The sequence below is a fragment of the Zingiber officinale genome, chromosome 6A (assembly GCF_018446385.1).
Source record: "Zingiber officinale cultivar Zhangliang chromosome 6A, Zo_v1.1, whole genome shotgun sequence".
In the NCBI taxonomy this organism is placed as follows: domain Eukaryota; kingdom Viridiplantae; phylum Streptophyta; class Magnoliopsida; order Zingiberales; family Zingiberaceae; genus Zingiber; species Zingiber officinale.
In genome coordinates, this window is record NC_055997.1 from 148,927,640 (window position 1) to 148,998,944 (window position 71,305).

General features: G+C 36.1%; 6 protein-coding genes and 1 long non-coding RNA gene across 10 annotated transcripts in view; 4 read left to right on the forward strand and 3 right to left on the reverse strand.

The window, feature by feature from the left end:
- The window catches only part of LOC121995484, a 4,734-nt gene extending 3,264 nt beyond the window's left edge, over nt 1-1,470 (forward strand). The window contains exon 3 of the mRNA XM_042549214.1: nt 1,467-1,470. Within this exon, the coding sequence (XP_042405148.1) occupies nt 1,467-1,470 (4 nt within the window). The remainder of the gene's footprint in view (nt 1-1,466) is intronic.
- Nucleotides 1,471-13,502: 12,032 nt separating this feature from the next.
- LOC121998684 (3-dehydrosphinganine reductase TSC10A-like) lies at nt 13,503-15,918 on the forward strand. The gene is made up of 3 exons (XM_042553701.1): nt 13,503-14,084; nt 14,593-14,740; nt 15,463-15,918. Exons 1-3 carry the CDS (start codon nt 13,545-13,547, stop codon nt 15,762-15,764), a joined length of 990 nt encoding a protein of 329 aa, XP_042409635.1. The 5' UTR covers nt 13,503-13,544; the 3' UTR covers nt 15,765-15,918.
- A 3,451-nt stretch (nt 15,919-19,369) lies between these two features.
- LOC121998686 (3-dehydrosphinganine reductase TSC10A-like) lies at nt 19,370-21,422 on the forward strand. Its single transcript, XM_042553703.1, has 3 exons — nt 19,370-19,938; nt 20,496-20,643; nt 21,013-21,422. The coding sequence occupies exons 1-3, from the start codon at nt 19,399-19,401 to the stop codon at nt 21,306-21,308; spliced, it is 984 nt and encodes a 327-aa protein (XP_042409637.1). The 5' UTR covers nt 19,370-19,398; the 3' UTR covers nt 21,309-21,422.
- LOC121998685 (pentatricopeptide repeat-containing protein At1g08070, chloroplastic-like) lies at nt 21,004-24,063 on the reverse strand. Of its 3 annotated transcripts, none has more exons than XR_006116555.1 (3): nt 22,136-24,063; nt 21,653-21,951; nt 21,004-21,317 (listed from the first exon to the last, which is right to left on the reverse strand). XR_006116555.1 is itself a non-coding variant. In XM_042553702.1 (1 exon), the coding sequence occupies exon 1, from the start codon at nt 24,046-24,048 to the stop codon at nt 22,132-22,134; it is 1,917 nt and encodes a 638-aa protein (XP_042409636.1). In that variant the 5' UTR covers nt 24,049-24,063; the 3' UTR covers nt 22,019-22,131. The 3 variants fall into 3 exon arrangements, 1 of the variants encoding a protein (XP_042409636.1); XR_006116554.1 differs by having other exon boundaries at nt 22,091-24,063; XM_042553702.1 differs by lacking the exons at nt 21,004-21,317; nt 21,653-21,951 and having other exon boundaries at nt 22,019-24,063.
- Nucleotides 24,064-24,633: 570 nt separating this feature from the next.
- LOC121998687 (protein TOPLESS-RELATED PROTEIN 2-like) lies at nt 24,634-32,996 on the reverse strand. Of its 2 annotated transcripts, none has more exons than XM_042553706.1 (25): nt 32,063-32,996; nt 31,797-31,976; nt 31,597-31,710; nt 31,350-31,508; nt 30,729-30,909; nt 30,510-30,636; nt 30,316-30,425; nt 30,078-30,216; nt 29,914-29,987; nt 29,675-29,744; nt 29,481-29,554; nt 29,320-29,415; nt 29,144-29,239; nt 28,893-29,020; nt 28,413-28,647; nt 28,167-28,340; nt 27,874-27,981; nt 27,658-27,807; nt 26,603-26,713; nt 26,349-26,528; nt 26,135-26,263; nt 25,726-25,821; nt 25,411-25,596; nt 25,169-25,329; nt 24,634-25,070 (listed from the first exon to the last, which is right to left on the reverse strand). In XM_042553706.1, exons 1-25 carry the CDS (start codon nt 32,140-32,142, stop codon nt 24,854-24,856), a joined length of 3,375 nt encoding a protein of 1,124 aa, XP_042409640.1. In that variant the 5' UTR covers nt 32,143-32,996; the 3' UTR covers nt 24,634-24,853. The 2 variants fall into 2 exon arrangements, with proteins under 2 accessions (XP_042409640.1, XP_042409639.1); XM_042553705.1 differs by having other exon boundaries at nt 29,878-29,987.
- A 7,681-nt stretch (nt 32,997-40,677) lies between these two features.
- LOC121994563 lies at nt 40,678-41,981 on the forward strand. The gene is made up of 5 exons (XR_006115777.1): nt 40,678-40,815; nt 40,948-41,011; nt 41,362-41,436; nt 41,644-41,827; nt 41,920-41,981. It is a non-coding gene; the product is annotated as an uncharacterized LOC121994563 (long non-coding RNA).
- A 2,573-nt stretch (nt 41,982-44,554) lies between these two features.
- On the reverse strand, nt 44,555-47,800 carry LOC121998688 (alpha/beta hydrolase domain-containing protein 17C-like). The gene is made up of 5 exons (XM_042553707.1): nt 46,839-47,800; nt 45,986-46,022; nt 45,423-45,659; nt 45,282-45,329; nt 44,555-45,143 (listed from the first exon to the last, which is right to left on the reverse strand). The coding sequence occupies exons 1-5, from the start codon at nt 47,141-47,143 to the stop codon at nt 44,745-44,747; spliced, it is 1,026 nt and encodes a 341-aa protein (XP_042409641.1). The 5' UTR covers nt 47,144-47,800; the 3' UTR covers nt 44,555-44,744.
- Between the last annotated feature and the right edge of the window lie 23,505 nt (nt 47,801-71,305).

A 71,305-nucleotide genomic window follows, 5' to 3' on the forward strand; every position in this document is an offset into this window, starting at 1 on the left:
CTCAGGGAAAAAAAAAAACTCTCTGTCGATCGGTGCAAAAGCTTTGACGCTCGGGGCTGAGAAGCGGCTGTCTCGACTTGCTCTCTCTTTCACTGACCTTCGCGTGACTGTAAGCTTAATTTTGATTCTCCTAAGTCACCAAGCTCAGTAAGTCTTGTGCTATATTCTACATACCTGTTGAGTTTTTGTTGAGAGGTCACTCCACCGAGAAGGAGAAAGTTCATAGCCGGGTGTTCACCGGGGTTGATCTACCGAAGATCGGCTTGTCCACCTTACGGACACCGAGGAGTAGGGGCAAGTTATCCCCGAACCTCGTAAACACTTGAGTCACTGTGGTTTGCTTTGTTTCTTCCCTTATTCTTATTCTGTTCTTAACTGGTTTTCCGCTGCGCTAACCACTCGTGTGAGTTTTATCTTTAAGTTTTAGCTTTTGAAGAGGCTATTCACCCCCCCTCTAGCTATCCAAGATCCTAACACACATCTCTGCTTATGACAATCTTCCCATTGATTGGATTATACAACTTGTACCCTTTAGAGCTTTGATCATAACCGATGAAGAGATACTTTGCACTTTTATCATCAAGCTTTGTTCTTTTCTCATCATTAACATGTGTGTAGGCAATGCTTCCAAAAACCCTCAAGTGTGAAACACTTGGCTTGTATTCACTCCAAGCTTCTTGAGGTGTCATACCATGAACACTTTTGGTGTGACACCGATTCATCAAGTATACTGCACAAGAGACAACTTCGACCCAATATTTATTTGGCATATTCTTACTCTTTAACATACTTCTTACCATGTTGAGAATAGTTCGGTTCTTCCTCTCTGCTACTCCATTTTGTTGTGGTGAGTATGGAGTCGTCATGGTTCGATGAATGCCATTTTCTTCACAGAAAACCTTGAATTCATTAGATGTGAATTCTCCACCTCTATCAGACCGGAGAGCTTTGATTTGATAGCCACTATGTTTCTCCACCATTAATTTGAACCTTTTGAATGTTCCAAACACCTCCGATTTTGCCTTCAAAAAATACACCCAAGTTTTCTGAGAATAGTCATCAATGAAAAGCACAAAGTAATTATTCTCACCAAGTGATGATGGCTTGATTGGTCCGCACACATTCGAGTGTATCAACTCCAATGGATGTTGAGCCCTTGTTAAAGACTCCTTGGGAAAACCTTTTCTCGCTTGCTTGCCAAGAAGACATCCTTCACAAAGTTGATTAGGATGGTTTATGGAAGGCAATCCTTTCACCATTCTTCCTTTACTCATCATTTTCAGCCCATCGAAGTTCAAATGCCCAAATCTCATGTGTCATAGCCAAGATGAATCTTTGAAACAAGATTTCAAACACATAGGAACATCACTTTGAATATTTAGCAAAAACATTCGGTTCTTTGTCATGGGCACCTTAGCAAGCAATCTTCCACTTTCATCTTTCAATGTCAAGTATTTATCTTTTAGGTGAATATCATAATTCTTTTCCAATAATTGGACCAAACTCAAAATGTTACTTTTCATGGCCGACACATAAAACACATTGGAAATTAATTGATGACTTCCATCTTTTGAACGAATCAAAATCGTACCTTTTCCTTTCACTTGAACTTTCGAAGAGTCGCCAAAAGTTATATCTCCATCGATTGATTCATCAAGTTCCACGAACAAATTTCTCCTTCCGCAAATGTGGTGACTTGCACCGGAATCAAGATACCATGTGCTCTCATTCTCATCTTGATCATTTTTGCAAGCTAGAAGGAAAGTAGGGCCCAAATCTTCTTTTTCATCATTGCACTCCACAAAATTATTTGTCTCCTCCATATTATTTCTACATTCCCAAGAATAGTGGCCAAGACGATGACAAGTAAAACATTCAACTTCAGATTTGTCATACCTCATTTGATGGCCTCCACGACTTCTACCTCTTCCACGACTTCTTCTTTGATTGAAGTTTTGACTCCTCTCATTATTATATGAGGTGTTTTTGTCATCTCGTCCACCTCTTCCATGACCACGACCTCGACCTTGGCCTTGGCCTCGAGATCCTCCACGTCTGCAACCTCTTTGGGATGTGCCTTGAAATGTGTCCTTCAATGATAGCTTTGCTTTCAAAGTTTGTTCATCCGATTCTTGAACCGGTTTTATCAATCTTTCTTCATGTGCTTGTAAAGATCCGGCAAGTTCATCAACGGTCATGGTGTCTAGATCTTTAGACTCTTCGATGGCAACCACGACATAATTAAATTTTGGATCCAAAGATCTCAAAATTTTTCCAACAATTCGATCATCTTTCATATCATCTCCATATCTTTTCAATTGATTAGTGACAACCAATACTCTTGAAAAATAATCTGAAATGGATTCGAAATCCTTCATGCGTAGAGATTCAAACTCTCCTCTCAATGTTTGGAGACGTACCTTCTTCACTTTATCAACACCTTTAAATGAAGCTTGAAGAGTTTCCCATGCTTGCTTGGAAGTAGTTGTCGCAGCAACTTTCTCGAACATCTTTTCATCCAAACTTTGATGGATGAGGGTGAGCGCCTTTTGGTCCTTCTTCTTGGCGGATGTCACATTTTCATCAACGTCATTCTCCACAGGATCCCAAGCTTCATATGATCCAAGCAAAGCCTTCATTCTTATGCACCAATTATCATAATTTTCCTTGGTGAGAGATGGAACAACAAATGGGGTTCCATTCGACATCTTCTTCAAGCTTTGTCTCCAAACACAAATGGTGGCTCTGATACCACTTTTGTTGGGTTTTTCGGGCAGCGAAAACCGCTTTTTCGCGTCGCGGAAATCCCGAAAGCCCCTAGCCAACGGATCCGTGCAAAGAAAATTTTGAAAAACATACGAATACGAGTTTCTACCTAGATCTACACTTAGATCTACAAAAGAAAAGTTATACCTTTGAAGCGAAGCCCTTCGAGTTTCCGCTCATCCAAACGGTGTCGGATCTAGAGAGTATCAAAATAGATACCCCTCTAGAAGTATCCACACGGACACGTAGGTGGAGAAAAACCACACAAAAGGGTATGCTAGCACCTTGTGTGGTTCGACCAAGTTGAGGAGGAGAAGGAGAGGGAGAGCTAGAGGAAGAAGATGGAGTGAAATGAGTCTTGAATGAAAATTCATTCCATTCATCCTCTTGTGTGGCCGGCCACTTGAGTAACTCCCACTCATTTAATGTGGCCGACCACATTAATGGGAAAGGAGACTTGTAACCTCCATGAGGTGGCACACCATGATGATGTGGAGCATCATCATTGGTCCACATCTTGCCATCTCACTTATGATGTGGCAATTAGTCAAGTCAAACTTGACTCTTCCTCTTCCTCTCAAGTCAAGTCAAACTTGACTAAATCTCTTCCATGGTTGATCTAATCTAACCATTTGATTCAAGCCAACTTAATATAATGAATCTAATTCATTAAATTAAGTTGATTTAATGAGTCATAATCTAAATTAGACTCATTGAATACATGAATCAACTTGAGTCCAACTCAATTAGCCCAATTTGAATTACTCTTAATCCAATTTGATTCATCAAATGAATCTAATCCTCTTGGTTCATCATATGAACCTAATCTCCATCTAATTGTCCTTAGTGTGTGACCCTATAGGTTCTTGTAACGTTGGCAATGCCCCTAAACCCATTTAGGAGCATAAGTAATGAGCGGTATCTAGCAACACATCATTACTACCCAATGTTACAAGAATGTTGAGATCCAACATCACATTGTGACTACTAATTGTGACTCCTCACAATATATGACAAGTGTCCTTCTATCCTAGACATCTAGATTGATCAATATGAGGCATAGACCGTGTCATCCTCTAACCAATCTAAATCTTGAACTCCAAGTAGACTCACTAAATCAAATGAGCTCAATATCCTATATTGACTCATTTGGGCATGGCTATGCACTTCGTGGTCTCACTCTATCAAGAATATCGATGTCGCTCCCGTCATATAGGAGGGATAGATCCCATCTACATCATTCACATCCCTCTGCATAATTCGTTACATACCCAGTAATCACCTTTATAGTCCACCCAGTTACGGGTGACGTTTGACGAAACCAAAGTACATAACTCCTTATGTAGGGAACTATGGTGACTTTAGGTCTAAGGACTAGTAGTCATACTAATAGTCACATAAGAAAGTATATGACACTCATATAACGATCCATGATACTTTCTCATAGCGGGTCATTCAGTATACATTCTCTAATGCATACCCATGTGTCAACTTGATATCTCTATATCCATGACTTGTGAGATCAAGTCATCGAGTTGACCTACATGCTAGTTTTATTGCATTAACATTATCCCTGAATGTTAATACTCGACTAAGAATGATTAAGAATAGTGTTCCCTATATCATCTCACTATCGATTCAACCAATTGATTGATATAGGTAAGAACCTTCTACTCAAGGACGTTATTATACTTAGTTTATTTGGCACCAATACAAGTAAGTATAATAACTAAAAACCAAATACCTTTATTTATATAGAATATGATACAACAAGTCCAAAATACAATCATCAAATGATTGGCTCTAGGGCTCTAGCTAACAATCTCCCACTAGCACTAGTGTCAATCAGTGTAGGCTCTAAACCCCAATGACATAGTGTGACCATCATGCTTCCTCTGTGCCAAAGCCTTGGTCAAGGGATCTACGATGTTAGCCTCTGTAGGTACTCTGTAAATCTTCACATCTCCTCTCTCGATAATCTCTCGAATGAGATGGAAGCGCCGTAGTATGTGTTTGGTCCGCTGGTGTGAGCGAGGTTCCTTCGCCTGTGTTATAGCTCCATTGTTGTCACAATAGAGCTCAATGGGGTCAACAATGCTAGGAACCACCCCAAGTTCAGTGATGAACTTGCGGATCCAAACTGCCTCCTTTGTTGCCTCTGATGCAGCAATGTACTCGGCCTCTGTTGTAGAATCAGCTACTTTGTCCTGCTTCGAACTCTTCAAGTTGACAGCACCACCATTAATGCAAAATACGAACCCTGACTGCGATCGATAATCATCCTGATTGATTTGGAAGCTGGTATCACTGTAACCCTTTACAGCTAGCTCATCACTACCTCCATATATCAAGAAATATTTTTTAGTCCTTCTTAAGTACTTAAGAATATTCTTGATCGTTATCCAGTGACTTTCACCTGGATCTGAATAGTATCTGCTCGTCATGCTCAAAACATACGAGACATCAGGTCGAGCACATAGCATGGCATACATGATAGATCCTATGGCTGAGACATAAGGGATCTGATCCATGCGGTCTCTCTCCTCTCTAGAAGAGGGACCTTGAGTCTTCGAAAGACTCACGCCATGTGACATCGGCAGAAACCCCTTCTTGGAGTTCTACATGACAAACCGAAGGAGTACCTTGTCAATGTATGTACTCTGACTTAGGCCAAGCAATCTCTTAGATCTATCTCTATATATCTGTATCCCTAGAATGCGGGATGCTTCACCTAAGTTCTTCATTGAGAAACAAGTCCCTAGCCAAATCTTGACAGACTGTAGCAAAGGGTGTCTTTCCCAATGAGCAATATGTCATCCACATACAATATGAGAAAGACAACTATGCCCCCTATAACCTTCTTGTAGACACAAGGTTCATCTTCGTTCTTGATGAAACCAAACTGTTTGATTGCATCATCGAATCGAAGATTCCAGCTCCGAGAAGCTTGCTTTAGTCCATAAATGAACCTATGCAGCTTGCATACTCTGCTAGTATGTCGTGGATCTACAAAACCCTCAGGTTGTGTCATGTACACATCCTCGAGTAGGCATCGTTCAATCGGCGGCGAGGGAGAGGGATGCGACCTCTAGAGTGTGCATTAAATGAATTTCTCATCAGATCTATTTCTTTCTTTCACAATTAAATGAAGTGAAGTGTGCATTTGATTTCTGAAGTTCTCATAGATCGAACTCCAGGACAATATCCTTATCGGTGGGTTCCCGGACATCGGCGTCACTGCCATATCATCAAACCTAGGGCAGATTAACCTCTCTAACAACCAGCTTTCTGGGAGATTCCATCAAAGATTCCGAAATGTGAATCTTCAATGCTAATGGATCTGTCGAAACCAATAGTTGGATCGTCAATCAAGGAGGAAAAATCACGGAGCTCACTGTCGTTGGATCTCTTGGGCATTTGAAGTGATGCCTGTGGGTTCTTTCCTCTCTCCCCTTTCTCTTCCCTAGGGATTATATAATTTTCCCTTCTCTTCTGGTGGAGATATTTTTTCGTAATTGATTCCTTTCCCTCATTCATCTATCCATCCAAGTAAATTGAGCATTAGTGAGCGTCCAGAATCCCCCTTCTCTGGGCTTTAGGGGTGTAATCGAACAAATCTGAGTTGAACAATAAGAGGCTCAAGCTCAGTTCGTTATCTTTAAGCTCGAGTTTGATTCAAGCTCTAATTTTAAAGCTCTACCTTGACTAGAAATAAAATTAAATAGCTTGAGTTGGGCTCAAGCTCGGCTCGAACAAAGCTCGTTTAAAAATTAAATGAATTTAGTTTAAGTTTGTTTAACATCATTAGCTATATATATATATATATATACACACACACACACACACTAAGTTCGTTAATCCTAAGCTCGAGTTCGATTCGAGTTTTAATTTTAAAGCTCTAGCTCAGCTAGAAATAAAATTAAATACCTCAAATTCGGCTAAAAAAAAACTCATTTAAAAATTAAATGAGTTTAGCTTTAAGTTAATTAGTTATAATAATAATAATAATAATAATGATAATTATTATTATTATTATCATCATCATCATCGAGCCCCTTAACGAACATGCTCGTGAGCCTCTTAACAAACACGCTCGTGTGCTAAACGAAAATGTTCGCAAGTTCATGAATCAAATACTGTTAAGCTTGAGCTCGGCTTGATAATGTTTTTGAGCTCGAAATCATGCTCAAGTCCGGCTAGCTCGCGAGCGGATTGATTTATTTACACCCCTACTTGGCTTGGGCCAAAATCCAATCCTAAAAGGGATAGGGGTGAAAGAGACAAAAGTCCAAAAATCCCCCTCTTCTCTCTTCCTCCACCATGCCTCTGGGCGAGGCCAACATGTTGGAGCAATTAGTGTGACCTTAGGTTTTGATGTTTGGGCAAGAGTTTAAGTTAAGTTATTGTTGTATTTGATATGCGCTTATGAGTGTGCAGATGCAAAGGCAAAGTCCAAGTGTAATCTTGGCAAAGAAAAATCCAAGTGTGATCTTGGCAAATGAGAAGTCCAAGTGGGAGTCTTTGCGGTGTAAGTCCAAGTGGGAGTTTTGGCGGTGTAAGTCCAAGTGTATAATCTTGACAACATAAGTTGAAGTGTGGCTTCACAAGGATGAAATCCCAGGGCGAGGAGCTCTTAGCAAAGTTGAAATTCTAAAGGTGAGAAGCCTCTTGGCAATGGAAGACCTGACAACAAAGCAAAAGGTCGAAGGAAGCTCTTGAAGGCAAATTGTTAAGGGTGGAGAAATATCTAAGGGATGCAAGACTGCTGGAGGAAGTTAGAAGACAATGTCAAGTTGTGTGAGCGAGGACGAGTGCTGAGTGATTGTACTCGGGGTAAAAAATTCTAGTGTTAGGGTTTACCAGTCGACTGATATATGTTCCAGTCGACTGGTGGTTGAGAAACAACAAGTGTGAGCTTCTGTTTGCTCAGCCTAAGGTGACCAGTCAACCGATATGATCATCTGGTTAGTCGACTGGGAGAGAACAAAATATTTCTGTTCTCTCAATTGAAGTGGATCAGTCGATGGGTGTCTTCATTAGTTGAATGGTACCATTCGACTGGTTCTGACATCAGTCAACTTGCATCGAGCCATTAGGGTGTAATGGTCAATTTTTCACAAAGGTCAGTCGACCGGTGACTTTATCAGTCGACTAGTAGCGAGAAAATAGCTTGGATATTTTCTCCCAAGCTCTATATAATAGAGTTTAGGATGACTGGCTTGGGTAACAAAATTAGAGGTAGCTAACCCCCTAATTAATGTCTCCAAGCTCTCGTTGATCCAAATGTTTGTGATCAAGATTGTGGTGAGGTTTCTCTACCAAAAGGGACCCTTGCTTAATATTACCTGTTTCATCAAATAGCTTAATATCCACATGATTATTATGTGTTTCTTGAAATAATATGAGATCTATGTGATTATTATTTATTTCCTTCTATTTCTTTTACTTTTGTAGTGAGAAACTCCTAAAGACTTTTCTCATTAAAGGGTTATTAATGCGTCGTTCATGGGTTATTAAAGAGATTGTTGGGAGGAGGATGAATAGTTCATCGCGTTCGTTCGCTTGCTTTGTAGATGTTAGCTTTACTCACCAGGACTTTCTAACTGCCGAGCTTCACTCACTGAGGCTTTTCATCTGCCTGACTTTACTCACCAGGACTTCTCAACTTTCTAGGTTCACTCACTAGGACTTCTCAGTCAAGTATACATTGACCTACTTAACTCTTTTTCACACCAAACTAGTCAATCATTGACCAGAGGAGAATTGCTCCAACAATCTCCCTAAATAAATGATTGCACTTGCAATCTCCAAACATTGTCAAACATCAAAACTCAAAATTCAAACTTGAGTCAATTCCTTAGTCAACTTGGTCAACCTTAACCTCGAAAAATTACACCAATAATCTCTCTCTTTTTGATGTTGACAATACGTTTAAGTTAGACTAATCACATAGCTTCAACTTCTTCTTCATGTCAAAGCATGAATGAGAGTTTCATTTATTCTCCCCCTTAACCCAAGGATTTTCACAATCTCCCCCTGTGAAAATGAAGAATTTTTTAACTTAAACCTTGCATTCTCCCTCTTTAGCACACATCAAAAACTCTCCCCCTGAAAAGTTATCCACCCGTTGTTCAACAACTTTGTAGTTTACAACATCACAATGAAGGTCTCATACCCTTCATTGTGCCCAATGCTCACCCTTGAGCATTAATCCATCATTCAATGCTCATCATATCCCAAAGCATTTACACTCAACTAAAGAACATATCCAATCTCCTATTATTTTTTTAATGCTCAACCTTGAGCATTCATCATCATGAAGGTTTCCAACCTTCCATTGTTTCATTGTTTACAAAGAAAATGTAAATCATGTTTTTAAGGAGTACCTCCCCTTCAAAACATGCTCTAAGTTTTCATCATTGCACCAACAATGACTTGAAAATCCTAAAATTGTAGGAACCCCAAAATTTGAAATTTTGAGGTTTAAAAATCAATATTGAATGCAAACAGCATCCTAAACTTCAAGTTAGTCTCCTTTAACTAATCCAATTTTATTTTCATCAAGAAAACTACCCTTAAATGATCATCAATGAATTTCTTAGGGTTTAGGGTGCTTAACACGACTAAACGTGGCTTAATAGACTGAAATTAGACCATTTCAGCCAAAAATCAGCTTTTCTAATCGATTGAAGTTAGGACTCAATCGATTGATTCAAAAAGGCTTGTCGTGAGAAAGCTATTTGAATCGATCAGCTGATCGATCTATGTAGGGTTCAATCGATCAGTTGATCGATTCCGTGAGCTTTTATTCGTGAAAAAAATCCAATTCAATTGATCGACCGATCGATTGGGTTTCTAATTTCCTGAAATTAGTTTTAATTAAAATTCAGAAATACTCCAATAATTCTATAAAATTTTAAAAATCATGAAAATTCATATAGATATTATTTAAGACATATATTATCATGAAAAAATAGTTTTATAAGAAAATACATCTTATTTTCAAAGATTGGCACAAAATTAGAAACTCTTGAAAAACTTCAATGTTTCTTCCAAGTTTGTGTCCAACTCTTCAATGGTGATTGCTATCAAAAGATACACTTCACAAAGGTTTTCCAAAGACATTTTGAAGTGATGTTTAAAACCAATTTTCAACCATGTTCTCTAGGCTAGATACACATGACTTGTATATTAGTTTTTCCAATGATTGGATAACCTATAACTATGTGTTTTGGATGAAATTAAAACTCAAGAGATGCACTAAATTAATATCTTGAGTTTTGTTCATCTTCCTAACATCTCACATTATCGAATGTGTACTAAAACACATACAAGTCAAGATTTAGTCTTTGTGAGATGTAGATTTTGATTTTTGCCCTAAACTAAGGGATCATGTATATCTATCTAGGCATTTTAAAATTGATCATCCACCTAGGATGTCACTTGTTGATTAATGTCATTATCCTTAATTACAAGGAACTTAAAATAATGCATGAAAATTATTATGACATATATCAAAATGTATAATTTTCAAAAGAAAACTTACTATGACTATATGATATATGTATGACATGATATGATATTTTTGTGTTTTTATTTTTCATAATAAATATAAATGCAACATATGATGTCATGACATATGAAGAGCAAATAATCATAGCCATTTAACATATATATATATAATCTATCTAAGTATCCCTAATTAATTTTCTTAGCTAAAATTGATCCTAAGTTGCCCTCATCATCAAAGAAAATGTTCAAATCCCAACTTGACATTTCTTTTACCTTTTCTTATTTGTGTCAATTTAAATTAATCGTAATTTCTCAAATTTTGGCACATTTTACTCTTCCAAAAAAGTAAACAATAAATCTTTCTTTTCAAGGAGTACAACTACTTTGAAAATGTTTTCCAAGTGTCAACTTCTTTAAGGTTATGTTAACTACCCTTCTAACTAGAGTTAACACTCTCTAGACTCATCTAGGATGTAGAGAACACACTCTTAGGAACCCAAAATCTATTAGTACTCCTTGGGTATGCTAGGTACTCATTAGGGATAACTTCCCTAGTAACCTTTCTAATGACCTTCCTAGGCTTTTTAGAATTCTTGGTCATGTTGGGCTCTACTAGCTAGGTCAATTCTAGGGATAACTTCCCTTGTGACCTTCCTAGTAACTTTCTTAGACTTCTTAGAAGCCTTAGTCATATTGATCTTCTCAAGGTTAACTCTAGGGATGGTCTCCCTTGTAACCTTGACTTGACCCCTAGACCTAGGATTGGTTCTATAACTATATGGAATCCTATGGTATGATGTCACATCCTTCTTGGCTTTAAGTTTATATCCCAACCCTCTATGCCCATTGGATGATTCTTGTTTATCTATTCCTAAACCTAGGTTATGTCTATTTGACCCTTTTAAGATTCTTTCCATTTTCTTTAGGGCCTTCTCTAATTTATCAAGCCTTAACCTCAAGACTTGGGTTTCAATCCTTAAATCCATAGATTTAGAATTTTCTTAATTCCCATGAGCATTTTTATTTTTAGGTATATATCTAAAATTCTTAGAGTTCTTGCCTAATTTGTTATCTACCTTCCTAACCTTATGTGAGATAGTTTTTGCATGATACGCTACATATTTTTCCTTAATCTTATCATGCTTACTATTTTCATGATAGATAACATTAAAATGATATAACCTCCACCTAACATGCTTTCTATCATGTGTCAAAGGAATTTGTTCAATTAATGATACCTTAAGTTTCCCCTTAGAAGCTCCCTCTTAACTTGAGCTTCCTCCTTTGACTTTGGCCTGATTCTTCCCCTTTGGACACTAGTTTCGGCAATGTTCATTTTGTTTACACAAGAAGCACACAATGTGCTCTTTGCTCTTGTACACCATGGGGCTGACCTCCTTGGGCTTCTCGTTGCCTTTTGGTGTCACTTGGCTCTTCTTTCTGGTCAATTTGGGGCACTTACTCTTGTAGTATCCTTTTTTCCTACACTCAAAACAAATGATACGATCGATATGATCTTTATTATTTACAATTAGAATTTTTAGACCTTTACTTGTAGGAGTGGCACTTTCTTCATTTGATCCAGATGAAGAGACTTCTTCTTAATCCGACATTAATGTTCTATGCTCCCCCTCAATCCTTGAGGTGAATGACTCTTCATCATCATCCTCATGCACTTAAAATAAGGAGTATATTCCTTTGCCTTTGTCTTCATACTCTATAGAGGATGAACCTTCTACTTCTTTCGATGTTGAGCATCTCTCAACTTCGGATTTCTCTTCTTCTTGATCTAATGAGTTGCCCTATTTAGATTCTTCTTGATTTTGTATAGTGGAGGAATCTTCGTGGATTCTTGTCAATTTACTCCAAAACTCCTTAGCATCCTCAAATTCTTCTATCTAGCTCAAGATGTTGCTAGACAATAAATTGACCAATAGCTTGGCCACTTTATCATTGACTTCACACTTTGGATTTGCTCTTGGCTCCATTTGCTCCTTTTGATGAGTTTGTCTTTTGAATCTCTTGGAGCTTAAAAGTTTTCCATTAGAGCAAATCATTGCTCTATCTCCATCATTAAGAAGTTCTCGATTCTTGATTTCCAAGAATTGAAGCTCGTGGATGTAAATGGTGGAGGCATCCTTGTGTCGTATTCAAGTTCATCTCGAAAATTCATTTGAAGTTAAGCTTTTGAAATCTTTAACTTGATGAAATTGGTGCTCCAACTTCTTCTTCCTCTAGCTCTTCACGAGCGGCCTCCAATCGATCGCTTGATCGATTGGCCTAGCCTCAATCGATCAACCGATCGATTGGATTATCCTTGCTCGTGAAACTCTCCCAATCGATCAACCAATTGATTGGGTTCTGGTTCAATCGGTCGGCTGATCGATTGACTAACTCTAACATGACTAACTCAAGTCTAGGGTCGCAAACCCAACATTTGGTCAATCGTGACCTATTGGAACCCGATCATGTCTAACATCTAGTCAACTTTGACCTGCTAGGACTTTGTTATCAAGTGTCCAGTCAATCCTTAACTCATTTGGATTTTTTTAACTGTGTCAAATATTCGATCCTCCCTTATCCACTTGATAAGGTCATTAATAAATTTATTTAGGTTAGTTCAATAGTAATAGAATATATGTATAATAAATAAATTTGCACAACAATCTCGTGCTCCAGCTTAATTTTATTTATTTGGAAATTTTTGAAATATTAATAACTATTATTAGTCGATTGAAACCGGTTCGCGTCGTATTCATTTACGTTAAATGCACATGAAGTTAGTTAGGTGTTGCTTGTTGCTTAAATACCTGCCAAAAATTTAAATGTTCGATTCGATAAAATTTATTTATATTAATTCAACAATAAAATATATAAATTTGTACGCTAATAATTTTAGTTTATTAATGTTTACAAATAAATTTATTTATTAATTTAAATAGAATTTGATTATAAATATATCTTTAAATTTTTTATTTAGATATATAAAATTTATAGTTTAAAATTATATCTTAAAAAAATAAGAAAATAATTTAAGTTTTATGAATCAGGAGAATTAATTTATAAGGACAATAAAATTGTTAATTAAGTTGAATGAGAATTTTTATAAATAAATTTAAATAAACTAAATTAATTAACTAATAGGCACGGTAAAGTATTTTGAAATATAAATACGTTTTTTATTTACAATTATGTGTCTTTTGAGTATTTTTTAAGTGACTTTAAATCGAACGACTCTGCTCGCTGTTGTCCTTCGGTGCAGATCCATGGCTTCTTCCTTCTCCTTCCTCCTCCTCCTCTTCGTTTTCCCTTTCGCCGCGCTCCTCCTCGCCCTTGCGGTCCTCGTCCGCCCCCGACCGGCGCGGATCCCCCTCAAGGGGAGGCACCTGCTCGTCTCCGGCGGTTCCAGCGGCATCGGCCTCGCCATCGCGCGCCGCGCCGCCGCCGAGGGAGCCCGCGTCTCCATCCTCGCGCGAGATCGCTCCCGCCTCGAAGAAGCACGGGAAACCATCCGCCTCGCGACCGGCGTCGACGCATCGGTCATCGCGGTTGACGTCCGCGATGCCGAGGGCGTCGCCCGCGCCATCGAAGCCCTTGACCCCGTCGACGTCCTCATCTGCAACCAAGGCGTGTTCGTGCCGCAGGAGCTCGATCTGCAGAGCCTAGATGAGGTCAGATTCATGGTCGATGTCAACCTCATGGGCACATTTCACCTGATCAAGGCTGCTCTGCCTGCCATGAAGAAGAGGGCCAGAGAGACTGGCATCCCCGCATCAATTGCCCTAATGTCCTCCCAAGCTGGTCAGGTATCCATATTCCTCCCCCATTCCAAATTGTTTACTTTCTATGTCAGCTTTAATTAATTTATTTTTTACTCTGAATTTGATATAAAATTTTATCATAAATTGATAATTAAGATTCATAAACAGGAAGCACAACTATTTGAAATTTAAGAAGCACGATCCATTAAAGCTGAATCAAGCAAGACTTAATTTTTATATAGAAAAAATCTTGCAAGATCAAGTTACTATATCTAACAAAGGGAAATTGTGTGATCAATATTTGATGATCTGAAATATGTCGAGAAGCATTCAAAGGTTATCAATATTAGCCTTTTCCTGTTTAATCTTATAATTTTTCTACTGTAATCTTGTATTACTCAGGAAAAATGGAAAACATACTAATATTTAAAAGGTGAATCCCTTCCGGATACTCAGAATCAGTGTTTTTTTCTTCTTACTGTCAATGGTAAGCACTTGCAATAAACTAGAATAAACTATGGCTAATCTGAATGATGAGTATTTTGTCATGCAGGTGGGTGTTTATGGTTATACGGCATACTCAGCTAGTAAATTTGCACTTCGTGGTCTTGCAGAGGCATTGCAACATGAGGTTGTTGCAGATAATATTCATGTCACTCTCATATTCCCTCCAGATACTGAAACACCAGGGCTTGCTGAAGGTTAGCTTCAAAGGCTCATACTATTTATTGTTTCTTTTCCCTCAACCAAAATGTATATGTTACTTCACCTATTTATAAGGCATGCATGTTTATGTTAGTGTGTTTAAATTGTTATCTCATGTTATTGTTAGTGGAATATTGGATAGAATGTCTTTTCTTAGATGAGTTTGAAAATTTTGTTACACGACATTCAAGTTCATTACGTTTTTAAACATCTAAATCAAATCCTTGTCCAAATAATTCCTTATCTACAGCGTAAGATAGAGTGAAGACTGCTTGCCACTATTTCTACATAAGCCTGTGTAGTTTATTTGAATGGAAAGAGTTGGGAGTGAAGAATTATATTATTATGACTAAAGCAAGAACAATCACACTTATATACCTACTACTCTATGCCACCAAATGACCAAATATAATATTTGAGTGAACTATTATCTTCAGTGCATATAATTATTAATTCTAACATTCCCCTTACAAGATGAATATAGGGACAAATTATAAACAATCCCAAAGAAAAAGAGAGATAAAATTTCCGATTTTTACTCTTGTGATTAAGAGTAAAATATCAAGAGAGGTTGCAAAGAGATAACATCAAAGTAAAGATATAAATTCTCTATGACATCTGTGCAAAATTTTAAAATTTACAGAAGTGAAAAATGCATATTGACATAGTTGTAAGGGCAGTGTGTGTTTCTCCACCGTCTATGTTTTATGAATTGCAGAGTTGAAGCGAAGACCAGAGGTTACAAACAAAATTGCAGCATCCACAGGTGGCATGAAGGCTGATGAAGTCGCGCAAATAGCCTTGAATGGGATCAAGTCAGCACTATTCGTTGTTCCTTGCAACTTTGAGGGAGCCATGCTTTGCATTGCAACAGCCGGTATGTCTCCTCAACCATCCATCTTCATGGCATTCAGAGAGGTTCTCGGTGCAAGCCTCATGCGCCTCGTAGGGTTGTGCTTCCAGTGGAATTGGTTTGGGGTCATAAGTGACACGCCAAGAAGGGCATGTAGGGCCGAGTAGTTTCTTGGTCTTTTGGATATGTACTCGTAAAGTTTTAGAACTTCATGTAGTTCAATAAGAGAACAAATGCAATGCCAACTAACTCTTTTAAGTTGTAAAATACTTCTTGTGTGTTTGATCTCTTTAATTCAAAGGGTCGTTGTGTTAGGATAAATTATTCTTCATGATTTATCTATCTATATTTAGGCGGTGAACTGATGATACTGGATCGCCTCATATGAGTATTATCATCTTTTTCTCCAACTAACCCTTCAAGTTTTATGGAAATGAGTTTGATATGAGTTCAGTTATAAGGTAGTGGATTGGTATCAGTTAAGCAACTAATTGAGTATAATTTAGTTAAACCTTGGAACGTAGATGCAAAAGTAAAATTAGGTACGTGATTTAAATATTTCAGAAACTTTTATCTTACTATTTTATTAAAAATCTACCCTCTTTATTAATTAATTTTGATAAAGTCTAAAATGAAATTATATTAATGTCCTTTTTTTCACACAAAAAATAAAAGTTGAAGATTCGGCTGCGGTTTATTATTAAAAAATTTTTTCATAAATCAATCAATAATTTAGAGTACGAGACTCAACTCTGACGTATTATTAAAAAATTTTCTCATTAATCAATCAGGAACTTAGAATTCGAGATTTAGCTGTGACGTATTATTAAGAATTTTTCTCATTAATCAATTAAAAATCTAAAATTCTCTTATTACAGTAATTTGTTATTGGGATTTTTTAGAGTTACCCTAACATTACATACGCAACCAGGGACAAAGACACGTGTAATTTTGATGGGCAGTTGCCCACATCAAATTTTTATATATATCCTTAAGTGTATAAAATTATAAAAATATTAAAGTCTTGTCCTACTTAAAAAAAATAAAAATAGGAATAATGTTTAAAAATTAAAATTAATTTTTATAAGTAAATTTTTTTTATAAAATTTTCCTGGTATTGCTCCACCTGATATCTGTGTCACGATCCCTCGTATACAGTACAAAACTGAAATTTATTTGATGAAGAAAATACGAGGCGGAATAGTCTATTCCACGAGAATTGAATATCCAATTATATTAAAAAAAAAAAAAAAAGGGGAGAAAAAACACGAGAGAGAGTTGTGTTTCTGCTTTTTCGACAGCTCTCTCTTCATGGAGATCTCATGCTTCAGCTTTATTTTATTTATTTGAATTTTTTTAAAACATTAATAACTATTATTAGTACATCGAAACAAGTTGTTGAATTCATTTGCAGTAAATTTTGCATGTGATAGGTGTTGCTTGGTGCTGTAAATGTGCAGTGATGCTTGGTGCTATAAATGTGCAGTGATTTTATATTGTTGTAAAGAGGTGCTTTTGGCACCCCTCTGACACGCCTCCCTTCTGGCCCCATCTTCAATCTTCCATTTATATCCTTGCAATCTGATTTTTATTCGTTCTTATTTTTTTGGAGGTTTTTTTTTAAGTTTTATTTATTTTTTTATTAGTTTTATTCGATCAATTGTTTTTAAGAATTAAAAAGAATAATTTAAAAAGAGGAGAGGTACTAACATGTCAAGAGTTAGAGAGAGTAATTTAGAGGAAGAGTGAAATTTTGACATGTCAATAATTAGAATATGGGTAATTTAAGAGAGATGTTTTCGCACCCTCATGACACATTTTTTTTCCCCGCTCCACCTTAAATTTTAATTTTATTTATGTTTATATCTTTTTTATTGGTTTAGTTTTATTTTTTTTTTAACTAGTTTTTTTAGTTTTTTTTTATCAGTTTTATTTTTTAATAATTTTTTTTAATTATATGTTTGTAATCTTTAGATAAATTTTAGGAGTTCGGATCCTCTATCCTCAAATTTTTCTGTCCCCGTGTCGATCGAACAGATCAAATTACATCTCAAGGATGCTTTGCACATCACAAGGATACTGCACACATCTTAAGGATGCCATGATACCTTGAGATGTAATCTGATCCGTCCGATCGGCAGGGGACATAGGGACAAAGAAATTTGGGACAAAGGATCCGAACTGAAATTTTAGGATTTATTATTTGTAAAAATTTTAAAAATATCAATATATATATATATATAAACTAATAAAAATACTAATACTTAATAGTAAATACATTTATAATTTATAAATAAATATTTTTTAAAATGAAAAAAAATTGATAATCTCAGTTAATCTCATTAACTATCCTTAGATAATCGGTCCAGTCCTACGAAAATTTTCCACCGGCTACCAAGGTAAATCAAGAAACGCAAGCGGCAGCTAACCCAGAAGCTCAACATCTTTGGGTTGCGCCCCTCATTTGGAGGAGTTTTTTTTTTTTTTTGCAAATACGTCATAGTTGGGAATTGAACCGTGAGTGCCTAGGTAATAATCTGGATGTCCTATCGCAGCATCATAACCTCGGGGACATAGCCATATCTCTTGGTCCACAAAAAAATGGATCAGGAGATGGACCACTCTTAATTGTGATCGGATCGTGGCCACTACCGATCGTAATTGATTGCAATACCTTTCTAGGTTTAACGTCCCCTCCACGTTATAGTTTGGGTCGGTGCGAACGGCTGAAGGCCGCCTAAAAGTCGTCGGAGGTGAGCAAGTGGACAGGCTGTTGGGCACCAAGTAGGCAGTAGGGATCCTCTGGTCCGCAAATTATGGACCAGGAAATGGTCTATTGCATGAGGACCCTTGATTTGGATAGACTTCACCTTTAAATAGATAGGGTTTATCCAAATCAAGGATCTAAAAAAGTGGACCGTACTCTGATATACAATTTGCAGACCAGAGGATCCGTCCTCCCAAGTGGGGGCGGCTTTCAGACAACCTCCAATCGCTTGCTTTGATCCAAATTATAACCTAGATGAAACGGTGCATCCAAAAAAGTATCGCAATTAATTGCGACCAGATCGTGATCAAAATCTAGCTACAATTAAGGATGATCTATCTCCTGGTCCACTTTTCTATGAGCTAAAAAATCTACTCCTCCTGACATATAATAATACAAAAAAAAAATAAAAATATATAAAAATAAAAATTTTATTCAATATTACCTTTAAATTTTACTCCGACGTACTTAAAGGTGTACATATTATTTCATACCACGAATAAACATGTATCATATCGAGTGACATATGTTAAAAAATTATATAAAATAAAAAATAAAAAAATAATAAAAAATAATAAATAGAATTGATTAAAAAGAAAACTAAATTAAAATTAAATAAAATTGAAAACGAAAAATATAAATAAAGGAGTTGAAAGAAGGAAGAGGGGTAGAAAAGTCATTTCAAAGGGAGACAAAAGGGAAGGTTGGACCGGGGAGGTGGAGAAGCAGTTTGCCTCATGCTCTTAGTACGGATTTCAAGAATTTCAGGTCAAGATAGTGACGAATTATAAGCGATTTTTTTTTAATTGATAACGGACCTGGAAAAAATAGACCGACTGAATAAATGTTCATGAGCATCTAGTAAGTTCGAAAAATTAGATATTTTAGATATATATATATATATATATATATAATTATTAATTTTTATAATCTAAAATTATATTTAAAAAAGAAGAAAATAATTTTAAGTTTTATGAAATCAGTATAATTAATTCACAAAGACCACTCTGCTCACTGACCTTCATTGCAGACCAATGGCTTCTTCCCTCTACTTCCTCCTCCTCCTCTTCGTTTTCCCTTTCGCCGCGCTGCTCCTCGCCCTTGCGGTCCTCGTCCGCCCCCGGCCGGAGCGGATCCCCCTCAAGGGGCGGCACGTGCTCGTCTCCGGCGGGTCCAGCGGCATCGGCCTCGCCCTCGCTCGCCGCGCCGCCGCCGAGGGAGCCCGCGTCTCCATCCTCGCGCGAGATCGCTCCCGCCTCTCCGACGCACGGGAAACCATCCGCCTCGCCACCGGCGTCGACGCATCGGTTATCGCGGTTGACGTCCGCGATGCCGAGGGCGTCGCCCGCGCCCTTGAAGCCCTTGACCCCGTCGACGTCCTCATCTGCAACCAAGGCGTGTTCGTGCCGCAGGAGCTCGATCTGCAGAGCCTAGATGAGGTCAGATTCATGGTCGATGTCAACCTCATGGGCACTTTTCACCTGATCAAGGCTGCGCTGCCTGCCATGAAGAAGAGGGCCAGAGAGACTGGCATCCCCGCATCAATTGCCCTAATGTCCTCCCAAGCTGGTCAGGTATCCATATTCCTCCCCAATTCCAAATTGTTTTCTTTCTATGTCAGCTTTAATTTATTTATTTTTTACCTTGAATTTGATATAAAATTTTATCATAAATTGATGATTAAGATTGATAAACAGGAACCCTAAGTATTTGAAATTCAAGCAACACGATTCATTAAAGGTGAATCAAGCAAGACTTGTACATTTCATAATGAGAAATTTCAAGTTACCATATCTAACAAAGGGAAATTGTGTGATCAATATTTGATGATCTGAAATATGTGGAGAAGCATTTCAAAGGTCATCAATATCAGCCTTTTCCTGTTTAATCTTATAATTTTCTACTGTAAACTTGGATTACTCAGGATAAAATGGAAAAAAATACTAATATTTAAAAGGTGAATCCCTTCCACATATTGTATCCTGAACTGTTAACCATCTAAAATTTGGTTAGCAGGATTCTATTTAAGAATCAGTGTTTTTTTTTTTATCTTACTGTCAATGGTAAGCACTCACAATAAACTAGAATAAACTATATGGCTAATCTGAACGATGAGTATTTTGTCATGCAGGTGGGTGTTTATGGTTATACGGCATACTCAGCTAGTAAATTTGCACTTCGAGGTCTTGCAGAGGCATTGCAACATGAGGTTGTTGCAGATAATATTCATGTCACTCTCATATTTCCTCCAGATACTGAAACACCAGGGCTTGCTGAAGGTTAGTTTCAAAGACTCATGCTATTTATTGTTTCATTTTCCTCATCCAAAATTTATAATGCTTGTTACTATTTCTTTAAACATAAGCCTGTGTAGCTTATTTGAATGGAAGGAGTTGGGAGTGAAGAAATTATATTATTATGACTAAAGCAAGAACAATCACACTGATACATCTACTTACTCTATGCCACTAAGTGTTAATATCAAGAGAGGTTGAAGAGAGTCTGGCATCACTTTAAGGGATGAAAAGATGTAGGTAAATTTTAAAATTTACAGTGACTGCTTTTGCTAATTTAAAAGTGAAAATTGCATAATGACATAGTTGTTAGGGTGGTGTGTGTTTCTCAACCTTCTATATTACGAATTGCAGAGTTGAAGCGAAGACCAGAGGTTACAAACAAAATTGCAGCATCCTCAGGTGGCATGAAGGCTGATAAAGTTGCCCAAATAGCCTTGAACGGGATCAAGTCTGCTCTATTCGTTGTTCCTTGCAACCTTGAGGGAGTCATGCTTTGCATTGCAACAGCCGGTATGTCTCCTCAACCATCCATCTTCATGGCATTCAGAGAGGTTCTCGGTGCAAGCCTTATGCGCCTCGTAGGGTTGTGCTTCCAGTGGAGTTGGTTTGGGGTCATAAAGAAGTGGCACACCGAGAAGGGAATGTAGTCAAGTTTCCTGGTATTTTGGATATGTAAACTTCATGTAGTTCAATAAGAGAACAAATGCAATGTCAACTAACTATCCAAGTTGTGTCGTAATGGTTCAATATGAGTTCAGCTACAAGGTAGTGGATTGGTATCAGTTAAGCGACTAATTGAGTCTAATTTAGTGGTATGCACTGACATTGACCCTATTTTAATTCTGCAAATTGTGTGATAAAGCCACTACGTTCAGAGTAGAACTGTTACGACAAACATAGAACTGCATTGTAGATAAAGCACAAGAAAGATCAAATGCAGAGTAGGAATTTACCATGAAAGAAAAATGAAAAACAATGAGATCGATATAACCTTCAGATGATTCTCGCAGAAGGAACAAGGATAGAGAAGGCATGGAGCTTATAGGTAGCATCATCATATTGTAACCAGTCATACATCAGTTGTTCAGACAAGCATCAGCATACCGTTCAGACGAGGTTGTTTATACCCGATGAAAAATTCTTGGTTTTCTTTTTTTGTTTTGATCGTGTGTTTCAGCGTAAAGGTTTGTTCGCGGAACAATCTGGCATGAACCTCACAGTCATGCCTGCTGTAGTTGCTGTTCGAGCAGCACTAGTATATAATGCCCTTGGCATTGCCATCAGTCTTACCTGCAATAAGTGATTCATTAACCCTATCGACAAAAGAAATAAAAAAGATCAATGCAACCTAGTCATCTTTTAAAAAAATGGAATTTAATCCCTCTTCCCTAAGGATTGTTTGTAATTGAATGGAGAGCAATGAGCACACCTGTTCTATGACCTTTGCAAACAAGAGAAATCGTTCTAACATTACCAGAACCCATTACATGAGCATGCTCCATTCTTAAAGTGGTGAAACCGGTATCGATCTCTGACGATGATCTCCCGATTGTACAACCTTGAAATCAACTCAATTGCAATGTGGCAATATTTGCATACTCGAAGATTTTTGACAATTCTTAGCAATGTGCTAGGCTTTGTACTAATCAAACCAAAGGCAATGGCCAACCTCTCACTGTGGTGGCATGACTTTTCATGAGAAAGAGTTCGGTGAAGATGAATGAACTCGTCGACCATGGCGTATATTTGCTGGGCTTGTGGGTGCGACTTGTCGCCCTTTTGGAATTCGTGAATGATGCCATCTACCTCGATTAGACTGCATCCTGGAGTCTTCCTGACCTTGTTCTTCCTCATTGTTTTCCTTATCTGATATCCATCCTTACGGCGATTGGAGGAGGCATACAGATTTGACATGAGAATATAAGCTCCTTCCTCGTCCGGGTCTAGCTCTACGATACGTTCCAAGGCAGTTTCCCCGATATCTACCTCTGAGTAGTTTTTACAAGCACCTAGAAGAGATCCCCATATGAACTCATCAGGCTCAATAGGCATGCTCGAAATGAATTCTTGTGCTTCATCTAGCATCCCTGCTCGTGCAAACATATCGACCACACAACCATAGTGCTCGATCTTTGCAGTGAGGTTATACGTCGCCGTAATGCTCCTGAAATGACGAAGGCCAATTTCAACGAAACCGGCATGGCTACACGCTGACAGAATTCCAATAAATGTGACTTCATTTGGCCTCACACCGGCTCTCAACATGTCATCGAAGAGTGTAAGTGCCTCATCTCCTCGACCGTGCATTGCCAGCCCAACAATCATGGAAGTGAAAGTGTAGACATCCCTGTGAGACATACTGCTAAAAACCTCCATGGCCGGGCCGATCATCCCACATTTGGCATACATGTCAACCAAGGCATTCCCTATGATACCATCCGCTTCGATGCCTTTTCTACTGAGGCAAGCATGAACCCACCTTCCTAGCTCAAGTGCACCAAGACTTGCACAAGAGTTAAGCACTGGAACCAGCGTAAAGCCGTCGGGCTGCACATCATCGCACTGCATTTGCCTGAACAGCACCAAGGCCATCTCGAACTCACCGTTGTTAGCTAGCCCGGCAATCATGGAGTTCCAAGAGACGACGTTCCTCAAGGGCATTTTGTCGAACACCTCGCGAGCAGAGACAATGTCGCCGCACTTGGAATACATGTCTACAAGAGCATTGTCAATGAAGACGTCGGCATCCAAATGAAAGGCATCAACGCACCTTCGCACCTTCCTACCCAATTCCAAGTCCCCGATCTCAGCGCAGGCCGACAGAACCGCGACAATGGTCATTCCATCCACTCTCAGATTCTCATCCACCATCTCGAAGAACACTTTGACGGCATCCTTCGGGTGGCCTGCCTTCGTGAACCCCGAAATCATAGTAGTCCAAGAGACCAAGTCCCTCTCAGGAAATCCATCAAACAGCTTCTTCGCACAACCGATCTCTCCGCACACAAAGTACAACCTGATAAGGCAATTTCTAACATACACATCGACGTCGAACCCCATCTTCGCAGTATGAGCGTGGAGGGCGACCCCGGCCCGCAACGCGCGGGCGTCGGCGAGGAGCTTGAGAAGGGGAGGAAAGGTGAAATTATCCGGAAAGGTACCTCTTTTCAGCGAATCTCTGTAGGAGGCGATGGATGTCGACGCGGCCAAATCCTTATTGCCGGCGCGGAGGTGGGCGAGGAGGGATCGAGCGTGGTTTACGCCCAAGGAGGCCGTGGGTGCGTGGCCTTGCTTGATCTCGTCCGTGGAGGCGATGGAATCCGAGCGGAGAAGAAAGGGGAGAGGCGAAGCCGAAAAGAGTGAAGCAGAGGAAGGAGCGAACGCCATTGCTTCCGCTTCACCGGCAGTGTGCATACATAAATAAAGAAAGATAAATGTAAACAATTTAGGGAAAAATCAATAGGGCCCCTCATATTTTATAAATTATCAAAAATACACCCTTGAGAATTTAAAATTTAAAATTTAAAATTTAGTTTTTCTGTAGCAACTAGTTAAGTAGTTTTTATAGCCATTTTATTAAAGTTTAAGTAATTTTAACTAAATTGATAAAGAATATTTTGATATAATCATGTTTTATCTTATATTATATTATAGTTAAAACAAAATAATTAATTTTTTGCGTACTAATAACCACTCGATAACTACTGCATCGTTTATAATAAAACTTAAATAAAAAATATTTTAGATATAAAATATCCAATGAATTACCCTTTTAATTTTTTTTATTAAAAAATTACGGTTTTCTTTTTTATATTTTACAAAATTTAAAACGTCCTTTTAATTTTTACCCAACAATTCAATTATTTTAATTAATAATTATAACATAATTAAGCGAATATTTGCCAGAAGCAACTACGATTTTTTATATGTTTGTTTGTTTGTTTGATTAGTTCTGATTTGTAAGGATAATAATTAAGAGAGCAAATAAAAATCTAGATTACCATAAGTTTATATATATTTCTTTACACAACAAACATCTTCCTCACTCTTTTAAGAATCTCTAAAGGTACCATACACAATGAGATTTACAGAAAACAAACAGGTTAGCAGAAACAAAAAGGAGATAACCTGCTTCTAGCCTTTAGATTGATCTTCCTCATTTAGTTCCGCTTGTGCTCGACTACTGTCAAAGTCATCGGGAGGGGGGTTCGGATGCCTGACTACTGTTTTGAGCAGGGGTCGAGGATGTGGTTGGCGGAGCTCCGCTGTCTTGGGAAGGCGCCGCCGACCCCCATTTCGTATCGCTGTCTGATGGCTCCACCACATGAACAGCACCATCACTCATCCCCAGGGCTATCTGATTGGGTTCAGATGGGTGAGCAGCAATCACTATGGGGTAGGCAGATCCACTGGAAATTGAAGATTGAAAGGAAGAAAAGAAAGTTATCGCAATGTAGTTAGTTCATCATCATCAAACTGTAATTTACTGGGAAAAGGAGATATGTACCTATGTATATAAGCAGAGGAAGCGATTCGGCAACGGAGCCTCAAGCTGTCAGCTTCAAAAACTCCAACAGCGCCATCAACAAATGCAGCATACACCAACATACCATCACAAGAAAATATTGCACTTGATATTGATGCTGGAAGTGCATCTCTAGGAGACCACTGCACATTTGGATTGAAATAAGTATTTGAAGATAGATTAAAACTGGTAAGTAATGTCTATTATTGGAGATGAGAACTAACCGAACGCAGAGAGTCAAGTTTACTGTCATAGATTGCGATTTGGCTTTCATGGACAACCAAGAGATGTGTCTGATCATTGTGAAATTGAACTTTGGTATCCCCAACTAATGGAGATGCACGCCCAGCAGGCGCCTGAATGAACCGCGATCTTTTCTTCTCCCATCCATCTATGCTCCAAACACAAAGCTGCATATTATTGCATTAGTCTACGAGTAATAACAGAAGATGTTAAAAAGATAAAACTGAAAAAAGATATAGCTCCGAAATGCGATTCAAGATATGATCAACAAAGAATTCCATTTTTTATCTGCAAACCTGAGCATCAGCGCCAGAGGACACGAGAACATTTAAAGACTGGGAAAATGCAAGACCAGTTATCTTCTTTTGGTGACCCTTGAGCTTGGTTTTCACCTGCAAGCAGGTGAAATTATAGATGATTTCAAGTGCTAAACCATGATATCAAACTCAACCATCCATAACTATAAAATCCTTAACAGATGCTAAAATTTCTACAAGATCCAAACATTTGGAAGCTAGAGGGTAATAAAAAGGCATTAATGCTATAGAGAAAAAGTTAACTAATGGAACGATTCAAAAGATGAAAATGGCATGTACTTTTCAAAAGCAATACAAATCACTGAAAAACATCAAAGATACAAATAGTTTGGCTAGTAGAAAGCATGAGGGATGACCTATGTTAATTGAAATTTATGGGATTGCAAACCTCATCAACCCGGACATTGTAGATCTGAATACTATAATCTTCCATTCCAATGGCAATGATGTTATTGTCTTGAGGATGAAATGCCAAAAACGTGGCTGCTGGCGGGGGTGACATAAAAGTGGTCATAACCTGCAAGGTATGTTACGGCTCAAGTTCTCTATGAAATAAAAAAGATGTTGGTAGCAACAGATCAAATCAGACCATGGCTATGTACCTTAAAAGTCATCATATTAAACAAAGAAACTTTTCCTCCTGATGCAGACATTACATAAGAGTCATTCTTTGATAAAGCAATACAAGCAGTTGCTTCTTCTGGATTGTTATCACTTGTTTCATTGGTCATAAAAATACCATTTGATGGTTGCCAAAGTTGAGGAGCAACAGATGCAGTTGACTGAAAGAACAATAGAAACAATCAATGTTATCCTAAAAGCAAATACCAATTTATTACAACTGTTACTTTCTGACCTTGCATGATGGGTTCCTTTCATTGCGTGGCCACTTCCATAGTTTATGCATGGCATTGGAACAAAGTGCTAATACAGCGAGTCCAGAATTGGTGTATAGCAATCTCACAACCTGCGAGAGAACACAAGTATGTAAGTTGATCACCTTATTGAAATTAGCAAAATAAAGGAGATAACTAGTGTAATACTTGACAGAATGTAAAATAGAACACATTATAGAGATTACAGAAGATAAAGAATTAGAACAAAAGACAATTGATGCAAGTAAAATTATAGTAGAATCTGTTGGGGTTGCAAGGTTGCAAAAATAGTCCCACATTGAAAACATGAAAAGATCATAAGTTTATAAGAGAAAGAATCTACGTAGCATTACAATCACAACAAACAAACTAGCGTATAGGACACTCAACAGATGTTGTGTAAGATTATTGATAATGAACATTTAAAGCAATAAAGGTTTCCTCGCACTAAATTCAATTATTGTAATAGCAAAAGCTGATATTATGTTTCACTCTTCTATCTCAAACATACCTAACATTAACCATAAAATTTGCTGGAGTTATTGCAAGCATGGACGGAACTATAATAGCTGCTAAGGACATACTGCCCGCACTAATCTCTTAGGAATACAAATACTGAAAAGAACTCATTTTAAAAATAAAAAAATATATAAAGGAACTAACATTGTAAAGAGACAAAAAAATAATTTTGCAAACATGGTAAATTTATTATACAAAGAATAGGCTAAATATTTATTAGTTTTAAGAAAAATAAGTTCTTTGAGATAAAAAAAAAAAATAGGAATTCATGATTTCTTTTTGTCTTGGCATATCAAAAGTAATTCCCTTAAGATAAAATTCCTTTTGCCTAATTGACAAATTTATGCTTTCATACTTTTAAACTGGACCGTACCTAGCAGTTCTTGAATAAAAATAACAAACAAAAATTATTTAAATAGGTAACAACATAAAAACATTTGAAGCAACCCGAAAAACAATTGGAGGTAGCAAAATAAGAAATTTTCCAAATAAAATTTTGCATTACATAAACATGTACCTTGCTCACTGCTGATGTTGAATCAGGCAACCGCAAAGCTTTAAGATGCCCAGAATTCACAATCTCAGGTAACTTCCAGCTTCTGATTTTCTCAGCTTCTTCAGAAATCCTTGGCTTGACATCTGCAGTCCTATTGCTATCCATAACAGCCTGCAGATTTTGTTCATGTCATAGCTCTAATTTTTGGACAATGGCATTAGTACCAAGTTCACTTACCAAGCCACTCATAGATACTGCAGGTAAGATTCGATCAGGGCGTTCAGATGTTGCAGTTATAGGGCTAGAGACATTAGAAACTGATCCTAAAGCATTGATAACTGGGGGCTGCAGAAAGTGTGAAGAGAATGTTAGATAATTGAAGTGATGACTATGAATAGGCTTGTGACATAAAATTTTGCACATCATTGAAGTGCAGTTTATCAACAAATTTCATTTTAGCAGTAAGCACTTGCCACACAGGAATTTGAAAGACAATATTCTCTTAGAGAATTAGTTGATCTGAATATTACCTTCACGTTCGCAATAGCTTGTTGAGAAGCACTGCGTGAACCTTCAAATGCTCGGCTTTCAAGCATCCTTATAACCCGTTGTCCATCAGCATTTGCCAGAATTTTGATTCCATTATCACTAGTCGTAACAGCAAGTAATGAACCATCTTTGTTGAATCCCAGACGAGGACTTGCCTGCCATGGAGAAATAGTTACATACAAACTAAAAGTTCAAATTGCAAGAAATATACAAGAAAAGCTACTAACAGGAAGCCCGCCATCTGCATCAGTAGTAGTCAGTATATTAGTGTTATCCATATCCCAAAACTTAATCTGGAATTCATCTCCAGCAGCTAAGAAGCGGTTCCGAGTTGTGTCGAACTGGACAACTCCTAATGAGTGTTTTCTAAAACCAGTGTATGTCCGCTTAATAGTTCCTTCAGTCTCGTTCCACTCAACTAAATGTGAATCACCATCTTTACTTGTTCCACATGAAAAAAGCCTGCCACCAAAAGATGAAACTTTAGCATGGATGCTGTATAGTAATGAGTATAGTAGAATACAGAATAATTATTAACATTAGAAGAGCAGAACAAGAAAGATAGCATCAAAGCTACAGAAAAATAATAATCATGACTATATGTGCATAAGATATAAAATGACCAGTCACTGGTTGTGTTGTTCATAAATTAACAGAGTAGAAAATATACTCAGGCCTGTGACAGAGGTTATATGAATATGCATCACCTTGTTCCGTCAGCACTATATGCCATGGTTGTGCACCAACGGCCAGGAGCATCATAGTCGACTCTAGATCCCAAACAGTCATAGAGCCATGCTTTGATTTTACCATCAATTGCAGTTGAGAAGATAAACTTCACAGAGAGAAATGGTGAAACAATGTCAGAAGGGTATGGATAAATAAACCATAATTGTAAGTTTTGCACCATGAAGATCATGCAAATAAACAGTACATACAAAGGTGAGCAAATACAAACCTGGATGGACTCCTTGTAGTGAGGACAAATAGAATAAACAGGGGCTTCGTGACCTTCAAAAGTGTATTGTTTCTGTCCAGTTGAAGCATCCCATACCTATCCATCATGCAACAGAAGATAACATGCAATTCTTCTTTTTAACTTGTGACTAATTAACCACATGGTTTCCTACTCACTTTAATTGTCTTGTCATCACCACAAGTAATGATTGAGAGAGTCTTGTTGGGATGGGAAAAGGCAATGTCATTAACGCCACCTACATGTGCATCAATCTACAAAACTAGATACTATCAGAACCATCATATGGTTGACAAAAATCAATAACTAATTAGCTAACCTCCAAATGTTGTCGCAATTCTCCATTTAGACTAAAAGCATATGTCTGCACCATATGCTTTGAAAATGCAACACCTACAAGTATCATAGAAGAATAAAAAGAATTAAGAAGAATTGTAACAATATAATAATGTTGTGAATATACCCGCCCAACCAATGATCCAACTAGGTTAAAAAATTTTTGCTTAAGCCTACCAAGAATAGAACCATCAGGACTCCACAAGCATCGGTTGACAGATATGGTAGCATCTTTCATGAGTGCTGCCTGCAAGTATATTGAAATTGAAAGTGATGTCAAGTATGAAATATACTAAGAGATTTAAAAAAGAATTGTCTGTTCATGTTCTTATAGTCTGACCAAAAAAAGACAAGGGGTGGGTTTTCAGCTTGATGAATACCTGCAAAGGCAAAGAACAAGATGTAATATCCCAAACCTTGAATGTCTTTTGTGCTAGCCTTTCTCGGGATCCAACTTCCCAAATGCCAATGTCACCAACATTTGTCCCAACTAAGAGAAAATGATAGGATAAAAAATATAAACTTGAATAGAGAAGCTCAATGCAAAAAAAACAAAATACTTCCCAAGAACAGAAATTACCTAGAAGAATCATATGATGGATTGGATGAAAATCCAAGCTCATCACGTTTGAACCTTGATTAAGAGTCCGAACCACGGCCTTGGGAATGTCATCTTGAGAATAAATATTGCGCTGATGAGTTACACCAGAGAAGGATACCTAGATGATAAACTCAATTACATTCCAAGAAGAAATGCATTCAACTTTATGAATAAAGAATCCCATCCCAGAAATCTGTAAGCATTATGTCCTTCATACTTCATCTACTTGGCTTGTTCGGATTTTTTTCATCAAGTGTTCCGAATCTGCAGTATGATAATCAATCCCAGGAGCTCCTGTGGGAAGCCGCGGGTGGTTCATAAATGCAGCTGCAATATCACATGCATGGTTTGATTTCGACACCATGTTAAACTTTTCGAATGCATATGAGAGAAACATTGAACAATCAGTACCTGCATTTGGAGGCTGCACCAAACCTGGGGGGCCAGGTGCTACAACAGCATGTGGCAGTGAAGGGTTAGGGTTGGTCATCCATCCAGCAATGGCACTACCAGGTGGAGAAACAACTGATTGAAAAGGCTAAAAAAGGATAGAACACAATAATTAGTAATCAGATTAAAAAATGAAGAAAAAAAATTAAACACAGAGACTGACAAACATAATCCACTTACACTATGAACACCCATTGGAGGAAACGTCCCAGTCTTGGGAACTGACCCAACAAGTGGACCATTGGTAGGCGGAGGTGGCCGTGCTCCATTTGTAGGAGCAGCGCATGAATGATCAATAAAGAGTGTTTTAATGTCAGGGTTGGGACGTGGATTTTTGCAAAGCTGGTGCTGCCAGTTGAGACTAAACAACATGCATAAGTCAATAAATAGTACTGCGCTATTACAATGCATTTCCCAGAATGAGACTTAAACAAGAAAATAAAGCAGATACAGAAGTTCTATCCTAGGTAGAAAAAAGGGTAAGAGGTTCACTTTCCATAATCAATATTGGATAGCACCAGATTGTTATACATTTGAAGCACCCTTCAACTTGGGACAATTCAAGAATAGAAAAGGAAAATTGATGGGTCCTCATAACAAGTTCAATGCATGAAAATAGAAAAGCTGACAAACATCCATGAGGAAAAAAAACTATTATAGGTATAGACCAACTCCATTAGCCAATCCATCGAATACAAAACTGACAATACATACACGGAGCCTCGATCACATGAATTAGCTATCTTTGGATATATCAACTAATCAAAGTAATCATGCAATAAGGGAAAAGTAACTTTGCACCTTTGGTTGATTAGTGTTCGCAAGCGAGAAGCTTTAAAAGGTGGGAATGTTAACTTGTCACGAAATAAAGGATTAGCTTCAATAAGTTTCTTAAGCTCCAGAAGCATTATAGTTCTTGCTGATTTTGTATCTCCATATTTAGAAAGTTGCTCATTCTGCCTACATAGGTTTTAAAATTTGAAAAATGTTAATGACCAATTAAGTTTAAGGAAAAACACATATGTTATCCAACTCTAGAATATATTACCTGAAATTTTCCAGAGTAAGCAGCAGAGTGATCTCCTTGAAGAGTTCCTCATTGAAAGAAGCAAAAACTTTGAGATCCTTAACCAGAATCTCAACGGCTTTTGCCCTGTCATGTCTGTAAAAGTAACAGCGTAAAATGATCTGAAAACAGAAATTTTCAGCTAAATTCGAACAAAAGCTAAGGCAGTTGCATAACTTTACCTGTCAAGTGCTTCAAGGTACTTCTGTTTCCTGATCTCAAAGAAGATTTTCATGGAGTACCTATTGTCTTCAACTTTAGTGAAACCACCAAGATATTTTTCAACTTCATCCCATTCCCCTGCCTGAACTAGATCTTCAAAGTGTTTCATGTTGAAGTAGAAGCCTGACTCCTGTTCCAGCCTACAAGACAACCAGATATTTAAACAAAGACCAAAAGAAATTAAGAACTCCAGATAATAAGTTTGTCAAGGAAAATGTTAGCATACTTGTGAACAGCTTCCTTGAATTTTTCCTCATCTAGGAATTGCAGTATCAGGAAAACCAGTTCCCTGCTCAGAGAAGACATCGAACCAGGAATCCCTATACGCTCCAGCGCAGAAATTTTGTTGTGCAGATAGAATGGAAAAGGCAAGACAGACAGACAAACAACAAAATCCCAAACTTCACGCTTGCAGAATCCCACTTTCACCTATCCCCTAACGGAAAATGCATAAAACTTCTTCCTCCTGCGCAAGTACCTTGTTGCTACAAAATGTAGCGGTAAATGAATTCCGTCCAAAGTATCCTCGACCACCAACAGAATCCAAATCTTACAAGGTTCTAACTCTGGAGCAAACAAAAAATTCACAACTTCCCACCTCAAGAAGATTGGCAGAGCAAAGACTCGAAAAAAAAAACAATAGTGGAGACCGTAGCGCGTGTTTCCCGAGTCTCGGAGCACAAAAATCACAATCAGTACAACCCAGAAAAGTCAGTGAGCCCAGAAACAGAAAAACCAAAGCTTCAAGAAGCCTGCAGTTCGCAGCCTCCGAGCACAAAAGCTACGATCTTAACACCCAAAAGGCGCTATTTTCATCCAACAAAATCCAGAATCCAACCAAAAATAGCGCGCCGGAAGCGATTAAACCAGAGGGAAAACTCGCGCCGCAAAGCAACCCGATCCAATCGACGCCTCCCAAACAAACACCCTTTACCAAACCAGACGACGAGAAACCCTCGATCCGGAGCTGAATCCTTCACGAACTGACGAAGACGCCTAATTTCCTGGACAGAGAACCCGCCGATGCAGCGAACTCCACGCCTCCACGTGAATTTCTAGGGTTTTGGTGGAGTCTCTTTTCCCTCAACCACTCTCTCTCCGCCTCTTTCTCTCGACTCTTCCCTACTTCCCACTTCTCTCATCAGCCGCAGCGTTCGCTGTCCTGTCCCCCCTATCTCTCACCTTTTATAGACTGACCCCATCCACATCCGAAATTACTATCTCACCCTCCGCGAGACATGTCGGTGCCTGGGACTAATCAGCTCGAACTGAGCCCATTTTCGGGATTTCACAACGTAGCATCGTTCACTTTCACAATAGGGACGAATTAGTCATTCCGCCCAAATGAAGGGCATCTTCCTTCCGTGGCCCACAACCATCGATGGCATTTTGGTCAATCTACGGACGCTCGAACTAGAGATCGCCACGTCATCCTTCCTCGTACGCGATTCAACCCGCTCGGCTTTTCGCTATTTCTCCCCGGATCGTTCTTTGGGAAGTGATAACATCACGCCCATTCCGCATCAATGTGCGTTCCTTCCTTCTCCAGATTCGAAGTATAAAAAATTGGAAATCGGGGTGACTTTAGCTCAATATTTTATTACCTTATACAAGTCAATAGACACGGGATAAGGCATGCACATGTCCCTTTCTAAAATGATAAGAACAACTACTTATCGATGGCGATAAGCCCGAGTCCCTATAAAATACAGGGCCACTTGCATTTCAGACACAAGCTGATGCAAACAGGGACCATCTACATTGCTACACGTGTATATTTTTTTATACCTAAAACTAAAATTGTAGGACAATTTTTTGAATTAACACTTTCTAACTTTACACTCAATAATAAATATTTAATAATAATATAATTAAATTCGATTACAATTTTTTATACTTTTATAATCCACATGTTTTGCATAATTAAATGCATGAACCGAAGTGGGGTCCTTCCGTCATGCATCATAATAATATGAGTGGGTCCACTAGTTATAACAAGACAAAAAATAAAGTTAGTTGATGAAAATTTAAGGACTTAGATTTAAAAAATCATTAAATTTACTTAAATCCAAAAAGATAGATAATATTATAAAATTTGGGAAAAAAAAAGAATTATGAAAAATCCGAAGAAGTAAATGGCAAAAGTAACCTTTCCCTTTGTTGAGAAATAGAGCAATAAATTCTCGGCATGAGATGATGACTTTTGCAGCGTCCACGTTGCATACGTGTTGACTAGCAGAGCCTTTGGACGGTCTAGATTAGGGGTGGATAATTTGATTAAAATCGAAAAAATCTACCTAATCAAAAAAAAAAATTTGATTGTTTTATTCAATTTTTTCGATGTTTCGAACGATTTTAATTCAAATTTTTTAAAATTTGATTATTCGATTCGATTTATAATTTTGAGTCTAAAAAATTGAATAAATTGAATCGATGATATTATACTTAAAATATGATTTTTATGAATATTAGACTATACAAATGAATTAATTTTTAATCATTTAATATAATAACATAATTAAATTATATATTTATATATTTACTTATTGTTGTCAGATAATAAAATTTTAATATTATTTTAAATTTATAATTATTTTAATAAATTGATACTTTTTCTTAGTCTCTAAACTAATATTTGTAATCGCATAAAATCAATTTGATTTATTATATAAATTATATATAATTGATAGTATAAATCGGATCATATTAAAATAAAAATCGGATCAAATCATAATAATATAATTTAATTTAAGATAACAATTTTTAAAATCGAAATTAAAAAAAATTAAATCATAGTAGAGTAAAATAGACAAAACCGACCGATACCCACTACTAATCTAGATCTCACCGCATAGATATTGACGTATAATACCATATACGTTGTCAAAATGCTATAGAAATATATCACGTTAGTTGGCAATTTGGCATGCAGAGTCATGTCACTTTCAGGTCGGAAATGGTCCCTCGATGATTTCTTAATTAATTAAATAAATTAATTAATAAGATGAGTCTAAAAATAAAAATATTTTTTTAATTTTACATAAAATCTCAAAATTAATTTTCTTTTAAATTGGAAAAAAAAAAATAAAGTACGAATCGCATAAAAAACTGGTGCGGTGATGGATGGGGAAGGACAGGCGAATACCAGAACTTACCCACCGCCTACCCAGCTCCTGTCCTCGCAGTAGCATTCAGTGCAGCGCATCGGGAACGGAGTCAGGATGGTGATTGGCGGTGGCAGTGCGAGTAGGGTGTCCGGGACCACTAACTTTTGGACTGCCAGCAGACTGGCTCAATGACCATGAACGGTACGTAAAGTCGCTCACTGGAGATGACGTGTCAGTACTAATTCCTTACGTGGCTTCGTAGTACTTTGAGAAATTATCGAGATTCTTCTTATTTTTCTATGGTTTAAAATTATTGTTTATAAAATAAATATTTGAATGAGATTATTATTATTTAAATAAAAGACAAATAAAAGTATTTATTATTATTATTATCTTCTCTTAACATGGTCACACAGAGAATCATGTCCCCTTCTTGTTGGTGTTTACCGCATCCCCAGTGGAGGTTTCTTCAGGGACCCCACCACCTTAAATATTTCTTCTGTCCTCTACATTCTCTAATTTTTTTAAAAAAAAAACAAAACTTATTTTATCACTATTAGGATAATTTATAGTATAAATCAATCAGATAAAAAAATGACAATTTATAAAAAAAACCGCAAGAACGTATATTTTAGTATTTATTAAAGGTGACATTCAATTTCTTTATTTTTTCTTTTAACTTTTTAGATTTCTTTTCCTTTTCTTCTCTACCTACAATATTTATTTTTTTCCTTTTCCTTTCCTCCCTGATATTCATATCAGATTTACGATATTTAAGATTTAGAATTAATAATTTAACTGATTCTTTTTAGAGCTATAAATGAACCAAGTGTTCGTGAACAAATTTAATATTCGGCTTAATAAGAACTTGTTTATGTTCGTTCAATATACATAAAATTAATTAAATAAACAAGTTTGCATAGCTCGTTAAGCTAAACAAACAAGTTTGAACACATATGTGTTCAGCTCGTTAATGTTCGTGAACAATGTTCATGAACAACGTTCGTAAACAATGTTCACAGAACAATACTTATTAATAAAACTCTTTTCAATATGCTAAATAAACAATAAAATAAAATAAAATAAATTTAAATTATCAATCTTAATAACTAATAAAACAATTAAAATTTCAAACAATCAAACAAACTTGAATTGAGAGTTTGATAACATCTAAACGAACCAAGCTCAAGTCAAGCTTGAATTAAGAGTTTGATAACATTTAAACGAACCAAGCTCTAACCAAGCTTCAAACAAGCTCAAACTCATAAAAAATAAATCAAGTCAAGCTTGAACACTTATTTCAAAAGTTTGGTTCATTTTAAGATTGGCATGACTCGGCTTGGTTATCTTATCAAATAAGGTTGAACACCCCAAAGCTTAGCTCGACTCAGTTTGTTTACAGTCCTAATTCTTTTAGTAATATTTTAACACTTTATCATCTTAAAAATTCATACGAAGTTCAATCAAACTTATCTAGATATATCAGTCGATTTTGATTGAAATACACGGATTTGATTGGATCCATTTTAGATTTTGTGCATTTCTGATATTGTAAGAAGTTTAATGATGTCCTCTATTATTTATTTTGACTTTAAAATTTAGTAAAAAATTCACTGATAGATCTAGATAATTTTGATTGGATCTATTTCAGATCCTATTTCTAAAACTACAAGAAATTTAACGGTACACTTCATTATTTATTTCAATTTAGTCGAAGATGTTAAAATATCATTAAAAAAATTAACTAAATTCTAAATCACGTGAGTCTACGTATTATAAGTATGTAAAAGTGAGAGAAAAGAAAAGATAAAAAAGAAGAAATACCACTTGTTTAAGAAAAGTGAAAAGGGAAAAAAAACTAGAGGGGTAAGATGAGAAGAGTAAAAAATTGAATACGACATTTGATAAATATTAAAGTTTGATTAACCTTTTTAATCAATTTACAAACCTACGTGCCCTTTAATAAATTATCGGATAAAAATAGTTAAAAATCAGAATAAATATCCTTTTAATATAAAAGTAAAATTTGATATGATTTTTTTATAATTGATATTTGCTGGGTTTGAGTGGACTTCACGACCATCACTTTGAATATCTATATACTTCTCAATAATTTGTTGGCATCCTGCCAAACCTGACGATGACACCACTTTGTCACCATCTGATATATTATCATTCACACTTCACTACAAAAATATACAACTTTAAGGACAAACGTTTGGAACGAAAAAAATTCGTCCCAAAATTGGAACAAATTTAGGGTCGAAAATAAATTTCGACCCAAATAACCAACAAAACTTGCAACAAAAAAATTTCGTTTCAAGTTTGCAACATAAAAATAATTCGTTGCTAAATTCGTCCCCAAATCTGGAACGAAAAAATAATTTGTCCCAAATTTAGGGATAAATATTGGATTCGTCCCAAATTTAGGAACGAATCGAAGATTCATCCCAAATTCTGGGACGAATCTAGGATTCGTCCCAAAATTTGGGACGAACCTAGGATTGGTCCCAAACCTAAAAATATTTTTAAATAAATAAAATGAAACACGTAAGGCTTAAATATGAACCTAGAGACCTCGGAATTTGATGAAACAAGTTTCTATGCATTCGTATCGTTGAGCTGATCATAAATACGTCATCATCCATAATTTTTAATTATTATTTTCAGTGATTTGAATTTTTAACACCAAATTAGGTCAAATTGGGATTAAAAAATTTCATATATATATATATATTAGGTAAAAAATATTTTTATTGATAGATTTATGATCATGACAATGAGACGAGCACATAGAAACTTATTTCATCAAATTCCGATTTCTCTAGGTCCGTATTTAAGCCGTCCAAGTTTGTTTATTTTTTTAAAAAATGATTAAATTTTTGGGACGAATCTCTGGATTCGTCCCAAAATTTGGGACGAATCCAGAATTCGTCCCAAACCTAAAATTATTTTTAAATAATTAAAATGAAACATGTAAGGCTTAAATATGGACCTAGAGACCTCGGAATTTGATGAAACAAGTTTCTATGCATTCGTATCGTTGAGCTGATCGTAAATACGTCATCATCCATAATTTTTAATTATTATTTTCAGTAATTTGAATTTTTAACACCAAATTAGGTCAAATTGGGATTAAAAAAATTCCATATATATATATATATATATTTGGTAAAAAATATTTTTATTGATGGATTTACGATCAGGACAACGAGACGAGCACATAGAAACTTGTTTCATCAAATTCCGATGTCTCTAGGTCCGTATTTAAGCCGTCCAAGTTTGTTTATTTTTTAAAAAAATGATTAAATTTTTGGGACGAATCTCTAGATTCGTCCCTAAATTTGGGACGAATCCAAGATTCGTCCCAAACCTAAAATTATTTTTAAATAATTAAAATGAAACATGTAAGGCTTAAATATGGACCTAGAGACCTCGGAATTTGATGAAACAAGTTTCTATGCATTCGTATCGTTGAGCTAATCGTAAATACGACATCATCCATAATTTTTAATTATTATTTTCAGTAATTTGAATTTTTAATACCAAATAAGGTCAAATTGGGATTAAAAAATTCCAAATATATATATATTTGGTAAAAAAATATTTTTATTGATATATTTATGATCATGACAATGAGACGAGCACATAGAAACTTGTTTCATCAAATTCCGATGTCTCTAGGTCCGTATTTAAGTCGTCCAAGTTTGTTTATTTTTTAAAAAAATGATTAAATTTTTGGGACGAATTCTGGATTCGTCCCAAATTTTGGGACGAATTCCTGGATTCGTCCCAAAATTTGGGACGAATCTAGAATTCGTCCCAAACCTAAAATTATTTTTAAATAATTAAAATGAAACATGTAAGGCTTAAATATGGACCTAGAGACCTCGGAATTTGATGAAACAAGTTTCTATGCATTCGTATCGTTGAGCTGATCGTAAATACGTCATCATCCATAATTTTTAATTATTATTTTCAGTAGTTTGAATTTTTAACACCAAATAAGGTCAAATTGGGATTAAAAAATTCCAAATATATATATATTTGGTAAAAAATATTTTTATTGATAGATTTATGATCATGACAATGAGATGAGCATATAGAAACTTATTTCATCAAATTCCGATGTCTCTAGGTCCGTATTTAAGTCGTCCAAGTTTGTTTATTTTTTAAAAAAATGATTAAATTTTTGGGACGAATTCTGGATTCGTCCCAAATTTTGGGACGAATTCCTGGATTCGTCCCAAAATTTGGGACGAATCTAGAATTCGTCCCAAACCTAAAATTATTTTTAAATAATTAAAATGAAACATGTAAGGCTTAAATATGGACCTAGAGACCTCGGAATTTGATGAAACAAGTTTCTATGCATTCGTATCGTTGAGCTGATCGTAAATACGTCATCATCCATAATTTTTAATTATTATTTTCAGTAATTTGAATTTTTAACACCAAATTAGGTCAAATTAGGATTAAAAAATTCCAAATATATATATATTTGGTAAAAAATATTTTTATTGATAGATTTATGATCATGACAATGAGGCGAGCACATAGAAACTTGTTTTCATCAAATTCTGATGTCTCTATATAGATATTTTTTAAAACATCTATAGATTGATACTAACTAAAAATGTGTTGTGTACTGAACGTTTGTAAATTAGTGTCCGAAAACTTAAATAAGGACCTAGAGACCTCGGAATTTGATGAAACAAGTTTCTATGCATCTGTATCGTTGAGCTGATCGTAAATACGTCATCATCCATAATTTTTAATTATTATTTTCAGTGATTTGAATTTTTAACACCAAATTAGGTCAAATTGAGATTAAAAAATTCCATATATATATATATTTGGTAAAAAATATTTTTATTGATAGATTTATGATCATGGCAATGAGACGAGCACATAAAAACTTGTTTCATCAAATTTCGATGTCTCTAGGTCCGTATTTAAGCCGTCCAAGTTTGTTTATTTTTAAAAAAAATGATTAAATTTTTGGGATGAATCTCTGGATTCGTCCCAAAATTTGGGACGAATCCAGAATTCGTCCAAAACCTAAAATTATTTTTAAATAATTAAAATGAAACATGTAAGGCTTAAATATGGACCTAGAGACCTCGGAATTTGATGAAACAAGTTTCTATGCATTCGTATCATTGAGCTAATCGTAAATACGTCATCATCCATAATTTTTAATTATTATTTTCAGTAATTTGAATTTTTAACACCAAATAAGGTCAAATTGGGATTAAAAAATTCCATATATATATATATATTTGGTAAAAAATATTTTTATTGATAGATTTACGATCAGGACAATGATACGAACGCATAGAAACTTGTTTCATTAAATTCCGATGTCTCTAGGTCTGTATTTATTCCTTTTGATTTTTTCCCTTTTTTATTAAAAAAATAAATAAATTCTGGGACGAATCCAGGATTCGTCCCAGATTTTGGGACGAATCCAGGATTCGTCCCAGATTAGGGTCGAAATTGGGAACAAAAATTTTTTGATGCTAATAACCCTATGTCTATATCTCATTCCGATTCTTGTTTTCTTCCCCATTTCTTTCTCCCCCGTTCCCCTTCCAACCTGCGATTTCCAGGGTTTCGGCCACATCTCCAACCGACGATGGCTGCGTGATATGCGACGACCGCTTGATCTCCGGCTGTGGAAGGTTTTCGATTGGTAAGCCCACTGCTCTCGAATCTCCCTCTCTCCGGCGCCACTGCCAGGCGTGTGGCTGGACACTGCCAGGCGCTGGCTGGCCGGCGTCTGGCCGCCGGCGTGGGCCTTGCCGTGGCTAACCGCCGTCTCCCTCTGCAGCTGAAGAAGAAGCCCAAGATCATGCAGCAGCATCTTGATGTAAGTTTCCTATAAAAACATGCTTGTTTTCCTAAATTTGGTTTGATTTCTCGCACTTGACTTAGGATTGATCTCTTTTCTGCTCTTTACCATTGATATGCGCCTTCTCTTATGCTTGATTTGCCTCTGCAGTATTGTTTCCCTGGTTTATGGCTATCCAAGATAACTCCTCGATCCTACAAAGCCAATGAATAAGGTTAGTTTTATTTGTCCTCGATTCTGCAAGGATTAGAGATCGTTGATGACGGTTTTAGTTCTAGAAACTAGTAAGAGCTCAGTTAAATGATTTTAGATTTGCCATTTATTTATTAAGAATCGTTTCAGATAACTCAGAGACTCTTTGACGAGATGACTAATCAAAATGGTATATCCAAATCTTTGCTAAGAAATCAACACCAAGTACATTGTTCAGGATTTCATTGTGATTTCTTCAATAATATGTTTTTAATTTTTAGTTTCTATATTTTTTAATGAAATGAGAATTGAATTATTTGTAGAAAATATTGACTTTCATGCGTATTAATCAGTACATGTTTTCAATTGCAGACATGTGTTCTTATAGTCCGTATACATTGTGAAGGTTGTAAGGATAGGTCAGGAAGAAGGTGCAGAAGGTTCAAGGTAAGTTGTGGGGTTCAGTTGTATTTTATTCGTTGTTTAATTGGTTTATTGTTTGGCCGGGTTCATGTGGTACATGGAAGCAATAAATAACATATTGTTGTAGGAGCTTTGTTGATTCTTTGAAAATGTGAACTCAATTTTACTCTGTTTCAATTATGTTTCATATTCTGTTATTTACTTGAGTTATGCTTGTATTGTAATTCAAAGAAGGAAAATGTTTGTCTGGCAAACTCTATATCTGAAATGCATATATTTGGAGTAATCTATAATATCAAATGGTTCTCATACTTTGGCACATGAATCCAATGATTTGGGTAAAAAAGATAAAAAGAAGAAAGGAACAAAAAGAGGAAGGCACTTTGATAGAGATTCTCGAGCTACTAATCCAGAGGTTCGTTTGGAGTCTCTAACTAGGCAATATGAATGAAGTCTCTAATATTCTAACTTTATTTTTGTCCTGATTTGATAATGTTGTTTGTGCAGGTCTCAATTTGGTGTGATCTCACTGTAGTTGAAGACAGCTGTATTTGTTCACCTCTTTTCGGTATTCCTAAGTTCATTAATATGCATTTACTGATCTATATATACAGTTAGCTTTAAATAATTATGTTATAGTTGTTTAATTATATAAAGTTAACTTTAAATAATTATGTTAAAGTTAGCTTTAAATAGTTGTTTAATTGTGTTCCTTCTTTTGATAAGCTGTTCTTTCTTGTTTTGTCTTCAATGATAATGATGCATAAAAGTTCTGAATTTGATCTATGTACAGTCTCAAAACTATATAGATACATAAAAGTTCTATATTTCATCTAGAATTACATCACACTATTCTAAAATTCTTTACTAGATAACGATGCATCCTCCTACCTTAATATTTTGCAAAGAGTTGTTAAAAATGTGCTAAAGTTATTCATATGAAATTGTCAACTAGTTAACACAATGAAAGGAACAATTATTTTAAACATCCTTTAGTTTACATTAAATACCAACCAAAGACAAAACTATAAATTCAGCAAATTAAAATGAAAAATAAAGTTAACTAAGTGAGAAAATTTGAACCCTAATACCATACTTCACAAGATCTCTCTCTTTTTCTCTCTATATGATGTGCCAATTATATTAGGTTGTATCATAGTTACGATACATGTACTTAGCTTCAAAATAATGCTTATAATTTTATTTACCGTTGCTATGACATGGATGATTCATATCGTTGGTAAATATGACTTTTATTAGAATTAGGGCTTTTATTAGAATGTTTAAGGAATTTCACATTTATGTTTTGTTTCCAATTATTCTTTTTACGTGGCCATATCGTATATTATTTACAATCTTTCTTGTTACACATAATCTAGTTTATTTGTTTGTTGTTATGTAGGCAAAGGAGATTTGATGGGGATCAAAGATTTTGTGGCACACGAAGATGACTATATGTATTCTTAGTGTTGTTGGATGGATGATGGACTTATAAAACATTGGGTTGTTGAACTTGTAAACTTTGTTGAACAAGATGGATTTTATAAACTTTGTTGAAATCTTTATATTTTTTGAATTATGAGTTGATGTGTTGAATGTTAAATTAGAATGTGTTGAATGTTAAATTAGGATGTGTTGAATGCATATTATTTGTTATTTGAATTTGGTTTTTATGTATTTGGATTGTATTGCAGAAATAAATTGAAGCTGGAAAAAATATTTGATATAGGGACGAATTTGGCAACGAAAATGATTTGTCCCAATTCTATCGTAATTTGGGATAAAATTATTTTCGTCCCAGATTCTGGGACGAATTCTGGGACAAATCCACAAAATTCGTCCCAGAATCTGGGACGAATCTACAAAATTCGTCCCAAAATTTGTCCCAGAATCTGGGACGAATTCTGGGACGAAAATTGATCTTATGATTATCAAAGAATTTGGCAAGTTTTTGTTGCCAAATTCGTTGCCAGTTTTGCAATAAATTTATTATTCGTTGCAAACTTAGGAACAAAAATGGCAACAAAAAAAATTTTGTCACCGAATTTGTCCCCAAATTCGTTGCAATATTAGGGATAAATTTGGCAACAAAATATAATTTGTCACCGAATTCGTCCCCAAATTTGTTGCAAAAATAGAGACAAATTTGGCAGAAAATTTATGTGAATTCGTCCCCAAATTTGTTCATAAGTTTGCAACAAAAATAATTTTCGTTGCAAATTTGTATATTTTTTTGCAACGAATTTGGGGACGAAAATTTTATTCGTCGCCAAATTCGTCCCCAAATTCGTTCCCAAATTTGCAACAATCCCTAATTCGTTCCAAAAGTTGGCATCAACCATTTTGGGACGAAAAAATTTTCGTCCCAAATTTTGTCCCTAAAATTTTTGCAACAATTTTTTTTTTAAAATTCGTCCCTAATTTTGTCCCAAAATGCCTTATTTTTTGTAGTGCTTGAACTTATTCTTGGTAGAAGCCTATAAGCCGAAGTTGTAATCCTTCCTGCAGTGACTAATTATAGTTTTTGATTTACTTTATGTTGTGGGACTGATCATATGGACCGTTGAGACGACGGATTCTATATTTTATTATAATTCTCACTTGAACTTAGACATGATTAATTAAACAATATTTTACAATTTAAAGATTTTTTTCTAAAGAAAACACATAAAATTTTTATATTATTATGTGTGTATTTCTATCACTTTGCTAGATAAGGATAGGGGAGAAGACGACCATCGTGGACAGAGATTGGTTGTTCATCATTCATTCCTTGACATTCTCATGGATAAGGCAAATAATGCACTTTGTCTTAGATTTTTTATGGACATGTGGCCCATGATAAACGGGAAATTGTCTTTTCGTTCCCACATTTTTCTTTTCTTTTCTTTTTTTGTCTTTTTCTTTTCATCGTTTGTATTTTATTTTCTTTTTTCAAAAAGAATTCAAGATTCTTATACCCAATTTCACATTATCTCCAATTCTAAGATTCGATCACCGCCTTAGATTTGAGGACTAGATTCGATGTCTAATTTTGGGCCGAAATCTAGATGGATCATGGACTGGATTTTACCTAAAGTAGTATGGCCCGAGGCAAGCAGCAAGACAGATGACTATCTCAGGTTCACCATAGAACAACACATTCAACAGCAACAATCAAACCGAGAAAGGCAAACTAATTCAACAAGTGTTTTAGCAAAGCTAAGAAACATATGAATACAAACTAGCACCAAATCCTCACAATTCTCGACCGATATCTTCACCACCAATTACAGCCTTTAGATACAATAAACACGGTTAGATGTTTCGGCAAATCTGTACACAGACCGCAATCACCGCCTGTTTCTCCCAGAACACCAGTTGCACAAGTTAGCAGACCCCTTCGAACGCCGCACCGTTAGGCATCCTCCGCACGAACAGCTTGCGCAGTTTGGTTTCACGAATTTGATTCGGCAGCAGCAGTTTGTGGTGAAGGTAGTCGTCGAGGCAGTGCTGGTAGTCACGGTAGCTTTTTTAGGGAGCTTGAGAGTTTGCTTGATCTTCTTGAGCCGGGTTGCGGTGGTTATGTTCTCGATTTCGCGTATAAACTCGCAAAGGTGACGGATGTAGTCCGGATACAGCTCCAGGTTGCAGTGACCTCCTCCGTTGATCCACAACGGTTCGTACGGTTCCTTTGCGAGCTTCCATAGGCCATGTCCGTGGAGCCAATTCACTACATCATCCTCGGTACCCTGCAAGAAGGTATGTTCAGACTTATCGAAATACGAAAGCAATGCCGCTATTCTTGTCTTTTTTACAGTGTGAGAAGTACTAACTTTAAGAATTCAACTTCCGTAGAGAAATTGGATGAACTTTAGACGAAAACTTACATGAATTACGAGAATTGGGCATTTGACCTTTTTAATTTTGTTAATGTTCTGCACCAACAAGTAGACCGATTAGTATCGAGATAGCTATACAAAAAAAAAAAAAAGCATGCGAAAAGAAATGGAGTTAAGAATGAGGCATACTTTATATATGTCGAAGCAAAGGGTGAAATTGACATGACAAACAACGCGAATTCCCGACAATATAGCACTGTGGAGCACTACGCCCCGCAATCTTGCCAACCGAGATGCCAAATGCAATGTCGGGCCGCTACCGACCGACTGGCCATACAAGATCAAGTCTTCCTGACTGACTCCATATTCGGTTTGCAAGCACTCGTATACTGCTTCAATGTCTGCATATGTGCTGTATTCGCTTGGCTAAACACCACGAAAACCAGAAGAACCAAATGAATACGCTAAGAAAACATAAAACCCGAAGAACTGATACTCATCGAAGTGAATCCAAAGAACCAACAATGATAATTACGGAGAAGTTCACATAAATTGATAAGTTTAAAGAGTTTCCACAATTTCAAGCAGAGAGAAGGAAACTCACCTCCTTAACTCAGTTAAAAGTTATAAACACTTTCTCAAGAATCATAATGTGTACGTTGAACTTGAGATCTCAGTGTGTGAAAATACAAACCTTTCTGCTATTTGTAAGAGGAAAAAGAGACTTTATTTAGTTCGATGAACTACCATACCTTACCACTAGATGCTCCATATCCTGAGTAGTCGTATCTGTACGTTAGAAGAAAGCTTTGTTAGACACAAATTCCATTTTGAAAATATCTGAAGCTCTCAGAACAAGTATAGCTTCTTGGCACAGCGATAAACATCTCAAAGTTTTTGTCCATTTCTAAAACTACGGTGTTGTAACGTGTTTCTTGCTATACTTCTACAGAGTTTATAGATCATCAAGTAGTTAAGCCTGCATTACTACATTGTAAATGCCTTATCCATCCTCAATTTCATTGAGTCTAATTTTGTTATAATGCCTTCGATAACTCAATGTAAAATATGGATTCACCTCACGTTACATTCAACATGTAGATGTAAACGGTGAATCGAGCATTCTGCTGTCTTCATACAGTTTCAAAATTACACAGAATTTGCTCGACCGAAATCGTGTCAAACTATGAACATGCATGGGAGAAAATTCCCATTCAACAAAACTAATCAACTCGTAAATCAATTAGCTACTGTAAAATTAATAGTTTTCAAATATCACTGTCATATTCCTGAATTATCCCACACATTTATGCTTTGAATTACTGAATTAAAGCGATCTAAACCAGAGACTATGATGCAAAGATCTAATTTTGAGGAGAAAATTGCAGTAACAAAAACAGATAGAATAACTTCCTTTCAACTGCAGATATTTGCAGATTCAACAGCAAGCAAGGGCGAGAAATACAAAAGAAAGTTCGAGATCGAGTCTACAGATCAGGAGTGCTCGAACAAAAACACATGAACAACATGTGTTGAAAAGAACAGTAAAACAAAGAAAACAAACAGTTGGTGAAGAGTAAAAACGAAGAAGAAAAATCCACTAACCCAATCAGATTCACCCTGAGATTGAGCTTGAGCTGCACGAAGAGATCGTAGAGCTGGCCCAGATCTGCAGCATTGCCATGCGAGTAGAGCACGGTAAGTCTCGCAAGGGGATTCTTCAAATAAAAGGCAACAATCTTGTTCCCCTGCTTGGTATCAAGAACCAGGACATCCATGGAATGGTCCCTTGGCACGCCGGACGCCACCATTCGGCCGCTGTCGTCCTTCTTCACGCTGTAAGTAGGTGGGTCGGGCGGGAAGAAGGCGAACTTCGCCGCCAGACTCGAAACCGAGCACCCCGAAAACATCGAGATCGATCCAACTCATTGACAGGGAGGAAATCTCATAAAAAGTGGATCTTTCTTCTTCCCCCTGCTTCCCTTAGCTGAGTGTCCCAGAATCGCCTAGGGTTTAGCTTACAAAAAGTGGTCTAGCAACTGAGAATCCGATGAAATCGAAGAAAGGAGCTTCCTTGCTTCGGGTTTTAGCCTCGAGGGGTTTTCCGGGGTTCAGTACGAAGAACAAAAAAGCTAAAATCTAAGCGAAATCCCTAGGTTTAAGCAGGTTGCCCAACTCTACCTAACCTACCTACCTAAGCAGTGGAGCCGAAGGGGACTGAAAGAGACAAGGAGATGGTTTTGAAGGCTAAAAGCCTTAGCTTTCTTCACCTTCCCTACAAAACCTAGCGAGACCGGAAGAAAAAAAACATCTTTTTCTCACAAATAAGATGAGGAGGAACACCTGAATCACACCTACAACCGAAGAACAGCTGATTGGAAAGCTTCTCGGACGAAACTTCGCGCACTAACTAGGGTTTGCAGATACGCCAACGCCAACAATAACTTGACTCCCTCTTCAATCTGTCTGTCTCACCGAGCGAGTGAAGGTGCGCAGGAAGGTCTGCTACGCACATTTAATAAATCACTTGCGGACATTGCATTGGTTTGTGGAAAGAGAGAGAAAAGAGGCCAGAAGGGTAGAAGCGAGAATGCAGGGCACCTTGTCACCTTCACACCCATGGCCATGGAGCTAAATTTATCGTCCTCTCATAATGATCTAGACTCACATATGAGGTATTATCATTATAAAATTTAAAATTTAAATTTTTATAAAATTAAAATAATCATTATTCTAAATACTGATAGTTATCTGTGATTTATCTCCTCTGTATTAACTTTAGAATAGATTGATAAGAGTACTAAGAGCGAATGTATTGACTATTTACGCCATGGAATTAAACCTATCGAGAGTGGAGTATAAACTTATTCTATAATTTATCATTTTTTCATATAATTTTATTATTAATTATAAAATAAATATACACACCTTTAACTACTATAATAGTTACTGTTTTTTTAAAAAACACTCTCATAACTTATATATTTACATTTTATTTTAGGGACCGACGATAAGATATTTTTTAAGTTGAATGATATCATCTTTTACTTTAATTTAGAAGAAAAGGAAAAAGTCCTCCAAATACTTCTGTAGTGATGAGATATTTTCTTAATTTGTTAATCAAGTAAAGATGAGTCTCATAAAAGTGAGATATCTAAAAATTTAAATTTACTATAATTGTATTTGAAATATAGATTTCCACTCAATCAAGCATGTTATTTTAATGAGGGAAATAGATGGAGGAAATAATGAAGTAATAATAATAAAATAAATGAAAATATAAATAAAAAAATAAAGAATTAATTAATATATTGTGGAACATGAGAATGGGGTGGGATTTTAGGGCTGAAAGTGACACCTTGTCTTCTTGAAGAAAGCACAACTCCCTCTTTTGTTTTCTTTCTGGTCTTATCAGCTGTCAAATTTAATGCTGATTTTTCTTTAATTAATGCTTAATTTTAAAGTTAACTTTTCATATTATTATGTAGGGCAAAAATGGAGCATTTCAAATTAAGTAAATCATAGATGTCCCTGAAAAAATTAAAAAAAAATAAAAGGACATCATATTTTATCTTGATAATATATTTACTTTCAATGCTATTAGAGTAATTAATTGTACCTGCTATAACATATAACACTTAATATGATATTATTGTTATATTATAATAGCTACTTAACAGTTTATACATGTTATAGTAACTACTAAATAGTTATTGTAATTATTATCAAGTGATTTTAATAAATTTTAAATAATTTTAACTAGGTTGATAGAAAATTTTAATATAATCTTATTCAGAGATTAGGATTTAAAGTTTTAGTGAAACCGTTATTTTTCATATTATAGTAATTGTCGAGTAATTTATACATGTTTTAGTAGTTATCACGTATCTTCTATACGCTATAACAATTACCATTTAGCTTTAACTGCAGTTATCGAGTAGCTTTTTACACATTAAGATTAAATCTTAAAATCTTGTATTCTAAATGTTAAAACTCTAAAATACTAAGAGCATTCACATCAGCTTTTTTATCCAAAATACATAATTTCAAGTAAAAAATTACTTTATTAAATTTGGATATCCATTTTTAAATACACCATATATCGTATTCTCTATTTATTCTCTCTCCTCTATAATTGAATTGAGAGAAGTATTATTAATAAATGTATAATTTAGGGAATAGATAGGATAACTATGTAAATATTTTTTAACTACTCTATCTAAAATTTAAAGTAAAATTTTTAAATAAGGTATCTTATATAGATGTCCTAAAATAGTTAATTTTTTATATTGTAAGTAACTTCTATACATTATGATTAAATCTTAAATCTTAAAAAATTAAAGCATAAATCCTAAACTTAACACTGTTATATCAAAATATTTTTTATAATCTTGATCAAAATTATTTAAATTGTATTACAATCATTTAAAATTAATCTAAATTATTTTATAACCGTTGTATTAGCACCTTAGTATATTTTACACAGTGTACAACTAATCATAAGTGTTATAATAATTCTATAAATAATATTATAATAACTATTAAGTAGTCGAGTAGCATTCTGTAGCCGCAAAAACATGTCTAATTGGAATAAAACAATACTTCATCTTTATTTCCTTTTTGGTCTACTCAGCTGTCACATTTAATGCTGATTTTTCTTTAATTAATCCTTAAATTCGAAGTTAATTTTTCCATAATATATAAAAGTAAAATTAAAAATACTTTGAGGCAGAGGGAGACAAGCAAATCTTCCATCTCCCTTCTGTAAGCAAATTTATTATTAGCTCAGTAAACATTGTGCTCTTATTTATTTATTTATTTATTTTTATTAGTTTTTAATTAGGTATGACAGTGCTTCGAAATTTTCTATAGGCTCTGTGAAGTGGCCATTAATTAATTAATTAATCATGAATGCTTGCATGCATGCATTACTTAAATTGTGGTGCAGTACTTAAATATGTGATTGTTTATTTTTATTTTATTTTATTTTGCATGGGAACGTGAGATTATTCCAACTGCGTACGTACGTGCATGTGATGCTGGTGGGACTCGGCTCATAAATTATATATATATATATATATATATATATTAAAATAACTTAGACCTATTATAAATAATATACATTTTTTATATGGGATAAAAAATTGATTTATTCGTCATAATGCCCAACTAATTAGTTCCTAAATTAATATAAAAAAAAAATCACGGATGACTACTAATTATTAGTGTAGATGGTCAAGACATGAACGAATGCTTGCTCAGATCTGTCAAGTTTCGACCTCAAGATCTTAGAGCATCTCCTGATCTCCAATGCAAACTTTGTCAAAGGTTTGTAAAATTTAAAAACTTCATTAAAAAAGCTTTTATGATTATGTACGTGAAGTTTGGAGTTTTTAATTCAAGAACATGTTTGAGTTTTGAAATCTGCTTTTTCTCTTTAAGGTGGAGCCAATAATTAATGTACATGATTGATCATTTTCAAATAATTTTAAAATAAATTATTCGATGTGCTAATTATAATGTTTCAGTTTATAAATAATTAGTAATAATTAAAATTATATTTTTTTAAAAAATAAATGTATTTGAGATAAGTTAAAAAATATACAAATGGCTATAATTAAATTAAATTTATAAAATAATTAAATATTAAATAAAATGATAAATTATATTAAATTAAAATTTTAAAATTTATTAATTTATTAATTTTTAATTATAAATAAATTAAATTAAAGATTATAATTAATTAAAATATCAAATGGAAACTATATAAAGATATTAAATGAAAAAAATTGTATGTAAGTTTTTTTTTAATTGTGGAGAGAATATAGTTTTGTATTGAAATTGATGTAATATACATGGAGCCATGTAACTACATGTTGAGAGAATTACAAAAAACAGGTCACTCAAAGTTTTAACGATTGAAAATGTTTCAATGAGTTTTTATAATGTTGATGTGGCATGTTAGAATTCTAAAAAAGCTCATTCAAAACTTTAATGATTGGAGATGTCCTTATATGATAACACTACATATCTTAACCACTACATCGCCCTGAGAAAATAATAAGATACATTTATTATAGATGCATGCCCACATATATGGGGCAGGGATCCTCTGGTCCCGGATCTCTGAATCAGTCCTGATCCCTTACTCATTCATTGGTTCGATGAGCTGGATCCCACTTATTTAATAAATGAGGTCCAATTCATCCATCAAATTATGAAGAGGATCTTTTTTGATTCAGAAAATTCTGGACCAGATGATCTAGACTCACATATATGTGCCTAACATACGATAAAGATTGTTGGTGGAGAGTTGGTGGACTAAGCTTGCCCACTCCGTTTGTTGACGGGCTAATTAAGTGAGGGCCCCACGACTTTTGCTGGAATTTTATACAAGATTAACATCAAGATCATTTTCGATAATCACAACTTGTAAGTAAATCATTGTCTTGCCCATTGATACTTTGCTTTTATCTGAAAAAGTTAATCCTGTTATGGGTATTAATTTTGATCACATTTAGTAACATATGTAATTTGAGCACCGACAATTTTTTGAGGTCATGATGATTTTATTGTCATCGGATCATCTTGCTCACTTTTTAATTAATAATTAAGAATCTATTCCCTAATTTGTCTCATCGATGGAATTCTTGAAATTTAAATGGTATAGTGGTAATGTGCTAATAATATTGTGTTGACGCACCTTATGATTCTTGTGTGTCAATTTGGTTAAGAACTTTTTATCATACTTATTATCTAATAATTTCTTAACATATTGCCACTAATAATATATTTTAGTAACATTTGTATAGATTATTTTCTAATTTATTTTTTGAGGTTATGTGATAATAATTTATGGTAAATCTCACCAAACTCAACTTGAGTTTGTGGCTTTTTACATTTCTAAAAAATATTATTGGTCATGGATATGTTGAAATCCATTGGAATGCAAATGGATTCGAAGAAACAATTTAAAGAAAATAATAAAGAGAATTTATAAAATTGAGCCAAGGCAATGATTTTTCTCCATCACCATCTCTATGAAAATTTGAAAATCAAGTATTTGACCGTCAAAGATCCACTTGAATTATAGAAAAGTTTGGAGGAAATGTTTACTAACCATCAAGAAACTATAATACTCCTTAAAGCTTGTTATGATTGGATTTATTTAAGATTCCAAAATTATTCCAAAATTTTAAATTAGTGAATATAAGTTAGCCGTTTTCAAAATTAATTCTCAATTAAAATTATGTAGAGAGAATATTATTGGTTGTCATATGTTAGAGAAAATACTTTTTACTTTTCATGCCTCAAATATGCTCCTGTATAAGCAATATCCACAAAAAGATTTCAAAAAGTATGCATAATTAATTTCTTATTTACTTGGGGCTGAACAAAATAATGAGTTATTAATTAAAAAAAATTATGAATCTCATTCAACTGGCTCTAGTATATCCATTCCCACAACTCATAATAATTCCGAACATGGACGAGGACGTGGAAATAGTTGTGGTCGAGGGCGTGGTTGTGGTCATGATCATGGTCAAGGGTCAAAGTGATGTGGCGCATAACGGGTGACTCCAAAGATAGCATAAGATCAAGGGTCAAAGTGATGTGACAATCAAAAGTCAAGAATATGATAGCGGTCGAATTTGAGGGGTACGTGTTTAGATTAATCACCTAGTCGGTGTTAGCTAGAGCCCTAGAGTCAATCATTTGATGATTGTATTTTGGACTTGTTGTATCATATTCTATATAAATAAAGACATTTGGTTTTTGGTTATTATACTTACTTGTATTGGTGCCAAATAAACTAAGTATAATAACGTCCTTGAGTAGACGGTTCTCACCTATATCAATCGGTTAATTGAAACGATAGTGAGATGACATAGGGAACACTACTCTTAATCATTCCTAGTCGAGTATTAACATTCAGGGACAATGTTAATGCAATAAGACTAGCATGTAGGTCAACTCGATGACTTGATCTCACAAGTCATGGATATAGAGATATCAAGTTGACACATGGGTATGCATTGAAGAATGTATACTGAATGACCCGCCATGAGAAAGTATCATGGATCGTTATATGAGTGTCATATACTTTCTCATGTGGCTATTAGTATGACTACTAGTCCTTAGACCTGAAGTCACCATGGATCCCTACATAAGGAGTTATGTACTTTGGTTTCGTCAAACGTCACCTGTAACTGGGTGGACTATAAAGGCGATTACTGGGTATGTAACAAATTATGTGGAGGAATGTGAGTGATGTAGATGGGATCTATCCCTCCTATATGATGGAAGAGACATCGGTATTCTTGATAGAGTGAGACCACGAAGTGCATGACCATGCCCAAATGAGTCAATATGAGATATTGAGCTCATTTGATTTAGTGAGTCTATTTGGAGTTCAAGATTTAGATTGATTAGAGGATGACACGGTCTATGCCTCACATTGATCAATCTAGATGTCTAGGATAGAAGGACACTTGTCATATTTTGTTAGGAGTCACAATTAGTAGTCACAAGGTGATGTTGGATCTCAATATTCTTGTAACATTGGGTAGTAATGATGTGTTGTTAGATACCGCTTATTATTTATGTTCCTAAATGGGTTTAGGGGCATTGCCAACGTTACAAGAACCTATAGGGTCACACACTAAGGACAATTAGATGGAGATTAGGTTCATATGATGAACCAAGAGGATTAGATTCATTTGATGAATCAAATTGAATTAAGAGTAATTCAAATTGGGCTAATTGAGTTGGACTCAAGTTAATTCATGTATTCAATGAGTCTAATTTAGATTATGACTCATTAAATCAACTTAATTTAATGAATTAGATTCATTATATTAAGTTGGCTTGAATCAAATGGTTAGATTAGATCAACCATGGAAGAGATTTGGTCAAGTTTAACTTGACTTGAGAGGAAGATGAATAGTCAAGTTTGACTTGACTTATTGCCACATCATTAGTGAGATAGCAAGATGTGGACCAATGATGATGCTCCACATCATCAAAGTGTGCCACCTCATGGGAGTTACAATGTCATTCTCTTTAATGGCTACATTAATTGTGAATGGGGGTTACACTTCATTAGTGGCCGACCACTTTAGTATTGGAATGAAAATTGATTTTCATTCAAGTGCTCATTCACTTCTTCTTCCTCCTTGAGTTCTTTCTCCTCTCTTTGCCGAACAAGACAAGGTGCTAGCACACCTTTGTTTGGTCTTCTCCATCAAGGATTGTTCGTGTGGATACTTCTAGAGGACCGTACGCTTGACGGTTTAGAGATCCGACACCTTGGACGAGCGAGATTTGCGAGGGCACGCTTCAAAGGTATAAAATGTTTTTCTTTTGTTGATCTACTGTAGATCATAGTTTGAAACTCGTACTCGTATTTTTGAAATCTATCCTTCGCACGAGATCCAGTGGCATGGGTGATTCGGGGTTTCCGCGACGCGAAAAGTAATTTTCGCGGCCCGCAAAACCCAACAGTGGTATTAGAGCCACGTGCGAAGCGAGTACGAGTTTAGACTCATATTTTTATGAAAAATATAGATCTGTAAACTTTCTGTAAATTCATGTTTTTTATAGTTTTAATGGGTATTTTTCTCGTAGAAGCGAAGCACAAGTGTTTAGACACTTGTAGGCTTCGACTACCGAGAAGAATTTTCCGAAACGGCAATGTTTCGCCCCAAAATTTTTTGGGACAGCGGGCTTAGGCGCTGTTAGATCGCAAAGGAACCCTCGCGATGGTTAGATTGCAGGTAGGGGCGCTGCCCTTGGCCCCGCAAGGGGATTTGTTCCGCGATTGCGCCCGAAAACGCTAAACGGGACCGCCGGGAAAAAAATTTACTCATAAAATTGTAAAAATTATGAAAAATTACAGAAAATTATGAAAAATATATAATTTAGAATTATATATTAATTTTGTGATAGTCATGGCCCAAACGACCCAAATTGGATTTGGAAATGTGTTGTAATTCATAATACGACCTGCGTGTCGTTATGTGATGTGTGTGCTGTATTTATTTTTTTTATTTTATTTTCACGACCTGCGCATCATGCCTTTTTCTTATATTCTGGTTGTAAATTAGATTTAGACTCGAATGTAACTCGAGTTTCAAAATTGTAATGTAAATTTTGAAGCGGTGGAAGGTCCACATGAGACGGAGTTACGAGGAGAGCGCGAGCAACACAAGGTGGTCAAACGAAGAAGCTTGAGAAGCTGTTGACCTTAGGTTGACCATCCGATCTTCTCATTGGCTTGAGAAGATCGTAGTAGGGCCATGGCACAATCACAAAATAATTTAATTAATTGCTTATATGATGTGATGCATGTTTAATTAAGTAGTTAATTAGTGCCTAGCGATTAGATTAGATCTATATCGTGCACATGATGCACCCCACGATTAGATTAGATCTAAATCAAGTATTTGATACGCATCATCGTTTAGATTAGATCTAAAACGCGTCAACTCGTAATGCCTACCATGCTGTGATACCTACCACTACCTCGATCGCATGTTGTTGTTGAATCTGCCAAAGCAGAGCAACACATACTATCTTGGTAGGGTACAGAGGGACAATCTTGGTCCCGCCTATCAACGCATGGGTGAGTACAACTCAATTAGATTGAGTATTCCTAGTTAACTCGGTTGGATCGAGTATAACTATAGGCATTCTTCCAACGGTTGGAAAGATAGGTCAAAATCACATATATATTAACTCTCGGGCGTATTAGCCAAAGCTAACTCGAGTTTTAATATAAATGCGGATATTGATCCTATAAACAAGAGTTGCATAGAGATGTAATTGGTAATCGTTACCTACCGATCATACTAAGTCTTGGGCGTATTAGCCAAAGCTAACTCAAGGATTAGTATGATGTGGATCTTGTCCCACATGAATTATAGAATTCAGTGGGAGCATCATTTAGTTAAAGGCCTAATTAAATGATTAAGAATATGATATTTATTTCTGCTTTTATTTCTGTTGTAGATTACCATGACGTCGAATACGAACACCTTCTCACCGTGATCTGTCCTCGAGAAGGACAAGCTCAACGGAGCAAACTTCCTGGACTGGTACAGGAACCTGAGAATAGTTCTCACCCAAGAACATAAACTGTACGTTCTGGAGCAGCCCATTCCGGAGGCTCCTCCTGCCATTGCCCCAAGAGCTGACCGAGATGCTTTCAAGAAGCATCAAGATGACGCATTAGATGTGTCTTGTCTAATGCTCGCGACCATGAACTCTGAGCTTCAGAAGCAACACGAGTTAATGGGCGCTTACGATATGGTTGAACATCTTCGTCAACTGTATCAAGGTCAAGCGAGGCATGAGAGATTTGAGATCTCAAGGGCACTGTTTCAGTGCAAGATGTCAGACGGGGCTCCTGTAGGCCCATATGTACTCAAAATGATTGGGTACATAGAGAACCTATAAAGGTTGGGGTTCCCACTTGGCCAAGAGTTGGCCACTGACCTGATCTTGCAATCCTTGCCGGATAGCTACAGTCAATTCGTTCTAAACTACAATATGAATGAGATTGACAAGCCACTGCCCGAGCTGCTTAGCATGTTAAGAACTGCTGAGCTAAACCTTAAGAAGGCTAAGCCCAACACTATTCTGATGGTTCAGAAACATAAGGGAAAGGGAAAGTCCCAAGCCAAGGGCAAAGGCAAGGCACTGAAGCCTAAAGGAGGGGTCGCCAAGGATGCTACCTGCTTCCACTGCGGTCAGACCGGGCACTGGAAGAGGAACTGCAAGGTATACTTGGAGGATCTTAAGAAGAAGCGAAGTGAGACTTCCACTTCAGGTATATATGTTATAGAAGTCAATCTATCTATTTCTACATCATGGGTATTAGATACTGGATGTGCTTCTCACATTTGTACTGATGTGCAGGCGCTGAGAAATAGCAGGGCATTGACAAAGGGCGAGGTGGACCTATGAGTAGGCAATGGAGCACGGGTTGCTGCTGTTGCTGTAGGGGCTTACTTTCTATCTCTGCCCTCTGGGCTTGTACGAGAGTTAGTCGATTGTTGTTATGTGTCTGCATTAACTAAGAACATTATATCAGTTTCTTGTTTGGACAAGAAAGGTTTCTCGTTTACAATAAAGAACAAATGTTGTTCCGTCTTTTTAAATGATATGTTTTATTATAGTGCACATCTGATAAACGGACTCTATATTCTAGACCTTGAGAGCCCTATCTATAACATAAATACCAAAAGGTTCAAGTCAAATGATATGAACCAAACCTACCTCTGACATTGTCGCTTAGGTCATATAAATGACAAGCGCTTATCCCAGCTCCATAAGGATGGTATGCTGGACTCATTTGATTTTGAATCATATGAGATATGCGAGTCATGCCTACGAGGCAAGATGACTAAGACTCCCTTTAGTGGGCACAGTGAGAGAGCGACTGATTTGTTAGGACTCATACATAGTGATGTATGTGACCCTTTCAATGTCGCTGCTAGAGGCGGTTATAGGTACTTCATCACATTTACTGATGACTTCAGTAGATATAGTTATGTGTACTTGATGACACATAAGTCTGAATCCTTTGAAAGTTCAAAGAATTCAAGAATGAAGTACAGAACCAGCTTGGCAAGAGTATTAAGATACTTCGATCCGATCGAGGTGGAGAATATCTTAGCCATGAGTTTCGTGACTACCTAGCTGAGTGTGAGATTCTATCCCAACTCACTTATCCTGGAACACCACAGTGGAATGATGTATCCGAAAGGAGGAATCGTACCCTATTAGATATGGTGCGATCTATGATGAGTCACACAGATCTTCCGACGTACCTTTGGGGCTATGCTCTAGACACGACAGCTTTTATACTCAACCGAGTTCCATCCAAGGCCATGATAAAGACACCATATAGGATATGGACTGGGAGAGATGCCCAGGTGTCTTTTATGAGGATTTGGGGTTGTGAGGCTTACGTTCGACGTCAAGTCTCAGACAAGTTAGGACCCAAATCTGACAAGTGCTACTTTATTGGATATATATCCCAAAGAAACTAAGGGATATTACTTCTATATTCCCAGTCAGCACAAGGTAGTTGTGGCAAAGACTGGAGTCTTTCTAGAAAGGGACTTTGTTTCTAGAAAGACTAGTGGGAGTACATTCGATCTTGAAGAAGTTCAAGATGCGAACAATAGCACTAATGCATCGATGGAAGTTGAACTGGAACCACAAAGTGTTGTGGATGATGTTGTTCCACAAGGAGTTGAGGAACAACAATCAGTTCAAGTAAACATACCTCTTCGCAGGTCTGATAGGGTACGTCGTCAGCCTGAAAGATACTCATTTCTCTTGTCTGACCATGGTGACGTTGTGCTCATAGAGGATGAGCCTACCACCTATCAGGAAGCTGTGATGAGACCAGATTCCGAGAAATGGCTAGAGGCCATGAGATCCGAGATGGAATCCATGTACACCAACCAAGTATGGACTTTGGTTGATCCACCTGAAGGGGTAAAACCCATTGGGTGTAAGTGGGTCTTTAAGAAAAAGACTGACATGGATGGACTTATCTATAAGGGTCGCTTGGTAGCTAAAGGTTTCAAGCAGATTCATGGTATTGACTATGATGAAACATTTTCTCCAGTAGCGATGTTTAAGTCCATTCGGATCATGCTTGCTATTGCAGCTTACCACGATTACGAGATCTGGCAGATGGATGTCAAAACCACGTTTCTGAATGGAAACCTACTCGAGGATGTGTACATGACACAACCTGAGGGTTTTGTAGATCCACAGCATACTAGCAGAGTATGCAAGCTGCATAGGTCCATTTATGGACTAAAGCAAGCTTCTCGGAGCTGGAATCTTCGATTCGATGATGCAATCAAACAGTTTGGTTTCATCAAGAACGAAGATGAGCCTTGTGTCTACAAGAAGGTTGTAGGAGACATAGTTGTCTTCCTCATATTGTATGTGGATGACATACTACTCATTGGGAAGGGCATCCCTTTGCTTCAGTCTGTCAAGACCTTGCTAGGGAGTTGCTTCTCAATGAAGGAGTTAGGTGAGACATCCCGCATTCTAGGGATACAGATCTATAGAGATAGATCTAAGAGATTGCTTGGCCTAAGTCAGAGTACATATATTGACAAGGTACTCCTTCGGGTTGCCATGCAGAACTCCAAGAAGTGATTTCTGCCAATGTCACATGGCGTGAGTCTTTCGAAGACTCAAGGTCCGTCTTCTAGAGAAGAGAGAGACCGCATGGATCAGATCCCTTATGCCTCAGCCATAGGATCGATCATGTACGCCATGCTATGTACTCGACCTGATGTCTCGTATGCTTTGAGCATGACGAGCAGATACTAGTCAGATCCAGGTGAAAGTCACTGGATAGCGGTCAAGAATATTCTTAAGTACTTAAGAAGGACTAAAGAATATTTCTTGATATATGGAGGCAATGATTGTTAGAGTGTATACTAAAAGCCTAGCTTTTGGTATAAACATTTATCTAGAAATAAGAATCACATTGGTCAAATGTCTACATTTATGATAAATGTAGTTGCTCAATTAATTTATATTGTAGATAACATGGTGTGTGGTGTCACATACAGAAGATCATGTTATCGGTTCCTTATAAATTATAAACAGTAGCTCACGACCAAGATGGAAAGGAACAAACCATTGGAAGGTCGTAGTGTAATTAGGTATTAGTTTATCTTAACTATATAATTACAGTAGTACACTTAGAGTGTATTGAGTAGGACCATTTGAGGTCGTTCCTTTTATACTGACTTTATAAAGGAACAAAGACCTCAGTTATTATGGAAGTGTGTGCTCTTAATCCTAATATAATAACAATCACATATATTTGATATTTATTTCTTTAATTTATCAATGGGTGAGATTTAGTTCGATGAATCAATAAGCCCGATAAGTTGGGAAATAATATCACTTATAGTGTGTGTTGTTGATTATAGAAGGAAACTATGTCCTAGTAATCTAGGTTGAGAATGTCCTCAAGAGGAGCTCATAAGGATTGTCATGTTAAACCCTGCAGGTGGACTTAGCCCGACATGACGATAAGGTTGAGTGGTACTACTCTTGGACTAAGATATTAATTAAATGAGTTGTCAGTAACTCGCTTAATTAATGGACATTTGACATCTTAAACACAGGGAGACTAACACACTCATAATAAGAAGAAGCCCAAAATGTAATTTGGGATTGGTGCGGTAGTTCAATAATAGTTCTTTAGTGGAATGAATTATTATTGATGGAATTAAGTTGTGTGTTCGGGGCGAACACGGGAAGCTTAATTTCATCGGGAGACCAAAACCAATTCCTCCTCTCGGTCCCTATCGTAGCCTCTTGTATATAGAGAGTTATACCCACTACATACCCACCTTCTTACCCAACCAATAGGGGTCGGCCAAGCTAAGCTTGAAGCTCAAGCTTAGGGCCGGCCAAGCCTAAAGGTTGGCCTTAAGGTGGCCGGCCAATAGCTTGGAGCCCAAGCTTAGGTGGCCGGCCACATCATATTAAAAAGGATTTTTTATTAAAATTATTTCTTATGTGGATATCATAGTTTTAAAAGAGAGTTTAAATTTTAAATCTTTATAGCTTTCTACAAAAAGATTAAGAAAAGATTTGAAATCTTTCCTTATTTGTAGATTGAAAGGAGATTTTATTTTTAAGAAAAACTTTCCTTTTTAACCATGATAATAATTTAAAAGAGAAGTTTAAAAATTAAATAATCTCTTTTATTAGTTTCTACAAAAGATTAAGAAAAGATTTGATATCTTTCCTTATTTGTAGATTAAAAGAGATTTTAATTTTTTAGAGATAACTTTCTTTTTATCCACATGTTTAAAAGAAAGATTTTAATTTATTAAATTTCCTTTTTATTAACCACCATGAAGGGAAAAATTATTTGAGAAATTTTTATAAATTTCCGAAAGCAAATTAGGAAGTTTTAATTCTTGTGTGAATTAAAATTTCCTTGATTAAAGGGATTAAGGTGGCCGGCCATTACAAATAGAAAAGAAAATTTATTTTTAATTAAATAAATTTTCCTTTTTAATGGCAAAAGAATTAAGGAAGTTTTTTATTAAATTTTTCTTATTTGCCAAGACCAAGGATTATAAAAGAGGGGGTAGAGGAGGCTTCAAGGTGAATGTCTCTATTTATTCTTCTCCTCTCTTTTCCTCCTTGGTGGCCGACCCTAGCTTCTTCCTCTTCTCTTCTTCTTATGGCCGGCGGCAACCTCTCTTGGAGCTCTTGATGGTGGCCGGTTCTAGCTAGGAGAAGAAGGAGAGAAAGGTGGTTTTGTTTCTTGCATCCCTTGGAGCTTGGTGGTGGTGGCCGGACCTCTACTTCTCTTGGAGAATTGTGGTGGCCGAAACTTGCAAGGAAGAAGAAGGTGCTTGGTGGTTCTCATCTCGGAAGATTGTTGCCCACACAACGTCCGAGGTTAGAAGAGGAATACGGTAGAAGATCAAGAGGTCTTTCTAAAAAGTATAACTAGTAATTTTTCTTTCCGCATCATACTAGTTATTTTTGGAAATAATACCAAATACAAGAGGCTTACGTTATAGTATTTCGAATATGTTTTTCGAAGTTGTGTTCTTTTGTTTTGTTTTTTTTCCTTGTGATTTGATTGTTCTTTTCGGTTAACCTAAAGTTATTTTAGGAAATTAAATATTAGCTTTCTATAAAAGGTTTTGTCTAGTCGGTGGTGGTTGCTCTCATATCCAAGAAGGTCGTGTGCCTCGCCACGTCAGTACTGGGAACCAATTATGGAAATTAATATTTAATGGAATTAATAACTTAAGGTGATTTGGGTCGAACGTGTTAAGTTCCGCAGGAGACCCAAGTCAAAACCTAAAAGAATAAATAGATTAAGTTTTGGATCAAACGTGTTAAGTTCCGCAGGCGATCCAAAATTTAATTTAAAAGAACACATGGTAGCTAGGAAAAGGTTCAGACCTTTGTACAAAATTTTTGTACAGTGGAACCTCTAGGTTTTCCGAGTAGCAACCAACAATTGGTATCAAAGCTAGGGTTTTGCCTCTGTGTATTTGGTATTAGTTTAATTATGCACATGTCATACATAATTTAGGCAGGATAATAGTAGGATGTGCTAACTTTGTGGATGCAGGATCCAACTATTATGCCTTATAGTTTTATGTGTGTGATTGGACCCTTGGACATGTCAAGGGCATTTATATGTGTGTGCATGATTGTATTATAAAATACAGCAGAGTCGTATTTAGTTTTATTAGGATTTTATTTTTGATCTAGATACATGTACATTCCTTTTATGGAATATAGGATCAAAATTGTAAAATTCTATTTATGTCGCGGATCGAATCTTGCAAAGCGTGGAACCTTCCAAGGACCAGAGGCGCAGCGGAACAAGGAGCAAGATGGATGCGACAGCTAGACCCGGTGGCGGTGGCCAAATATGACAGCAGCTTGGGATGACAACACACGGAGGACAACTAGAGATAAAAGCCATAATAGTTGAAAATTAGATTTTCTATTTATTGCTTTTATATTGTGCTGTATGTGCATGTTAGTTTACAAGTTTAGTAGGCTAGCATAGTTAAAATTCCTCATTAATAAATAACTAAGTGGGAGAGGGATTTTTAAGTAAATCTCATGGTCTCCATTACTGGTTTGTAAGTGATGCAAACAAGTTTGCGCGTTGGCTCTGAGTGCCTTCCTCCATAACGGATGAGCTTGTTTGTGGATCACTAGAACAGACTTCCATTTTTGGATGACTATAGGAAGTTAATTAAGAGCGTGTGATCTTCCCCAACGGAAGGGGCATAATCTTATTAATGGACTTAGTGTCAAGTAATGGTATACACTTAGACACATCTAATAGTATCCTCCCCATCGGAGTCACTGTTATTATTTGTGTGACCAAATGAAACCAACTATTAATTTGTCATAAAACTAGGTTGACAAGATAATAAAATTAAAGGGTTAAAACCCCTCTTACAAATGATTGATTTTGTATACGTCCACACTAACGTGGCATACAAAATTAACGGTGTTTGAGATAATTTTATTTGTCATAAAGTTACGTTGACAAGATAGTTAATGGGTAAAACCCTCCTCTTACAAATGTTGATTTTGTATACGTCCACACTAACGTGGCATGCAAAATTCACGGTGTATTGAGGTGTTGGTAAATTTAAATAGTATTGTTAGAGGAATCAATATTATTTTAAATTTAGAATTCTTGACCAAATATTTGATTAAAGATAGACCAACTATTAATTTTATTCATCATAAAGTAAGGATGACGAGATAATAAAATTAAATGATAAAATTTCCTCTTTGAATTTGTATACGTCCACACTAACGTGGCATACAAAATTCATGGGGATTTTTAAGGAGTTGGTCTTAACCAAATATTTTTGTGATTATTAGGATGATGGTCAATCCCTAGCTGATATACTTTAGGATAGACTTAGTGGTCCCAATTATAATTGATTGGAAATAGGATTTGGACATTAAGGTAGACTGTCCTCTTAGAACTAAGAACAATTTAGGTGTATTTAATTCATTAGTTGAAACATGTCTAGTGGTGTTATCTACCAGAACCTGGAGTGTAGATACAAGATGCCATTAATCATGTCTGCAATTCATTGCAGGGTTCCAGGAAACCCGACAACTAAATGAAAGGTAAATCACCGTCCACATGGGCACTACTGTAAAAGTGGTAGCTATTGCAGTGGGAGATGTTTATCCTTTGATAAGAATAAAATATGGATTTTAAGTAATTGTCTTTACGTACCAAGTTTAGAAAGAACCTGATTTCAGTTTCTAAACTATTATAGATATTGTGTCTATTTTGATAACAAAGTTGTTATCAAGAAAAATAGGGAAGTTATCTATTCTGGTATAATGGTTGACAATTTATAATCCAATAACTCCCACGATGCAACAAATGGAAATTAGTAACACATCTTCTAATTTTAAGAGAAAGCAACCTTCGGAAATGAACCAATTATATCTTTGGCATCTAAAAGCTAGGTTATACTTGAGTATGATTCATTGGTAGCTAATGAACTTTTGGGTTCATTGGTAGTGGAAATATTTCCAACCTGCGAGTCTTACTTGGAAGGAAAATAACCAAGAAACTTTTAAGTCTAAGGGGTATGGAGTCAAAGATATGTTGAAATCGATTCATTCTGATTTGTGTGATCCTATGACTATCCAGACAAGAGGTAGTATTGAATATTTTGTCTATTTTATAGACAACTATTCAAGATACAAATAAATTTACTTAATGTACCGCAAGACTAAGTACTTTGATTAGTTCAAAGAGTACAAGGTTGATGCGGAGAAGTGTTAAAGTTAAAAGTCACTATGGAAGATCGTAGTGGCAAGTACCTCTTGAGAGATTTTAGGAGTCACTTATCAGTAGTTGGATTTCAATCCCAACTAACTGCATCTGGTACACCCCAACAGAATGGTGTAGTAGAAAGAAGGTAAAGGACTCTTATGGAATAATTAGATAGATGATGAGTTATTCAGAAAATTACCAAATTTGTTTTAAGGATAAAACTCTGAAAACGAAAGTGAACATAGTACCTTCCAAGTTAGAACTCTCTACTCATATAGATTTGCTGAATAGGCGTAAGTATATTTTGAAGCATATTCGGATTCGGGTAATCCAGCACATATGTTAAAGAGAGATAATAATAAGTTGGATAGGAATTCACTTGTTTGTAAGTTATCCTAGATAAACAAAAGTAGGTTTATAGTCTTAAAAATCAGAAGGTCATTGTTAGCATCAATGACTGATTTTAAAAGGACTATATAATGAACCACGTGCTCATAAGTAAATTTGTTCTTAAGGAAATAATAAAAGACATGTCTAATCTAGTACCAACTGTACAAGATGAGATACCACAAGGAAACTGCAACACGTATCACAAATGATACACAATTGCAGAAAGTGCCTCATCGTAGTGGGAGGGTTGTTAGGCAACCTAAAAAGATTTATGTTTTGGGAGAGTTTTTGGACTCGATCCCTGGAGGACATGAACCTGATCTCCGGACATATGACGAAGCACTCCAAGATAAAGATGCAATATCTTGGCAAAGAGTAATGAATAACAGAATTAGAATATATGTATTCTAATAAAATCTGGAAGCTTATAGAACCACCAAATGGTATAAAAGTCTTTGGGTGTAAAAAGGAAAAGAGGGATAGACAGGAAGGTAGAAACTTTCAAAGCAAGGCTAGATGAAAAATGAAACTTTTTCACTGGTAGCCATGCTTAAGTCTATCCGAATTCTTTTATCTATTTGGCAAGTGGATGTCAAGACAGCATTCCTTAATGGAAGTCTTGAAGAAAACATCCATATAAAGCAACCAGAAGGGTTCATTGCAAAGGGCTAAGAGCATCTTGTGTGTAAGCTCAATCAGTCTATGGACTGAGGCAAAGCTTCAAGGTCTTGGAACATCCGGTTTATCAAAGTAATCCAGATCTATGGATTTAGTAACCGGATAAGTCTTGTGTATACAAAAAATGTGATGGAAACGTGGTGGTATTTCTTGTACTATACTTAGATAACATTTTTGGTAGTTGGAAACAATATCAAAATGTTGTCAGAAGTAAGGGTATGGTTGTCCAAATAATTCGATATAAAGAACTTGGGAGAATGTATATATTCTTAAGATCAAAGTAATAAGGGATCGCAAGAAAAGAATATTTTACTTATCCCAAGCTTCATACATCGGAAAAATCCTTGCTCGTTTTAAGCATACAAAACTCCAAGAAAGGTTTCTTACCTTTTAGGATGGAGTAACTTTATCTAAAGATATGTCTCTGTAGACATCAAAGGAGATAAAGGAAATAAAGGCAGTTCTTTATGCTACGGCTGTTGGAAGCCTAATGTATGCTACGCACGAGATCAGAAATCTGTTTTGCCAAGGGCATAGTTAGCAGATATCAAAGTAACCCTGGACAAGGACAATGAATAAAGCATATATTGTAGTACCTTAGAGGCACTAGAGATTATATGCTAGCTTACAAGGCAGTTAATTTAGTCTTTGTGGGTTGCATGGATTTTGACTTCCAATCGGATAAGAACAATAATAAGTCAACCTTGGGGTTTTGTGTTTACTTTAGGAGGTAAAGTCATAACTATGGAAAAGTGATAAGCATAGGTGTTTTTCTGAACTCCACCATAGAAGCTTAGAATATGGCAAGCCTCTGAGGTAGCCATAAAAGCTGAATGACTCAATAACCTCAAGATAGACTTAGATATGATTTCTGGTTTGTCCAAAAATTATTACAATTTATTGTAATAATGTTGGTGCAGTAGCAAACTCGAAGAAACCATAAGTCTATAAGGCAAGTAAACACAATAGAGAGCAAGTACCACCCAATACGAGGAATCGTATAAACGAGGAAAAGTTGTTGCCGCCTAGATTGCATCAGGTGATGACTTATAGATCCTTTCACTAAGGTCCTTAAGGCAATAGCTTTTGATGGGCATGTTGAAGGGATGGGAATCGGATGTATGGCAACAAATATGGCAGCTTAGTCTTTTAGTATAAGTGGGAGATTGTTAGAGTGTATACTAAAAGCCTAGCTTTTGGTATAAATATTTATCTAGAAATAAGAATCACATTGGTCAAATGTCTACATTTATGATAAATGTAGTTGCTCAATTAATTTATATTGTAGATAACATGGTGTGTGGTGTCACATACAGAAGATCATGTTATCGGTTCCTTATAAATTATAAACGGTAGCTCACGACCAAGATGGAAAGGAACAAACCATTGGAAGGTCGTAGTGTAATTAGGTATTAGTTTATCTTAACTATATAATTACAGTAGTACACTTAGAGTGTATTGAGTAGGACCATTTGAGGTCGTTCCTTTTATACTGACTTTATAAAGGAACAAAGACCTCAGTTATTATGGAAGTGTGTGCTCTTAATCCTAACATAATAACAATCACATATATTTGATATTTATTTCTTTAATTTATCAATGGGTGAGATTTAGTTCGATGAATCAATAAGCCCGATAAGTTGGGAAATGATATCACTTATAGTGTGTGTTGTTGATTATAGAAGGAAACTGTGTCCTAGTAATCTAGGTTGAGAATGTCCTCAAGAGGAGCTCATAAGGATTGTCATGTTAAACCCTGCAGGTGGACTTAGTCCGACATGACGATAAGGTTGAGTGGTACTATTTTTGGACTAAGATATTAATTAAATGAGTTGTCAGTAACTCGCTTAATTAATGGACATTTGACATCTTAAACACAGGGAGACTAACACACTCATAATAAGAAGGAGCCCAAAATGTAATTTGGCTTGGTGCGGTAGTTCAATAATAGTTCTTTAGTGGAATGAATTATTATTGATGGAATTAAGTTGTGTGTTCGGGGCGAACACGGGAAGCTTAATTTCATCGGGAGACCAAAACCAATTCCTCCTCTCGGTCCCTATCGTAGCCTCTTGTATATAGAGAGTTATACCCACTACATACCCACCTTCTTACCCAACCAATAGGGGCCGGCCAAGCTAAGCTTGAAGCTCAAGCTTAGGGCCGGCTAAAGGTTGGCCTTAAGGTGGCCGCCCAATGGTGGCCGGCCACATCATATTAAAAAGGATTTTTTATTAAAATTATTTCTTATGTGGATATCATAGTTTTAAAAGAGAGTTTAAAAATTAAATCTTTCCTTTTAAAGCTTTCTACAAAAGATTAAGAAAAGATTTGAAATCTTTCCTTATTTGTAGATTGAAAGAAGATTTTATTTTTAAGAAAAACTTTCCTTTTTAACCATGATAATAATTTAAAAGAGAAGTTTAAAAATTAAATATTCTCTTTTATTAGTTTCTACAAAAGATTAAGAAAAGATTTGATATCTTTCCTTATTTGTAGATTAAAAGAGATTTTAATTTTTTAGAGATAACTTTCTTTTTATCCACATGTTTAAAAGAAAGATTTTAATTTATTAAATTTCCTTTTTATTAACCACCATGAAGGGAAAAATTATTTGAGAAATTTTTATAAATTTCTGAAAGCAAATTAGGAAGTTTTAATTCTTGTGTGAATTAAAATTTCCTTGATTAAAGGGATTAAGGTGGCCGGCCATTACAAATAGAAAAGAAAATTTATTTTTAATTAAATAAATTTTCCTTTTTAATGGCAAAAGAATTAAGGAAGTTTTTTATTAAATTTTCCTTATTTGCCAAGACCAAGGATTATAAAAGAGGGGGTAGAGGAGGCTTCAAGGTGAATGTCTCTATTTATTCTTCTCCTCTCTTTTCCTCCTTGGTGGCCGACCCTAGCTTCTTCCTCTTCTCTTCTTCTTATGGCCGGCAGCAACCTCTCTTGGAGCTCTTGATGGTGGCCGGTTCTAGCTAGGAGAAGAAGGAGAGAAAGGTGGTTTTGTTTCTTGCATCCCTTGGAGCTTGGTGGTGGTGGCCGGACCTCTACTTCTCTTGGAGAATTGTGGTGGCCGAAACTTACAAGGAAGAAGAAGGTGCTTGGTGGTTCTCATCTCGGAAGATTGTTGCTCACACAACGTCCGAGGTTAGAAGAGGAATACGGTAGAAGATCAAGAGGTCTTTCTAAAAGGTATAACTAGTAATTTTTCTTTCCGCATCATACTAGTTATTTTTGGAAATAATACCAAATACAAGAGGCTTACGTTCTAGTATTTCGAATATGTTTTTCGAAGTTGTGTTCTTTTGTTTTATTTTTTTTCCTTGTGATTTGATTGTTCTTTTCGGTTAACCTAAAGTTATTTTAGGAAATTAAATATTAGCTTTCTATAAAAGGTTTTGTCTAGTCGGTGGTGGTTGCTCCCATATCCAAGAAGGCCGTGTGCCTCGCCACGTCAGTACTGGGAACCAATTATGGAAATTAATATTTAATGGAATTAATAACTTAAGGTGATTTGGGTCGAACGTGTTAAGTTCCGCAGGAGACCCAAGTCAAAACCTAAAAGAACAAATAGATTAAGTTTTGGATCAAACGTGTTAAGTTCCGCAGGCGATCCAAAATTTAATTTAAAAGAACACATGGTAGCTAGGAAAAGGTTCAGACCTTTGTACAAAATTTTTGTACAGTGGAACCTCTAGGTTTTCCGAGTAGCAACCAACAATGATGAGCTAGCTGTAAAGGGTTACAGTGAAGCTAGATTCCAGACCGACCAGGATGACTATAGATCACAATCAGGGTTCGTGTTTTGCATTAATGGTGGTGCTGTGAGCTGGAAGAGTTCGAAGCAGGACACAGTAGCTGATTCTACAACAGAGGCCGAGTATATTGCTGCATCAGAGGCAGCAAAGGAGGCAGTTTGGATTCGCAAGTTCATCACTGAACTTGGGGTGGTTCCTAGCATTGCTGACCCTATTGAGCTTTATTGTGACAACAATGGAGCTATAGCACAGGCGAAGGAACCTCGCTCACACCAGTGGACCAAACACATACTACGGCGCTTCCATTTCATTCGAGAGATAATCCAGAGAGGAGATGTGAAGATTTGCAGAGTACCTACAGAGGCTAACATCGCAGATCCCTTGACCAAGGCTTTGGCACAGAGGAAGTATGATGGTCACACTAGGTCATTTAGGCTTAGAGCCTATACTGATTGGCACTAGTGCTAGTGGGAGATTGTTAGCTAGAGTCCTAGAGCCAATCATTTGATGATTGTATTTTGGACTTGTTGTATCATATTCTATATAAATAAAGGCATTTGGTTTTTGGTTATTATACTTACTTGTATTGGTGCCAAATAAACTAAGTATAATAACGTCCTTGAGTAGACGGTTCTCACCTATATCAATCGGTTAGTTGAACCGATAGTGAGATGACATAGGGAACACTACTCTTAATCATTCATAGTCGAGTATTAACATTCAGGGACAATGTTAATGCAATAAGACTAGCATGTAGGTCAACTCGATGACTTGATCTCACAAGTCATGGATATAGAGATATCAAGTTGACACATGGGTATGCATTGGAGAATGTATACTGAATGACCCGCCATGAGAAAGTATCATGGATCGTTATATGAGTGTCATATAATTTCTCATGTGGCTATTAGTATGACTACTAGTCCTTAGACCTGAAGTCACCATGGATCCCTACATAAGGAGTTATGTACTTTGGTTTCGTCAAACGTCACCCGTAACTGAGTGGACTATAAAGACGATTACTGGGTATGTAACAAATTATGTGGAGGGATGTGAGTGATGTAGATGGGATCTATCCCTCCTATATGACGGGAGAGACATCGGTATTCTTGATAAAGTGAGACCACGAAGTGCATGACCATGTCCAAATGAGTCAATATGAGATATTGAGCTCATTTGATTTAGTGAGTCTACTTGGAGTTCAAGATTTAGATTGATTAGAGGATGACACGGTCTATGCCTCACATTGATCAATCTAGATGTCTAGGATAGAAGGACACTTGTCATATTTTGTGAGGAGTCACAATTAATAGTCACAAGGTGATGTTGGATCTCAACATTCTTGTAATATTGGGTAGTAATGATGTGTTGCTAGATACCGCTTATTATTTATGTTCCTAAATGGGTTTATGGACATTACCAACGTTACAAGAACCTATAGGGTCACACACTAAGGACAATTAGATGGAAATTAGGTTCATATGATGAACCAAGAGGATTAGATTCATTTGATGAATCAAATTGGATTAAGAGTAATCCAAATTGGGCTAATTGAGTTGGACTCAAGTTGATTCATGTATTCAATGAGTCTAATTTAGATTATGACTCATTAAATCAACTTAATTTAATGAATTATATTTATTATATTAAGTTGACTTGAATCAAATAGTTAGATTAGATCAACCATGGAAGAGATTTGGTCAAGTTTGACTTGACTTGAGAGGAAGAGGAATAGTCAAGTTTGACTTGACTAATTGCCACATCATTAGTGAGATGGCAAGATGTGGACCAATGATGATGCTCCACATCATCAAAGTGTGCCACCTCATGAGAGTTACAATGTCATTCTCTTTAATGGCTACATTAATTGTGAATGGGGG

What these genes read in the sequence shown, in the direction of transcription:
- LOC121998687 (XM_042553705.1), bottom strand. Translation starts at nt 32,142, where the DNA reads ATGTCTTCTCTGAGCAGGGAACTGGTTTTCCTGATACTGCAATTCCTA. An exon ending in CCATCATATGATTCTTCTAG is followed by an intron (nt 29,988 to 30,077) that starts GTAATTTCTGTT and finishes ATTTTCTCTTAG; the next exon opens with TTGGGACAAATGTTGGTGAC. An exon ending in CTTGTTCTTTGCCTTTGCAG is followed by an intron (nt 29,745 to 29,877) that starts GTATTCATCAAG and finishes ATATACTTGCAG; the next exon opens with GCAGCACTCATGAAAGATGC.
- LOC121998688 (XM_042553707.1), bottom strand. Translation starts at nt 47,143, where the DNA reads ATGTTTTCGGGGTGCTCGGTTTCGAGTCTGGCGGCGAAGTTCGCCTTC. An exon ending in TTTGCTTCGACATATATAAA is followed by an intron (nt 45,330 to 45,422) that starts GTATGCCTCATT and finishes TTGTTGGTGCAG; the next exon opens with AACATTAACAAAATTAAAAA. An exon ending in GCCCAATTCTCGTAATTCAT is followed by an intron (nt 45,144 to 45,281) that starts GTAAGTTTTCGT and finishes ACCTTCTTGCAG; the next exon opens with GGTACCGAGGATGATGTAGT.
- LOC121998684 (XM_042553701.1), top strand. Translation starts at nt 13,545, where the DNA reads ATGGCTTCTTCCTTCTCCTTCCTCCTCCTCCTCTTCGTTTTCCCTTTC. An exon ending in TGTCCTCCCAAGCTGGTCAG is followed by an intron (nt 14,085 to 14,592) that starts GTATCCATATTC and finishes TTTGTCATGCAG; the next exon opens with GTGGGTGTTTATGGTTATAC. An exon ending in AACACCAGGGCTTGCTGAAG is followed by an intron (nt 14,741 to 15,462) that starts GTTAGCTTCAAA and finishes TATGAATTGCAG; the next exon opens with AGTTGAAGCGAAGACCAGAG.
- LOC121998685 (XM_042553702.1), bottom strand. Translation starts at nt 24,048, where the DNA reads ATGGCGTTCGCTCCTTCCTCTGCTTCACTCTTTTCGGCTTCGCCTCTC.
- LOC121998686 (XM_042553703.1), top strand. Translation starts at nt 19,399, where the DNA reads ATGGCTTCTTCCCTCTACTTCCTCCTCCTCCTCTTCGTTTTCCCTTTC. An exon ending in TGTCCTCCCAAGCTGGTCAG is followed by an intron (nt 19,939 to 20,495) that starts GTATCCATATTC and finishes TTTGTCATGCAG; the next exon opens with GTGGGTGTTTATGGTTATAC. An exon ending in AACACCAGGGCTTGCTGAAG is followed by an intron (nt 20,644 to 21,012) that starts GTTAGTTTCAAA and finishes TACGAATTGCAG; the next exon opens with AGTTGAAGCGAAGACCAGAG.